At 39.1% G+C, this 60,948-nt stretch overlaps 5 protein-coding genes across 10 annotated transcripts; all 5 read left to right on the forward strand.

The window, feature by feature from the left end:
- The first annotated feature begins 15,110 nt into the window (after positions 1-15,110).
- On the forward strand, positions 15,111-27,240 carry LOC103704259 (inositol-tetrakisphosphate 1-kinase 1-like). 6 transcript variants are annotated; one of them, XR_005515062.1, is made up of 12 exons: positions 15,111-15,548; positions 17,883-17,997; positions 18,239-18,271; positions 21,037-21,157; positions 21,696-21,797; positions 22,955-23,074; positions 23,162-23,338; positions 23,481-23,536; positions 23,624-23,708; positions 25,494-25,648; positions 25,739-25,776; positions 26,793-26,928. XR_005515062.1 is itself a non-coding variant. In XM_008787478.4 (10 exons), the coding sequence occupies exons 1-10, from the start codon at positions 15,388-15,390 to the stop codon at positions 26,885-26,887; spliced, it is 1,023 nt and encodes a 340-aa protein (XP_008785700.1). In that variant the 5' UTR covers positions 15,113-15,387; the 3' UTR covers positions 26,888-27,240. The 6 variants fall into 6 exon arrangements, 4 of the variants coding, with proteins under 4 accessions (XP_008785700.1, XP_038990071.1, XP_038990072.1 ...); XR_005515061.1 differs by having other exon boundaries at positions 25,494-25,776; XM_008787478.4 differs by lacking the exons at positions 25,494-25,648; positions 25,739-25,776 and having other exon boundaries at positions 15,113-15,548; positions 17,883-17,964; positions 21,705-21,797; positions 26,793-27,240.
- Positions 27,241-30,485: 3,245 nt separating this feature from the next.
- On the forward strand, positions 30,486-34,667 carry LOC103704260 (NHP2-like protein 1). The gene is made up of 5 exons (XM_008787480.3): positions 30,486-30,658; positions 30,891-31,011; positions 31,202-31,305; positions 34,102-34,233; positions 34,318-34,667. Exons 1-5 carry the CDS (start codon positions 30,656-30,658, stop codon positions 34,342-34,344), a joined length of 387 nt encoding a protein of 128 aa, XP_008785702.1. The 5' UTR covers positions 30,486-30,655; the 3' UTR covers positions 34,345-34,667.
- A 5,223-nt stretch (positions 34,668-39,890) lies between these two features.
- On the forward strand, positions 39,891-40,868 carry LOC103704306. Its single transcript, XM_008787537.2, has one exon. It carries the CDS (start codon positions 39,891-39,893, stop codon positions 40,866-40,868), a length of 978 nt encoding a protein of 325 aa, XP_008785759.2.
- Positions 40,869-51,657: 10,789 nt separating this feature from the next.
- LOC103704307 (agamous-like MADS-box protein AGL29) lies at positions 51,658-52,308 on the forward strand. The gene has a single exon (XM_008787538.2). It carries the CDS (start codon positions 51,658-51,660, stop codon positions 52,306-52,308), a length of 651 nt encoding a protein of 216 aa, XP_008785760.2.
- A 4,909-nt stretch (positions 52,309-57,217) lies between these two features.
- On the forward strand, positions 57,218-60,303 carry LOC103704261 (uncharacterized protein DDB_G0290685-like). The gene is made up of 2 exons (XM_008787481.4): positions 57,218-57,559; positions 58,344-60,303. The coding sequence occupies exon 2, from the start codon at positions 58,449-58,451 to the stop codon at positions 60,024-60,026; it is 1,578 nt and encodes a 525-aa protein (XP_008785703.2). The 5' UTR covers positions 57,218-57,559; positions 58,344-58,448; the 3' UTR covers positions 60,027-60,303.
- Positions 60,304-60,948: the final 645 nt, after the last annotated feature.

The raw sequence follows: 60,948 nt of genomic DNA on the forward strand, positions 1-60,948 counted from the left end.
CCTGGGAAGGTTTCAGAGAGAAGTTTCAGAGAGAGAAAGAGAAGAGTTTTATTCAATACAACATCATACTTCTGAGATTATTACATTCCCTTATATAGGGATCAAGATCGAATCAGTTGAACTGGAACTGTTACAACTGATTCGGTTTAACCAACTGATTCTGGTAAGAGAGGCTTCTGGAACCAGTGATCATTCAAGACCCCCCGTCAAGCTGAGAGGTCGGAAGAACATGAAGCTTGGAGCAGAGAAGATGATGCCGTTGAGAAGAATGAGCTTTTGTAAACAAGTCTGCTGGTTGGTCAATAGAGGATATGTGGCTGAGTTTGATTTCACCAGAGTTCACCTTCTCCCTGACGAAGTGATAGTCAATTTCTATATGCTTGGTTCGTGCGTGAAAAACCGGATTAGTGGCCAGTGCCAAGGCAGAGACGTTATCACACAAAAGTTCAGTGGGGGTGATAGTAGAAATGTGAAATTCACGCAGTAACCGGCGAAGCCAGATGATCTCAGTAGATGTAATAGCTAACGCCCTGTATTCGGCCTCCGTAGATGATCGGGCAACCGTAGGTTGCTTCTTGGAGTACCAGGAGATGGGATTATCTCCAAGAAAGACGCAGAAACCAGTCGTGGACTTGCGATCAAAGGGGTCACCAGCCCAGTCCGAATCACAATAGGCGGTGAGGACGAAGGAACTGGGACGGTAGTTCAGTGAAAAATCCAATGTTCCTTTCACGTAACGAAGCACTCTTTTAAGCAGCTGATAGTGAGAGGTCAATGGTTTATGCATGAATTGACATAGATAGTTCACTGCAAAAGTAAGATCTGGTCTAGTAATAGTCAGGTATTGAAGGGATCCAACAAGTCGGCGATAGAGTGCGGCATCTGGAAATAAGATAGAATCTGTAGAGGAGGTCGAATGCTTTGTAGGTAAGGGAGAGGACACTGGTTTACAGTGCTCTAACCCAGCTCGTTGCAGAATGATGTTTGCATAGTGCTGCTGATGAAGGGAGATACCTTGAGAAGAGAAGACAAACTGCACCCCTAAGAACTGAGACAGATTTCCCAAGTCCTTAACTTTGAACCAGAGCTGAAGTCGGAGCAGAAGATCAGCAATTGCATCCTTATTATTGCCAGTTAATAGGATATCATCGACGTATATTAGGATGTAAATATGGACGCTTTGGCAAGCAAAGAGAAACAGAGAGGGGTCAGCCTTGCTAACAGTGAAGCCTTGGTCAAGAAGGAAAGAGGAGAAGGTGGAGAACCATTGACGTGGTGCCTGTTTCTGTTGGAAAAATACTGTCCCAGAAAATTTTAAATCTATAATACTCTACTTCAATAAATAATAGGCAGAAATAGGCTTAGAGAAAATAAATAGAGAAAGTGAAAAAATGGAACCCGAGATGCTGAGGCGTGGTATGTTGGTCACTTTCCTTGAAGTAGATTTCGCCGCTTTACAGTGCACTAGGCTTAGATGGCGTTCTACTCCTGAGATACAACAGCCTCTCGCACTGTTCCTTCTGCCTCAATGATTTGCACGGATCAAAGAAGCCTTCGAACCCAGAATCAGTATGCAGCAAGCCCGTTGATTGAAAGAAAAACAGCAAACAGGAAGAATAGAAGTTCTCTGTTTTCAATTTTCTATATACTGTCTAATCCGAAGAGGTCTATTTATAGACTTCTTCGGGACAGACGCGACCCAAAAACGATCCAACGGTCGAAACCGGTAAGAAAGTTTGAAAAAACACTGGGAGTATGGCCAGCGGATGCGAGGTCGGTTGCGAAGAGGTGCTATCGAGGAAGCGACGTGGCTCCTCGTGCTAAGGGTGCGAAGCACGACTCATGCGCCTCTTGGCTCATCGCACCTGTTGTCCGACATCGGCTCCTCTGGGCTCATTGCACCTGTGGTCCGACCTCAACCTCGGCACCTCGGACGAGCACAGGCACAAGGAACCTCGGACGAGCAGGGCCTCAGTCTCTTGGACGACCTCAGCTCTGGGTCGCACAGGTGCAAGGAACCTCGGACGAGCAGGGCCGACGAGCAGAGGCACGAGCGCAAGGAAACTTGGACGAGCAGGGCACATGCGCAAAGAACCTCTGGTCGCACAGGCACAAGGAACCTTGGACGAGCAGGGCCTGTGAGGCGCAAGTAACCTCGGACGAGCAGGGCCGAGCGAGCACAGGCTCGAGCGCAAAGACCGTCGGGTCGGACGAGCACAGGCACAGAACCGAGCCTTCACGTAAATAAATCCTCCATATGAGAGATTTAAAAAAGGAGGGAACAGAGATTCGAACCACCTACCTCAAGCACCTCAAGCGGGCACACCAACCATCCACACCACACTCCCTTCTTAACATATATACATAATATATATGTTTTAAGTATGAAAACTTTTAATCATTATTTAATAAAAATCTAACATTCCCCCACCTGATTAAAATGTTTTCAAAAATAAAAATAGTCAAATCGGGCTTGTTTATGTCACGACTTCAATAAAGGTAGCTTGCGGCTTTGAACCTTTACCTAGTGAAAGTATATTTTCATCTGAAAGGTATAGTGGTAGCTAAAAAGCTTTGAACCAAATCCTTTGGTTCAGATTTCTATATACTTCACCCATGACAAATGCAAATACTGGGTTCATTATAGGTGGTGCTTTTTCTGGCCTTATGCACCAATATCTCAGTTTCATGAGTGCTCTAGGGGTTAAACCCTTATCCCCATAGACTGCGGCCACACAGTCACACTCACATAGGTGAGTCCTCTAAGGGTGCTCGCAGCACAGCACCTTGCCATAAACTCGGACTCATTCAGAGTTTTAAACTCTTCCGTATACCTCTGCTGTATTTAGCACTCACATCACAGGGAGAGACCAAATGACATAAAGTCATTTTATTATAGTGCTAACTAATCATTAAACAACTTGTTTTTCCCGTTGAACCTTTCATCTTGGGATCTCCAGTCAGAATAGGTTGGGTTGCTATTGTCAATGATTCCTTATGGGTTTCAATCCCATCCCCTTTGATGTTTCTATGACTTTGCTTCTAGCCAGTCCTTTAGTTAAAGGATCTGCTAGGTTATCTTTAGATCCAACAAATTCCAAAGTTATGATACCATTTTTAATTAGGTATATAATAGTCTTATGTCTCACACTAATGTGTCTTCTGTTTCTCTTGTTATACTCAGTATTTCTACAAGTATTAATTGCAGCTTCATTATCACATAACAAAGAGATAGCAGGTATAGGCTTTTCCATAATAGGTATTTCAGACATAAGATTCTTAAACCATTCTGCTTCTTGACTTGCAGAATCTAAGGCTACAATCTCAGCCTCCATAGTGGATCTTGTGATCACAGTTTGTTTGGATGATCTCCAAGCAACAGCTGCACCACCCAACATGAATATGTATCCACTAGTTCCTTTTCGGTTCACTGAATCAGTGATCCAACTAGCATCACTGTATCCTTCAAGTACAGCGGAAAATCTTGAGTAATGTAAACCATAATACATGGTACCTCTCAAGTATCTAAGTACTCTATCGAGTGCTTCCCAGTGACTAAGACTAGGGCAACTATTAAACCTACTGAGCTTTCCTATAGCATAAGAAATATCAGGTCTACTTGTATTTGCAACATACATCAGTGTCCCAATAATTTGAGCATATTTCTCTTGGGCCACTGGATCACTTTTATTGCACTTCAAGTTCAAACCATGCTCATAAGGTGTACTCACTAGTTTACAGTTGTACTTATCAAATTTCTTCAATATTTTCTCAATATATTGTGATTGATCAAAAATTATACCATCAGGTATTCTGGTAATCCTGTTACCAAGAATTACCTCTGCCTGACCTAAATCTTTCATATCAAAATTATTAGACAAGAAAGTTTTGATATCAGTCACCATATTCATATCAGTACCAAAAATTAAAATATCATCAACATATAAACACAAGATAATACATGAATCATTTTCTAACTTTGAATATAAGCACTTATCTGATTCATTTGCTTTAAAGCCATAAGAAATAATTATTTTATCAAATTTCCTATGCCATTGCTTAGGAGCTTGTTTTAAACCATAGAGGGATTTGACTAACCTACAAACTTTTCTTTCCTGTCCTTGAGCCACATATCCCTCTGGCTGATCCATATAGATCTCTTCCTCTAAATCACCATGAAGGAAGGCAGTCTTGACATCCATTTGATGAATTATCAAATTATGGATTGAAGCCAGTGCAATTAAAGTACGAATTGTGGTTATCCTGTTACAGGAGAATATGTATCAAAGTAGTCAATACCCTCTTTCTGAGAAAAGCCCTTAGCAACTAATCTTGCTTTATATTTTTCAATAGAACCATCAGGTCTTAATTTCTTCTTAAATATCCATTTACAACCTATAGCCTTACTACCAGGTGGTAAGTCAGTTAAAAACCATGTTTTATTAGTCATAAGTGAATTCATTTCACTATTAATAGCTTCCTTCCAAAACATAGAATCTAATGAGTTCATAGCATCTTTATAAGTTTTAGGATCATCTTCAACCATAAAAGTATAGAAATCAGATCCAAAATCTTTCTTTTTCCTAATTCTTTTTCCTTTACCAAGTTCATTAATATCATTAAGTTCATTTTCATTTTCATTATTAGGAATAATTAGAGAATTAGATGGCGAACTACAAGATGCATCATTAGATCTATCTATTACATGCTTTTCTATTTTATCCTTAAATGAAAAAATGTCTTCAAAGAAAGAAGCATCTTTAGATTCAATTATAGTATTCTTATCTATGCCATTAATATCAGAATTAATGACTAAGAACCTATAAGTAACACTATTAAGAGAATAACCAAGAAACACAGCATCAAAAGTATTAGGTCCTAATTTTCTTTTCTTGATTAAAGGAATATTAACCTTAGCCAAACAACCCCAAACTTTTACAAAATTTAGGTTAGGTTTTCTTCCTTTCCAAAGTTCATAAGGAGATTTATTAGAACCTTTAAATAGAACCCTATTAAGCAGGAAACATGCAGTAAGCATTGCTTCCCCCCACCAAACCTCAGGTAAACCTAAGTTGGCAAGCAAAGATCTTACCATATCTTGCAGAGTCCTATTTTTCCTTTCAGCCACTCCATTAGACTGAGGTGAATAGGGAGGTGTAACTTCATGTAGAATTCCATTAACTCTACAGAATTCATTCAAGTCATTAGAGGTATATTCTCCTCCTCTATCTGACCTGAGAATCTTTATTCTCTTGTCAAGTTGATTTTCTACTAAAGATTTGTAAGTCTTGAACATCTCAAATGCTTCATCTTTAGATTTCATTAAATAAACTTGACAATACTTAGAATAATCATCTATGAAGGTAATGAAATACCTTCTACCCCCTTTAGTCAAAGTTCCATTTAGATCACATACATCTGAATGTATTAATTCTAATAAAATTGAATTTCTATTTACTATTTTAAATGGTTTTCTAGGTTGTTTAGATTGAACACAAATTTGGCACCTTTTCTTTTCATTTAATGAAACATTAGGTAATAAACCAGAGCTAATCATTCTTTTAATAGTATTATTATTCACATGTCCTAATCTAGCATGCCAAAGAGATGAAGAACATATTGAAAGCACAATTTTATTATTGTTATCAGAAGAAAAATCCAAAGATACATTATTTATTACATACAAGCCATCACACTCATAGCCTTTGCCTACAAATGTTCCATTCTTTGTTATAATCACTTTCTTAGATTGAAATAACAAAGAATAACCACTTCTATTTAGAAGAGATCCACTGATCAGATTCCTCCTTCCATCGGGCACATGGTACACATTAAATAGTGTAAGCACATTCCCAGACGTAAGCCTTAGAAGTACTTTCCAGTTCCAAGCACTCGTGCCGAGGAAGAGTTCCCCATAGTTACTGTTAGGCCGCTCCGGACCTGATAAGTAGTAAAAAGGGTATGATCAGTACACATATGAACATTCGCACCTGTATCCACTAACCAATCGGTAGAGCAAATTGCCAAATTTAATTCTGGACTTAAAGTTACATACCGATCATCAGTACTAGTAGGACCTGTACTGGATAGCACCATGTTGGTTTGTGGATTTGCAGGTTGAGAAGGCGCATGTTCATAGTTCTGATACTTCTTCTTCTTCATCCGGCATACTCGAGCCATATGACCGAGTTTCCCACAATTGTAGCAAATCGGCTTCCGATCATTCTTATTGATATGATGTTTTGGCTTCATAGGTTTTCTTTTGTTTCTAGGTCCACCCTTTTCAAATTTGGAGTTCTTGAACTTATGGGTCTTATTTTGGCCTTCTACAAAGTTCACCTTGGTTAGAAGCTCAGGATTCATGAGTTGCTCATTATCTTTCTCAAGGTGTTGTTCTTGGATCCTAATGGCAGACAATAGAGTTTTCATTGTCATATCCTCGGTTTTATGTTTCAGGGATAACCCAAAGTCTTTCCAAGAAGGTGGGAGCTTGTCAATGGTACAAGCAACTTGAAGGCTCTCAGTTATACCCATTCCCCTTAAGCCTAATTCATGATAAATCACTGTTAACTCATGGGCTTGGTCAACTACGGGCTTGGTGTCAACCATCTTATAAGACAGGAATTGACTAGCAGCATACTTGTCCATTCCGGCATCTTGGATACCATATTTCTTATTAAGATCATCCCAAATCTCTTTGGAGGTTTTAAAAGTGCAGTAGACATCAAAAAGGGGATCAGTAAGATAGGACAGAATCCTTCCCCTACACAGGTAGTCTTTCTTCTTAAATTTCTCCAAATTACAAGTTCTAGCTGGTTCATTCTCTTCCTCATTTGGAGGAGAGTCAAAGATTATGGAAAATAACCCAAATGTGGTTAAGAAGATTTCTATCTTCTGTCTCCAACGCTTAAAGTTATTTCCATTAAATTTTTCAGGAGGAACCGGGTCACTTGCATTGGCCATTGGGGTAACTCTAAGTACTAGCCTATTATATGTAGGAAGAAATCTACTTCAAGAATGTTGGAAAAATACTGTCCCAGAAAATTTTAAATCTATAATACTCTACTTCAATAAATAATAGGCAGAAATAGGCTTAGAGAAAATAAATAGAGAAAGTGGAAAAATGGAACCCGAGATGCTGAGGCGTGGTATGTTGGTCACTTTCCTTGAAGTAGATTTCGCCGCCTTACAGTGCACTAGGCTTAGATGGCGTTCTACTCCTGAGATACAACAGCCTCTCGCACTGTTCCTTCAGCCTCAATGATTTGCACGGATCAAAGAAGCCTTCGAACCCAGAATCAGTATGCAGCAAGCCCGTTGATTGAAAGAAAAACAGCAAACAGGAAGAATAGAAGTTCTCTGTTTTCAATTTTCTATATACTGTCTAATCCGAAGAGGTCTATTTATAGACTTCTTTGGGACAGACGCGACCCAAAAACGATCCAACGGTCGAAACCGGTAAGAAAGTTTGAAAAAACACTGGGAGTATGGCCAGCGGATGCGAGGTCGGTTGCGAAGAGGTGCTATCGAGGAAGCGACGTGGCTCCTCGTGCGAAGGGTGCGAAGCACGACTCATGCGCCTCTTGGCTCATCGCACCTGTTGTCCGACCTCGGCTCCTCTGGGCTCATTGCACCTGTGGTCCGACCTCAACCTCGGCACCTCGGACGAGCACAGGCACAAGGAACCTCGGACGAGCAGGGCCTCAGTCTCTTGGACGACCTCAGCTCTGGGTCGCACAGGTGCAAGGAACCTCGGACGAGCAGGGCCGACGAGCAGAGGCACGAGCGCAAGGAAACTCGGACGAGCAGGGCACATGCGCAAAGAACCTCTGGTCGCACAGGCACAAGGAACCTTGGACGAGCAGGGCCTGTGAGGCGCAAGTAACCTCGGACGAGCAGGGCCGAGCGAGCACAGGCTCGAGCGCAAAGACCGTCGGGTCGGACGAGCACAGGCACAGAACCGAGCCTTCACGTAAATAAATCCTCCATATGAGAGATTTAAAAAAGGAGGGAACAGAGATTCGAACCACCTACCTCAAGCACCTCAAGCGGGCACACCAACCATCCACACCACACTCCCTTCTTAACATATATACATAATATATATGTTTTAAGTATGAAAACTTTTAATCATTATTTAATAAAAATCTAACAGTTTCAGCCCATACAGAGCTTTCTGAAGAAGACAAACGTGCTGAGGGTAGGATGAGTCGACGAAACCCGGCGGCTGTTCCATAAGCACCGTTTCATTGAGTGTACCATGGAGGAAGGCATTTGAGATGTCCAGTTGTCTAATAGGCCAGTTAGAGGTCAGGGCAACAACAAGAAGCACTCTGATTGTTTGAAACTTAGCAACCGGACTGAATGTTTCAGTGTAATCAACACCAAACTCCTGATTGAACCCTTTAGCAACCAAACGTGCTTTGTAGCGTGCGATGGATCCATCTGAGTGTTTCTTGATTTTGTAGGTCCATCGACACCCAAGAACGTTTTGATCTATTGGTCTGGGAACAAGTCTCCAAGTTTGTTGATCCATTAAGGCATTGAACTCCGTAGACATTGCCTGACGCCAATTAGAATCAAGAACAGCGGTAGAGTAACAGGTGGGTTCAATGAAGGAAGAAATATTTGTGTGAAGGGAGAATATTTCCTTGGGTTTTAGAGACCCAGTTTGTGATCTGGTTATCATAGGATGTCTGACTGGTAGTGGCACAGACGAGGATGTAGGAACGGCAGTTGAAGGTACCGAAGAGAGTAAGGGTGTGCCAGTATTAGTGGTAGTATGAGAAGAAGAAGTGTGGGAAGAGAGAGGTAACCGATCAGTGGCCGTTGCAGACGAAGAAGAAGAAGATTGTACTGCTGGGGTATGAGATGGACGAGGACAGGTTGAAAAGTCCGGAACTAGCAACGGTGTAGGTAGCACTGGTGGACTTGAAGAGGAATAGGTTACCTGAGAGAAAGGAAAAATATGCTCATCAAACTGAACGTGCCTGGATATAAAAACACGACCTGTTGTAGGATTGTAACAGCGATAGCCCTTGTGTTGAGTAGAGTATCCAAGAAAAATACAAGGAAGAGAGCGTGGAGCCAATTTGTTATGCTGGTAAGGCTTAAGCCATGGGAAGCATTGACATCCGAAGATCCGAAGTAGAGAATAGTCCGGAGGATGTCCATGGAGAAGCTCATAAGGTGATTTGTGGTGTAAAATAGGAGACGGTGCACAGTTGATGAGGAATACAGAAGTTAAAAGAGCTTCTACCCAAAATGAAACTGGGAGAGAAGAAGCAATTAGAAGACTTCGAATAGATTCCAGGATATGTCTGTTCTTTCGCTCTGCAACCCCGTTTTGCTCTGGAGTATGAGGAGACGACCGTTGATGAAGAATACCATACTTAGAAAATAGAGAAGAAAATTTCTTGGAGATGAACTCACCACCACTGTCTGAACGAAACACTTTAATGGAGGCTGTGAATTGAGTTTCAACCATTCTCTTAAAATGTATGAATATAGGTAAGACATTTAATTTGTATTGAATTGGACAGACCCAGGTAAACCTGGTAAAATCATCAACAAAGGAAACATAATATTTGAACCCTTGCTGTGAGGAGACAGAGGAAGGTCCCCAAACGTCCGAATGAATGAGTTGAAGAGGAGCTGTAGTGGTATGAACTGCCTTATGAAATGGTAGTCTGCTGCTTTTGGCCATACGGCAGGCCGGACAGGAGAAAGTAGACTGCTTGGTGCTAGGAATGAGCCTTCTTGACATAAGAGTGCGAAGAACAGCAGAGCCCGGATGACCAAGTCTTTGGTGCCATGTATCATGTGAAGTAGTGGAAGTTAGAAGAGCAGTAGAACCAGATGGTGAGGTATGAGGGTTGGAAGTAGTGAGTTGAGAAAACTGAAGAGGGAACCTGTATAACCCATCAGTACATCGACCGTGAAGAATCGTCCTGTTGGTGATGTTGTCCTTAATAGAGCATCCAGAAGAATTGAAGATCAGGGTGCAGTTATTATCACAGGCAAGTTTGTGAACTGACAATAAATTATGTGAAATACCAGGAGTATGAAGAACTTGGGACAGTTGAAGATTATGGGACGGTGTTTGAAGAATTCCTGTACCAGTATGATGAATCGGAATGGTGGAGTTGTTGCCTAAGGACACATGATCATGGCCTTGATACGGTGCAGAGTTCTGAAGGACGGACGGATCAGGGGTCATGTGGGATGTAGCCCCACTATCAACAACCCAATCAAAAGTTCTTGAGTGCTCAGAAGGATTAGCCAGCAAAGCCTTCTGACTGAATGAGGAACGAGACGAATCAGACGAAAAAGTAGGATCCAGTCTATGCCAGCAATTGATTGCCGTGTGACCTCGCTTAAAGCAAATTTGGCATTCTGGTAAGCTTCTAGGATCTTTGCCTCGGCCTGACGGGAACCAGTGTCCGGATCGACCGCGACCACGGCCTCTGAAGGGAAGCTCCCTGCTAACAGAAGAGAATCGGCCTCTTCCTCTCCCACGGAGAGAAAGTAGTGCGAGATTTGTGTCAAAATTAGTCGACTGCTTGTCCTTGGCTGTTTGAATGATTTCCTCACTGCTAAGAAGGGCATATAACTCATCCAGATCAAGTGAAGAGCTTCTAACTCTAACAGCCGTTGCAAATGAATCATAGAAGGAAGGTAAACCATTCAGAATATGTAGTATAATATCCTCGGTATCAGGCTTAGACCCGGCAGATGCAAGAGCAGTGACGATATTCCTAACATGAGTCAAGTATTGTTGCATGGATTTGTCATTTTTCTTAATGCTGTGGAGCTCGTTCTTTAGTTGAATGACATGAGATCTTGATACGGAGTTCAACCGACATTCTAAAACAGACCAGATCTGATGCGTGTGTACCAGATTTATGACGAATGGTAGAATTGATGGAGAGATAGTTGACTGTAGAGCTGATGCCAAGAACTGATCAAGGAACAACCAGTGGTCAGAGTCAGCGGAAATACCTGAGGTTGAGGACGAGGGACCTTCGAGAAAATCATGATACCCGCTTGCTTTGAACAATCGGATGATCTGGGATTTCCAGGTGAGAAAATTGTCTGCAGTGAGCTGGGTGGGAACCAGGGAATTTATTCGAGAGATCAGGAATTTCAGTTTGGATGGTATAGCAAAATCCTCAGAATCCCTTGTGTCATCTCTTGTTCTCATAGTATCCATTGAATCTGGGTCGGTTTGTTCATCAAGTTCTGGTAGAACTACCTCCAGGGTGAATGAACCGGAAGACATAGGTTGTGGTGAAGCTGCAGCTCTTCATTGGTTGAACTGCAGCAGGAAGCTGATAAGAACTACTTCTTTGATTTGAAAATTGGAGGATCAGTTCTTGAGAGCTTCAGACGAGTATTGGGAAGGAAGAGGGTAGGAATTTGAGGAGGAAAGTAACCCGCTCTGATACCATGAAGAGCTTATAAGCTACAGTAAATGACGCCTGGGAAGGTTTCAGAGAGAAGTTTCAGAGAGAGAAAGAGAAGAGTTTTATTCAATACAACATCATACTTCTGAGATTATTACATTCCCTTATATAGGGATCAAGATCGAATCAGTTGAACTGGAATTGTTACAACTGATTCGGTTTAACCAACTGATTCTGGTAAGAGAGGCTTCTGGAACCAGTGATCATTCAAGAGTAGCCACCCGGCAAATACTGCTATTGAACAGTATTCGGTACAAACCACACATACTATTACTGAATCATAGCTCAAAAATGGATAAATTAACGGTCAATTGGCTAGCTTTACAAACTCTGATCTTCTCGAAGGTATTCCATAAACATATCTGAATCCTTTGTTTCCATTGCATGGCTGGTAGTATGAGGAAGCTTTCTTGACCATGGATTGTCTTTTGCACCTAACCTCCTTTTGATGAAAGCCAATTCCTTCTGGTGGGCGGTTCCCACTTTAATAGGAGTAGCTTTCGTGCACACATCATTTTGATTCTTATTAATTCTTTGTTAATTATGCATGAAAAACGCCGATCAGGAATAGCCAAACAAGAAGTGCATAAATATAAGTTTGTAAGGTTGTACTGATCTCTCCAAGAAAAAAAAAAAATCTTTATAAATTAAGGTTGGCATGTCATTTAATAAGTTATCTGAAATAGTAGGACAGGAACAATGTCGTCACTGCAGCTACCAGATTATCCATTTCACTTGAATTTATATTTACTATGGTACTCTAGGGGTACAAAGGAGGAGGCCATGACTGGAATTAAATACCGTTTGGTTTGCATGAATTTTTTTTTTAATTAAAATATTTTTTTAAGAAAGATGATTTATGAAGATATGATGATTGAAAAAATGATTTTAGCATGTTTGGTTGATCATGAAGAAATGACACATTTTAGAATAGCTTATGTTTGGTTAGTTGTATGAAATACATATTATACTTTTAATAAAGAAAAAAAATCTTACTTATAGATTTTGATGGCTCAAAAATATTTTTGAAAAAAAATCTAATTTCCAACTAGTAGAAGAGTAGCTTTTTAGAACAGTGCTTATCAGTACCATACATAGTTTTTTAGCTTTGTTTAATATAAGAAATTATATACATATTATTTATTGGATACATAAACTCTTAGATGCAAAGATTCTAAAAAAAGAGAAAGAAATTTGTAGGATGCAAAAGAAACTCGGAAGGAAAATGAAGATCTTACAGATGGGATAGACAACTTGATAAAAAAAAAGATAGATAGAGAGACTAGACAAAGAAAAAAAAAAGAATGCAGACGGTCTCTCTCTGTAGATAATCTCTCTTGGTTGTGTGTATGTTTTTATATTTTCTTTTAAATTATGGGCTTGACAGACTTTGTTAGTAGGAGGACTTTTATTTCTACATGACTTTTAGATTTTCTCTTTAAAATGGGTCTCAAAAAAAATATGGCAAAATAAGAGTCCTACTCTGTATAATATTATATAGTATCCGCTCTATATAATTTTTGTTCTTTTTTTTTCCTTTTACAGTGCAACACTCTCGAAGAAAGAGAAATCACCAAGATAACTACCTACACGGTAGAGCCAACAACTCTATTTTCCACTTTAAAAGAGGGTTTTTTTTGTATGTATACTCTCCAAAATATACAAAATTATATGAATATCTTTATAAAATTGCTATTTGTATGTATACCCTCATAAAATACTTATTTTGCATATATATCATTCTTTATATATATATATATATATGTACCATACCATCTAATACTATTACAAAAATAAACAATTTAAATTTAAAATGATTAAAATACCCTCACGGGTAGACGCGTAAAATTTTTTTTATAAGGATACATATGCAAATAGTAACTTTTTAAGAATATTCATGCAATTACACATATTAAGAAAGGTATATACTTAAAAAAATAAAAAAATAAAGATCAAAATTCGGTAAAGATAATTCAGTTATTCTTAATTAAAAAACGATAAAAAAGATTAATATTATCATGTCATATGATCTCATGTTAATATCAACTTTTATAGAATAAATTATGTTACTTTTACGAAATTCTCGCCTGAAAAATAAATAACTCAACATTTACAAATTACTACAAAATATTTTAGTAATCTAAGCATTCATGATATGCTTTAATCTTTTAAAAATGATAAAGAATATATAGGTGTCATAAATTTAATAATAATAATTATATCAAAATTAAATGGAGAATAAGATTACCAAAATGATCACGTCATAATCTTAAAAAGAAATTTAACAATGTGGCTCATTTTTCTTTTTGACTTGTTTCTCCAACTGAATCATAAAAGACTCAGTAAGTTCCAGCCGAGTTTTGATCTTTTTTTAATGAATTTTTCAAATATATACGCTTCGAAATATCCATGTAAAGTTGCTATTTGTGTGTATACCCTTATAACTTATATATATATATATATATATATATATATATATATATATATATATATATATATATATATATATATATATATATACCTGTTGTGGGAATAAAGGAGTCTTTACTTAGTCCCACATCGACTAAATAGCGGAGTGGTCTGTTCCTTAAATGGAGGAGGCTACCTCTTTCTCTTTAGAGGCGCCTTTTGTGGGGCAAAACCATGCATTGGGAAGAGACTATGAAATTTCCTTTAAAGCGGACAATACCTCTGAGGAGAAACAGCCGCTTACACTGTTTAGATCGGTGGGGACGAGGTCGGAGGGCGGCAGATCCTCCCGTAGTGCTGGACGCGCGGGCCGGTGGCCGATCTCCTTTGACCTCATCACTACCCATAAAGGCATTTCAGTCATTTTAGTTTTAAACTATTTATTTTTTTAACAACATTAGATGGATATATATATATATATATATAAAAGTTATAAGAGTATATAATTTTTATACTAAAAAAAATATTTTTTAAAAAAGAGCGGTATAATGGCAAAAGAATTAAAACATCGGTGGCCGTCGCTCTCGTTTCCGGCGCACGTTTCCAACTTTTTTGTTCTTTACCTCAGCCCCACCATCGGATCAGATTTCCTCCCATGCGAGTCTCATGCACCAATACCATACAGAAGAACTTGCACGTGCTCTTATCCCATCCCTCCCATCCAAAGGATAAGGTCTTCTCCTCCCACTACTCTCGTGTGAATCTTCCACAAGCCTCACACCCATTATTCCGGGTTTCACACGGAAACTCACCGGCTTGTATTGCGATTCCGTTATGCGTGCGGCCCTGATTCCAGAAGATTTCGCGGCTTGCCCCACGAGGACCGCGACCAGCGCCATGTTCCTCGCCCAATCCGATGCCACGCCGAATCCCGGTGTAGAAACAGTTGTCCATTGCTTTCTAGAGCCGTGCGCGTGGCTCTTGAGTCTTGAGGCGATGATTGATTAGATCGAGGAAGGGACGGTGGATGTGTATGCGCGCCTAGAAATGGAGCGTACTGTCGGTGGTCCAGGGCGGGTGACGAACACCGTTTCGGATGGTGGACTATGGGGACACGCGTCTGCAATCAGGACCGTCAACAGGACGTGGAGCTGGATGCGGGATAGGGATGGGCCTGGTGTTCCGTGTCGAGGACAATTTCTGGTTCCCTACAAATAGTCGGCCCAAGCCTCTCGGGTTCCCTCGCCACTGCTCTCCCTATCCCTCCCTCCCTCCCTCTTCGTGTTTGAGAATTATTCTAGGGTTTCGGATCTTCGATTCCCATCTTCTTTTTTTCCTGATCTCCATCAGTAGTGGAACAGGAAGAACGGTGTGATCGCATTTGTATCGAGGGGAGAATCGATCAGGGGTAGCTTTTCTTGGGGTGAGGAGGACGCAGGGTTCCACCTCTGGATTCTTGTGGGTTTTGGTTGATTTATTTTGGTTTGAGGGTGTGGGGGGGTGGGGGGTGGATATGAGGTTGAACGGGGAGATTTCGTACAGGAATGAGGAGGAGAACGAGATGGGTTCGGTTCTGCCGCCTCCGCTGCCGCAGCTGAAGCTCGTCGTGGGGTACGCCCTGACGTCGAAGAAGGTCAAGAGCTTCTTGCAGCCGAAACTGGAAGGGTTGGCTAGGTAAAATCTTGAGCAAAAGGAGAATTTTTGGGGAAGAAGTTTTGATTTTGGAGGCGTTTGGTGGACATTGGCATGATTCTGACTCTCAGCTATCCGTTTGATACGATGGCTTATAAATCTGACATGATCGCTTATAAGCCTAATGTTTTGAGCCCTAATGGGAGCAAGATTGGATTTTTTAATTAATATATAATACTAACAAGCCAGTTTTTCTTCTTCCGTGGGTAAACCGTTTTGTTTTCTATTTGTTGGCTTTCCCAACCTAATCTCCTTTAAACAGTAAACTGCGAACTTGCAAGCGCCCTGAAGAATCTCCTTTGTCAATTCTTCTTCTTCTTATCTTTCAATCTTTTCCATCTTGGAGATTTCTTCCTCTGTTATTGCAAGATGAAAAATATATTTTGATTCATTCTATAAGAACCCATGGTATGCACACATGCTTGAAATGGAGAACGCCTTAATTGAACAGCTTTTGCGTACTTTATATGTTGAAACTAGGATTTTGTCTGTGGTTTACTTTGCTTACTGTTTATGACGCCTGCTCAATTTGTTATCTCACCGTTCAGAAATAAGTAAAGCAGTTTCTGTCAATTGTGAAAAACTTCCACATGAGGGAAAAGGAAAAGTAGCTCCTACTTTAAGTGACAGCTGAGAGAGAGGTTGCTACAGTGATATTCATTTAAGTGACAGCTGAGAGTGAGGTTTCTACAGTGATATTATAAACAACAACCGTTGATTTGAGCTGCTTTCACTTTGTTTTCGTCCTTGACAGTAGCTCCTACTCATATCTTAAGTTGACCCTGTTTGGAAGAGTGTATTTTATGGATCGATAATAACAACATGCCAGCTATTTTATTTTTTTTGAATTGGAATATTCTGTTCTATATATAGTTTAAAAATTATTATTTAATTCTGTGGTCCTTGAGGAAGCAAGTATTATAATGTTCTGTTGCATGCTGTGCCGTTAGATAAAAAAACTGTAACCATTTGTCTTATCGTCAACTGGCTCATGTTTCTCTTTAATGCTTCGCAATTGGTTCAAGTATCAACAATTTGCACAGGCTTCTAGGATCTTGATAAACAGCCTTACCTGTATCATGGTTTAAAAGCTTTATTCTGATCCTTTTATTTCTTTCGGAAGACCATTTTTTGTTATCTAGTGCAGTGCTGATTCAGAAAAAAAAAATTATATTTCGTATGATACAACTATCTTCGTTTGTTGCAGTGTTTTAAAAAATAGTTTCCAATTTTTCGACATTTCTATACAATGGTGATATCTCTCTACTGATAGTTTTGACATTCCTAAAATTACTTTACTTCTATTTGTTTCGTTCTGCTTTTGTTTTGACAGAAACTGCCCCAAGCTAAAATTTTCCAGTATAGGCTGGGAAACATGGGAGGCTGGGAAATGTGGGACTCTTGAAAGAAAAAAAAAAACCTTGCTTAGGTCTTGAATAAAAAGTAATTTAATTATTCATTAGTAAAGAACTGTGGGTGTTAGAAATCTTTTATAATATAGATTTACTTCATATAGTGTCTCATGGATGACAAGAATGTTACTGATCTATATATTTTATCCTTATGGATGCTTTTTTGTTTTTCTTTGTAAAATATAATTGCACAATAGAATCCAATTTTACATTCCAAAATTCACTAATTTTTGACCTCTTATTTTGAGGAAATACCTTGGTTCAGAGCTAGTAGTTATTTCATTCAATCTTCTACCACCATTATAAACATTATCTCTGGACATATGTTTTTCCCCTCCCCTCTATAGCTGCAAGCATAAAGAGAAATTCTTAAAAAAAAGGATTTGTTGTTTCTTTCTACACACAAAGTGTGGTATGATAAGGTATGGTATATTCCTCTATTGTTCAGTTAGATGCATCACATTTTATAGGGTTACAGTTTGTTCAGCAGCTCCAGTCTGGATCCAGTAATGAGATTCAGTTGTTTTAATTCGAGCTCTAGGTTGTGTTGCGTACATTGTTTTGTTTATTCTATCAATATATTCTAGTTGAGGCAAAAACAATGTCAGCTTCGAAATGGATATAAAATCAGCTGAACTCCTTGCTGTCCTGGGCCCTAAATACTTTCTGGTCTTAAATGATGTTGTTTGGCACTCCAATTTTTTTGGTCAATTATTTTTAAAATGTTTATTTTCACTGATTTATCACTGATTTTTATCTGTTGTTCAGACTGAATACGTGGTCAATGTAATGGTTGGTCATTTCTTCTTTTAGGTCTTGGATGTGATGTGATAGTGTGACTAGTGTCATCAAAATTACAACTTTAGCTGACTTCACTTACTATGCCTCTAAAAATGTGGTGCAGGAAGAAGGGGATTTTATTTGTTGCAATTGACCATACTAGGCCTCTTTCAGAGCAAGGTCCTTTTGACATTGTTCTACACAAGGTTCGTCATTGCTGCCCAGACTCGAACTCTCAGGTTATTTCATGGCCTAGAAAAGCAGCAACTAGTCTAGGAATGAATGCACATGTTTGCTCATTCCTTGTTAGATTGATTGGCAATTGTTTAGTGGGCTTCCTGCAGTTTTCTTAGACCAATGTTTCAATTCTTTTGTATTATTCATGGGTATATCGAAGAAATCAATTCATTGATGTTTTTAGGAAAATCTTTAGATCATTTCTTATCCTGACAAGTTTTGTTCTTTCAATGTTTTCTCCAGTTGACTGGAATAGAATGGCAACAAATTCTGGAGGTAAGCAACTCTTAGTCACCCTAACAGAAACACTTCATCTTTTTCAGGGTTTTTTAAAAATATCTGTTGCCTTCCATTCGGATACATGTTTTATTGTTTCCACTTCATGTCATGATAGAGCTGGCAATTTGCATGGATGGTCAAATATGAACTAACACTGACTGGTACTCGGAGAAATTTGTTAGAGTCAAATACTCATTTTTGTCTGAAATAATTTGCAGAGAGCATGTTCTTTCATGCATCATGAATCATGATCAGATAGTTAAAAGTCGGAACTTCAAGATTTCCTTCCAACAACTGAGGATTGTTTCTGCTGTGACCAGCTAATCTAAGCCTCTGATACAGTTGCTAGGTGATTTCAGGTGTCGCTAACTGTAGTTGCATCAAATGTTGGCTTTACAAAGACATGCAATGATGAGTGTTCTCCGGTGGTTGATTGCATTTCTCTTGTCTGTGAAATAAGTTGTCTCAGCCACTATCTTATTAACTATCATAGTTGTGGCATTACTCCAGTTGTTGACTCGAATCAAGAGTCAACTCATCCACTTTTAAGCAGGCATCCAATTTTTAATCCAATATCTATCAATGTGCTGTAATTTGAATTTTTGACATGTCAGGTCTGGTTCTTGCACGTGTGTCTAATCTTGTAAACTTCATGTGGATTATCCAAGGAGTTGCAATTAATATCTCTGATACTTGATAAATTTGACTTTATAAGAAAATATAAAGGATCAGAAAAATGTACTAATTCATTGCATGCAAGGTTTTAGCATCAATCTATAACATTTATTCATATAATTTATAATTTAAAGAGTTGGAATGAACTGCAGTTTTGCTTCCTGTGTCCATGATTTTTAGGGAATATATTTGCTGTCCTAAACTTTGCTCTTCAGAGGAACAATTCCATAGCAATAGGCAAAACTCAGCTAATTTTTTGAAAAAAAGAAGAGCATAGGACTAATTTTTTTTGAGAAATTCAACTAACTAGATGATTAAAACTAATCAATATGTTTTTTTTAACTGAAATTCTTGTAGCTGGCTGAGTGGATTACCATTTAGGAGATGCCATTAGCTCTTTCATTTACATTTTTTGTCCCCATTTATACCTGCTTGTGAACTAACATATTCCATATTTGCAAGCATATGCTGTATCTCCAACCAGAAAAGAGTGTTGATTTTCATCTGCATGTGCTTTCTTCCTGGCTATATAAAAATGCGTGTAGAAGAACAATCATAGAAGAACAGCAACAAGAGGGGAAAACTAAAAACAGCAGCAGAAGAGAAAACATTGATTTGTGAATGTGTAAAATGTTTTTTGGTCAATAGTTAAATATTTGGGCTGGTTTTGCTTAACAATTGGCCACTTATATATGCTTAAGTATGATGAATATAGTGGCAATAAACAGAATATCTTGACTGCTAGATCTGTGTTGCTTTCTGTGTCACAGAAAATAAGTTGATTTGTTACAAAGTTCAGTAATCGATATTACATTGTTAAAATAGAATCAGTTGAGCATATCTGGACTTTACTCGCATCCTCTGTCTTCCTGTCTGTAACAATGCATTGGCTCTTCATTCCATAAATGGAGGGAGGGAGGGGTGGGGGAGGGGTGAACTAGTGTTCTTTATTTTTTTTTTTCAGAAATACAGTGCTAATGCGGTGCCACCAGGGTTTGAACCTTGGACTTCTCTCCAAAGACAGCACTTAGGAGAGGGGTGCCAACTGTTGGACCAAGTCCTCCTGGCCATTTGGTACTCCTTTTTGAGCATAGATTAATGGAGAAAGGCTGCTGTAGCATGTTCTATTTTGGTTCTAAGAGAGGTTGCATGTGATTTTGGCTTTAGAATATTTTTCCTTTCTGTTCTTCTATTTGCACAGAGGATAGATATATACGCAGGCCTTAATGTGTATTTTTTACCTTTTATGCTTGTGTTCTCAGCTATTGTATTCCCTTCTAGGATTTATCATTGATCTCAGCTTCATATCCATATTTGGCTCGATCTTTTTGTTGCCATGCACGGCACAGATTCTATGTTTGGTAATTTAGTAATCAGACGTCTTGAATAATGATTCTTAGATATATATATGCATGTGATTTTTATGAAGATCTTATGTTTGATTTTCTTCAAAACTTTCGATACATGGCGGTGGGTTATGGTCATATTTTATGTACAAATGGTGTAGTTTCAACGCAGCTATAGTTAATTATGTTATATTTGATTATCCATTTGCCTTAAAAAGTATCTCATAATCTTTTTGGCTGGTAAAAACAATGATTGCCTGGGGTTGTATTGATGCTTAAGATTAGCAGGCTGCTAAGTTCTAACAATAGGGCTAATAAAGAACTGCTGTTAATGATACTCTAGAAAAGGTCCACATGTAAAGCTTTAATGAGATATCTTTTATTCAATATGAAGTACACTTCTATAATTCAATGAGTACAGACCTGCATAAAATCCCTAGGCCAGTTTCTTCTTTGATGAAACCCCTGATTTGGTTGTTTTATAGTCTCAGTCTTCTTTGAGAAAATTTTATCACTTTTGATTACTAAGATTAATGTTCACCAAAAGAAATATTGAATAAAATATTCAGTAACTGTTTCTTAGTGAAATTCTGATATCTGGAATTTCATTCTTCTATAGTAATTCCTTCTTGTTGAACTTATATGGCTCATTGTAATTTGACTATGTATGCTGCTTATGTCTACGAACCACTCTGGTCGAGTCTTGAATATTTCTTTATCCTATTCCCTTTATTCTTGAAGGATTATTGGAGAAAACATCCAGAAGTGACTGTCCTTGACCCACCGGCTGCTATACAGCACTTGCATAATCGGCAATCGATGCTTGAGGGTGTAGCTGATTTGAATTTATCAGATTGCTATGGTAATTCTTAAAGTAATTTCGCTATAAGAACTTGTCACAATACTCTTTAGATGATTTGATATGGTGAATCAATTGATGCACACTTACAAGTCGTGTTGTTGGCTACTCACACTCCATAACTATCCATAACACCTTCCATGTTTCCTGAGAAGCCAGTTGAATGAGTCTATGACAGGGTTGACTTATGCAATCATGGAGTTCCTTATTTGACCTTCATTAATGGTCCTTCATTTACTAAGTTTATCAGCCTATAGGTCAGATACCATAAAAGTAGTAAGCTTTTTCCATATGGCATCAATTAACCATTTCTCACATTCTAAAAGGTTATGCATTTCATGTGCTATAGTTTATCCTAAATCATGGTGGTTCTTGTTGATTTTTGTTTCAAATCTGGCAATGATAGTTGTCTGTAATTTCTGTTGTGATCCTTCATCCTTGATAGGACCACACTTCAATAGTTGGTTTTTTATGATCTTCTTTATCTTTAAAGCTATCTCTGTATTCAGTTTCTGATTGAATCATCATTGTGCATTGGAAGCATCTGCAGGTAAAGTTGGTGTTCCTCGGCAACTGGTAATCACAAAAGACCCCTCAACAATTCCAGATGCAGTTACCAAGGCTGGATTGACACTACCTCTAGGTATATCTGCTGTTAAATATTTATTATTTCTGCTGCTGTCCCTTATATGTGAAGCGCATCATGGTGATGCTGCTGGGAATATTAACCAAAGGGAGGCTGTGGCAAGCTTTAGGAGGTCTATAACTGTTTTCAGAGCATTAGGGTCTAAGCCAAGATGCAAATCTTGGGATCCTCATTGCTTGTTCTATTTTGTAGAGGTTGCAGATCATCCAGCAACATGCCCTTAATTTGGAAAGGGTGAGCTTGTTATGGTCAAAGGTTCTGCCTGGGTCTAATCATTTAGCAAGGATTTTAGTTGATAAGAACAACAGCAGGTTGTGATCTACTAATATCAATGTATGTAAGGCTTAGTTTTTAGCTACATAAGAACTTTTGAGGAGCATTGTGAGCATAAAGCTAACCTCGTTCAGCATTATATCCTTGTGAACCACGAATCTTAAAAACACTATTTTGCTTTAAATTGCTACGTATTTGGTTTGTATGACTATAAACCCTGAGCTGGATCAGTGTTTCATCTTTTGCTCTGGTTTCTTTGCTTGGTTTGCTTTGATACTTTCTTGTGTATGCTCATATATTGGACCCTCACTTTAGATGCATACTTTCTGACCGGTCTTGAAGTGTACTAGAATGTAGAAATATGTTTTACCCCATCCTGCAAAGATTATCCTGCTAAAGCTGGTGATTTAGCAGGGCTTTTTTCGTAGGCACGTGCACACTCTGTATGTCCATGTGGTTTAGCCAAACATAATTTTTTTTTAGTTTCAAGGTCAAGTGATAACTCCTGTCTTCCATTCTCAGCATCAAAGTCCTTTTAATAGGATACTGTATTTTGGACAAGTAAAGATGCCAAATTTACCAAATGTAACAGTTTTTTAAAACTAAAGGAGTGTCCTTTTATTTTATTATTGCTTCATAAAAAAATGGCATGTATAATTTTTTTAGTTTAAACACACGTATCGAATTTAGTCCATAAATAATAAATGGGCAGGACTGAATGTTGTTTGAGTAAATTTTATATGTGCATGGATTCAAGTGTTCGCTAAATTTATAAAATTTAACTGTAGTCAGTTTGGAGGTGCTGTGAACTAGATGTCTGGATGTTACTATTAACCTGTGAAACTTATTACCATATTTGTTTGCTCTTGTTTCTTGTGCAGTTGTCAAGCCATTGGTAGTGGATGGAAGTGCAAAATCACATGAACTATCTCTTGCTTATGATCGGTTCTCCTTGTCAAAGCTTGATCCTCCCTTGGTTTTACAGGAATTTGTCAATCATGGTAGCTTGTTATGACTGTCACATAGCCTCACTTTGCTTGGTTAAATCTATTTATCAATATGCAGCTGATTTTTTTCTCTGATTATAGGTGGTGTTCTCTTTAAGGTCTATATTGTTGGGGAAATGATAAAAGTCATGCGGCGATCTTCACTTCCTGATGTGAATAAACGCGAAATATTAAACAATGCTGGTGTCTTTCAATTTCCCAGGGTTTCTTCTGCTGCAGCCTCTGCAGATGATGTAGACCTGGACCCTATTATTGCTGGTAGAAAACCTCTAACATAGTTTTGACGGATTTTTGAACTTTTTGGTCTTCTTAGATTGGTTTGCAATCATCAAACTTAAGAAAAGTATGTCCTGCTGCAAATTGAAAAGATAATTGCTTTTTTGTTCCTGATCTGGAACAGAGCTTCCTCCCCGACCATTGCTTGAGAGGCTTGGTAGAGACCTCCGTCGTAGACTGGTATGATAATTTCTTATATATTTGCACAAGTTAAGCACTCATTCAATCTATCATTCATTCATTTTCTCTTGTTTATGAGATACATAGGGTCTTCGGTTGTTCAACATAGATATGATCAGGGAGCATGGCACGAGGGATCGATATTATATCATTGATATCAATTATTTTCCTGGCAAGTGAACATACTTAATTGTTCAGTAAATTTACCTTTCTGTGTTATTACACTTTCTCTGAATATTCTTCGTGTATGTTTGGATTATGGGCCTTTTTTCTCCAATCAGATAATTGTGTTAATAGGAGCGTTAAATTTTTCAGGAATAATTGTGATATATATATATATATATATATAATTTGTATGTATTAAGATGTCTCTTCCTAATTCTCTCCAAGTATATTTTTTTAAGTACTACCAATATACTGTTATTGAATTATAAATTATACTACTGAAGTTGAAAGTTTGTAAACGAACATTTTTTTCAGCATTACTATGGTTTCATGTTAATTATCCATAGAGGATTTGACTAAAGATGAATATCCTACAATTTTAAATGCATGTATTAGTTTGCTTTTTTAGATTTCCCATGTATGTAATTGGATTTTTAGAACATCTATTTGTTGAATTATTAGGACCGTTCATGTCAGTGTTTACCAACATAAATTTTGTGGTAGTAGATAGTAAATGAGATTTACTTCATTTTCAGGGACCTTGTTCTTTTAATTTTTGTTGCAGGAAGATGCCATAAGTGACACAAATAGTTCCATTGAAAGAAAGCACAAGAACAACCCTTACAAAATGATTAAGATTGCTGTAGAGGTGGACAGCCTCTTCAATTGTTTTCTTATAGTTTTTATAGAAAACTTTGCTGGATATATAAAAGCTATTCCGGTTCAGTGAGAATCGCGTGTTTACTGTGGGGTAGTCATCAGAATGCTAAATGTCAGATATTGAGGCCTATTTTACATGGAAGTGGGTTTTGAATAAAAGCTAAAGTTCAAGTAGAAAATGAAGGTGAAAATAATTCTAAAAGTTTATTTCGACAATTAAGTTGAAAATTGCTTGTAATGTTCAGTCCTTTAAATTTATATCTTATTACAAGATAGCAAACCTTGTACCCCACTCTTATGTATTTATTGTTCCTTTGGGTCCCAATCAAGTAATAAGCAGTCTCAGATACCTCTTATACCCTTTTCTTGAGTTATTTTCTTGTGACATTTTTCTAAATGACCAGATTGCTTTATGTTTACTTTAGAGACGCTTAAAATTTGTATTTGTTGCTTTCTCCTGACTAGATTATTCTTTTAAAAAAAAGTTGAAGTGGCTTTTGTTGTATAATTGTTAAAAGAATTCTCATCATGTTCTTAACTTATCATATCATTTGTATATCACCCAACCTGTCATGTCAAATTTTGACCAAATTGCCTCTAGAGGACAATCGGTAGATTTTATCAGCATATATTCCTAGATGCTGTCTAGTCCTTGCTACAAGGTGGTAAGAGATTGGTAGGTGATTGCATATTTAAATTTGACAATTTGATCCATGAGAAGCTTCAACATCTGTGATCATGTGACAATTTTCTTTTGCTTGCTTATGCAAACTTGCTGGACTTGCTTCAATTAGTGGGTCTTAGTTGGCATAAGGTCCATTGGGCTGAAAACAAAATAACCTTGGCTGTTAGTTCCTTCTGCTTTATTGTTTGGTGAGAGGAAAACAATATTTGGTTTGAAACCTTTGTCATGAGACTGTATGTTGGCTATCAGCAGTTTTAGCGACTATGAAGAAAAACCATGATAACTAGGTAGAAATACAAGTTATAAAGAATGATGTTGGAGCTTTTATCAGCAAATAAGGCTAAATATGACATTTTCTACATTCTTATAGTATAGGGGGTAATAGGTAGAGCAAGGTTGGACTATCAAGTTGGGTGACGTACTTCTTCTCCTTCTTCTTCTTCCTAGGTCTGAGTCTAGGCCCCCAGGCAGACTGAGACGAAGCCTGTGGAAACAGGGTTTTGCTAATCGGGGGTCAAAGCGAGGGCCGACACCATTCGGAATTGATCCCTTGACCTCTTGCTCGAAGGGCAAGAGGTAACCATCTGAGCAAGCTCTTAATGGTGATGGAAAAATTGATATTTATAGTCATGTCAGTTGAGTGTGAATTTTGCATAAAGTATCTGACTGGTTATATCAGTTTTGAATCTCAGCTTGTAAATCAAAAGAAGCACAATGGCGTTTGGGGAAGGTAAGATGATGCTTGGGTAAATAACTGTTAGTAAAGCTGATATTACTGCTTTGCATAATCTTCTGCTCTAAGAAGCAGAACTTAATAATTTGGCATATACTTTAATAGTTGTTCATGTAATTGTGGATGCTGTAATATTGATAATTTTACAGTGTTATGAAAGTACTATCATTAGGGGAGGAGGGCGTAGTGTAGCACAGAAGGGTGGTGTTGAGGTTTTCTTGCTCTTGCGTGATACATGTAATATGATGCGCAAGGCTTGGACCAATGAATGATAAATTCGAGCCTGAGTTTTCATCATAGAAATTTCATTTGGAACATTAGCAGTTTCAGATGGAAGTAGGTTCCATTATTGGAGAACATTAGCCATTGGAAGAAGATGGAGGTTGTGGTCAGGATCGGGTCTACATTGTACTAAATTAGTTTAAAAAAAAGATTTATGGATCAGTTACTACGCAGATTTAACATTTCATATTTCAGTATTCTTGTTGTACTTAGTCGATCAAGTGGTAATTTTTAAAGTTCTATGACAGTACTTGATGGTGCTTGGCTAAGTGGGCTTGGAAGTAGTAGGTGGAAGGTTTTGAGGTGAGAGTAAGATTTTGGAGCTGTGACACCCTTCATTAGATGTTGTCAGGTGCTCTTGGTGACTTCTCTGTTTCAAATATCTGTATCAAGGGTAGTTGATCCCAGATTAAGCGAGTCAATTTTTTACCAATGCTTTGACTATCATATATCTCATAATGGTGATGCGTTTGATGCAGTTTAATGATGCTATAAATCATGAGTACTGACTTTACTGCTAAATTTGTAAAGCAATATGCATTTGTCATCCACATATCCAGCTCTCAAATGTTTGTCCTCTTGTCATATATCTGTTCTTCTATGGTTTCTATATGGAAGCTGTGACAAACAAGATGTTATCCATGCAGCGTTATCTAAAACCATCCCTAATAATTGAACATAAGTGCATGCTTGTTCTGTTTCTGATCTTATATGGACTTCAATTTCTGCAGGATATGGCAAAATGCCAGGCTATGAACACATTTTCACCGACTTTCTTCTAAGCCTTGTGCAAAGCAAATATAAAAGGAGATTGAGTAACAGCTGAAGCTGCAGCTGGTGAAATCTTCTTCGATCTGTAAACATCAGGTGGATGTTCTAACTATCCAATGCACCCTCTAAATTGTCCATGTACGTAGCTGTTATGCGGCATGTGAAGCTAGAGACTAACAAAGATGCTCCTTATCGGGTCTGTTTCTTCTTGGTGGTAGCTGAAGATCTCATTCAGTGGCAATACTAGTTGAAGATCCTTTACTGAAATGATTTAGGAAAGTTGTTTTTGGTTTGGAAAAAAGAAAAAGCGGAGTAGGATTAGTTCTTGCTATTCGAATGGTTATTCTAAAAGTGTGCTGTTTTGCTTATACAATTTCTGAAATGCTTGGTCTCGGGATCATCTTGTGTTCATCAAGTAAACATGGCTCATGATGCATTTCGTGCACTGTTACTTGTGTTCATCGCTGAGCCTCATGAAACGTTTTGAAGGTTCCGCCTTAACAAACTAGTTATATCACTGTGTGGTTGTTTTAGAGACCTAAAGTAAAATTCCACTTTCGCCTAGATAGGAAAAATTTCATGAAGCATTTTGGCTTTTCGCTTCCTTTCTCATTCTCTACAAGAAGCATGACAATTATAAATAGAAAGGCTGATGATATAGTTGGTCTAAAGCCAAATTTGACTAAACCCAAGCCCAATCAGATTAGGCTAAGTCTGGACGAGCCCAAACTATAAATTAAATTCGAACCAAATTAAGTTAAATTGAAATAGGTTCGAACTCAATTAAGCTGAGTTAATCTTAGCAGGCCTAGTTGATTATGAATCAGGCCCAATTCAATGGACAGAAGGTCAAATTAACCTTGGGCTAACCCTGACTCAGGCCCAAATGAGCCACATTGATCCTAAACCCAAAATTTAACTTGGGATTAAGCCTATTGACCAAATTAGAAGGCTTTAACGCGGGTAAATTGAACTTGGGCCAAGTCCTTGGATGGGATCTAAACAAGTAAACTCATAATTTTAACTGAGAAATTATGTATTAAACAAACGGAGAATAATGTGATCCCTATGATGTTGTGCAAGGTGATTAAGGATCCGTCATCTGGACTGGTCAAACGTGGGAAAGCGAATTACTGTAAGTAACTTGTTTTAATTTTTATTATGGATCATGAATACGCTTCCTTACCTAAATTATAAGTGTAAGTAACCTATCCTAATCTTCTATGGATCATATATACAAGTGGTATGTTTTAGTCATAGAAATTATGGTTATTCATACATCATGCTTGTACAGATTTTAAAGTATTACGCATATAAGATGATTGGCATTTCGTTACCATAATTGCACTTAACATAGTAATTATGGTGTAAGATGATGAATTGCCTCTAGCTAAGTGTACCACTTGCAAGAAATACTATGTATGGACTCTTAGATGCTACGGGCTGAATATAACTGAGGTTGCCCCGCCAGTTGCTGTATAATAATTGAGCTCGCCCCACCAGTGGCCGATAATGACTCTGCCGTAGCATTGGAGGGTGTAAACCACGGCATGCCGGTATACGATCTTACAAGGTATATTTATATGAAGATTTTCGATAACATACATAATATGATTATTGATTCAGTATGAATATTTTATCATGATGAATTGTTAGACAGCATACATATCAGCTTCTCAAATCATGTTTAAACATGTTCAGCATATTAATTGATCCGTTAAGATTATACAAGATTACTTACTGAGCCGTGTAGCTCATACCATTTTATTGGTATTTTCTTTCAGATCCTCATCACTGATAGCTGCCAGAGATTTTTTCTTTTGTATCAGGGCTTCTCCCTTTTGGGGCAAAACAAATATACTTTTGTATACATAAAATATGTAGAAGCTCTGTATTTTGTACCACTAAGCATGTGTACTAAAAATGCTTTAATATATGAAAGTTTGACTGGTTTGACTACCCTGTTATCCATGTATGAGGCTGCGTGCTTTTGTGGGTGGTAGTCGGCAATAGCACGGCCGTGTCACGGATCCGGGTCCGAGGCGTGACAACACCATTAGAGCTTTTGGCTTCAAAATAAGAGATTCATGCATGGATAATTTACTCCTCGTTGAAGTTCCCTCCCCTTTTTCAAAATACTAAAAATTAGTATAATCTTTTTTTTATTAATATTATTGAAGACTAACTATAATAATTTTAACATATTGTAGGCTAATTAAATCATATTAAATATCTTTTTGAATAGAATTAACAATTTGCATGTGTATGTAGGGTGGAGGAAGGGCATCAAGGGAGGTCCGTGTGACCCCTTGCTTGGGGGAATAGCCCTATTATATTACTAATATTTGCTCCTCTAGATTCAACTCTATATTTGTGTCTTCTTTAGACTACAATTGAGGGCTTGCGGCCAATCCTTTTAGTACCAAGTAGGAAACTTCTTTTTGATCCTTTTCCATCATTTCTAACTTCATATTTTGAAATTTTAATGAGCCTCACATTTTTAACTTCTCAATTTTAGATTTAGTGAAACACTATAATTAGTTGAAAGAAAAAAGAATTTTTTTTAGATCTACAATTTAGCTAATGTTCAATCATATTGCTCTCCCTTTCTCGCTTCTAATTTAACAGGCTTGTTCTATCCTCCGTCTCACCAAAACCTCAATAAAACTCAAACCACTTCCTCTTCTCTCCCACAAGCTCTCTCTATAATGGCTCGTAAGTTGAGAGATACCCATTCCGAGATCCCCCTAGGGCACCGCCTAGGTCCCTAGTCTCTCTCTATCTAGTTTTGTGGCCTTTATTTACTTGAACATAGGCTTTGGCCATAGCCTTTGTGTAAGTATTTTATTTACGTTTTTTCTAGAGAGCTTGTCAAGCCATTGTTATTTTGTGGCACTAATTTACTTAATTTCCACAATTTTTTTTGTAAGTTTCGGAAAAGATTCTAAATTAAACCTTGGTAGTTGGTAGAGCGGAAAAAAGCACACAAGAGCACATTAAAAATATTGCATCATTTAAACCCTTGTTGTTCTCATTTTCTATGTGTTTACATACAATTTTTAAGTTAGGAAGATTAATGACTTGTTTTTGGCAGTTATTGTTGGATGAGAGCAAATGTGAAAACTTTTTATGTTTGCTGACAGGTCAATGCATCTATCCCTTCAAACTGATAATATGATCATTTCATCAAGATATTCAAGCCTTCTTTTTTTTCTCTTTATTATTATTATTATAGCATTACTCATCACTTTGAACTTTGTTACTTGTAGTAATGCATGTTTTTATGGTTTCACATTTATTAACTCTATATTACATTGAAATGTAATAAAGCATGTTTTATCATGCATCCGAGTAAATTTAATAACATAAATAGAGTATAAATTTGTTTGGGCCTCCAATTGTTATTATGTAATATTACTCCTTTTTAAAAAATAATAAAAATTACCAATAAAAATCTTTAAATAAATTACTAAAAAATAATATATAACTTAAAAATAATATATATATTGATCACAAACTATTTTGATGGATGAGACCACAACTCTCCATCAAATATTCAAATACTCTTTTTTTTTAAAATAATTATTTATTTAAAAATTACTGCTTTAAGTTACAAAGTTGCGCAGGAGCATATTACCGCCCCTGGATAATTAGGGCAGACTCGTTCGGCCAAACGCATAAAAACCCCCAGGGGCCGGGCAGCGAAGGGATTATAGAGGCCCTCTTCGTCGCTCTATCTCTCTTCCGCCGAGAGCAGAGGACAACAGTTGAATACCCCTCTCTCTCTCTCTCTCTGGGGGGGGCTCCATCCACCGAGAAAGAAATGGTGATAGATCTGTTCCTCCCACTCTCTTCTCCCTTCTCTCTCTTGGACCCTTGTTTTCTTTGTATTTTTTTAGGGTTTTCTTTCGTATTTTTCTTCCTTGAGGACTCTTTTAATCTTCTCTTTTTCTCTTTTTCTTTGTTTTGTACTGGTTTTTATATGTATCGTTGCTTCCCTTTGTAAATTAGATTGATTTAGTTTTTTTCCAATCGTTCTCTGTTTCTATCACTTATAGAGCACCGAGGTTGTGAATCCAAAGGCGTACCCTTTGGCCGATGCTCAGCTGACGATAACCATATTGGATCTCGTCCAGCAAGCGGCGAACTACAAGCAGCTCAAGAAGGGAGCCAATGAAGGTTGCCACTCTCGCCCATATATATATATATATATATATATATCCCTTTGCTTCTCTCTCTGTTGCTTTTCTTTAAAAAGTCTGGATTTTGATGCATCGGGAAGGAAAAAGTTTGCTTTTTTGATTTTTTTTCGGCTACTTATATTTATGTTGAACGTCTGTATTTGGGTTTTGATTCTTTGACTGTACAGCGACGAAGACTCTGAACAGGGGCATCTCCGAGTTTGTTGTGATGGCGGCGGATACAGAGCCACTTGAAATTCTTCTACATCTTCCTCTGCTTGCAGAGGATAAGGTATTTATTTTCTCTGATAGCTTGTTAATTGAAGATTATTGTCATTGCTGCTGCTGCATTTTTTTCGTTCTGCGCCTGTATGTGGGAGTTGAGGTGTGAAGTGAGGCTGGCGCCAACAGTAGTGACAGCTTAAGTTTTTATCAGAAAAATAAGTTTCTACCCTTCTAAGTAACTTCCAGTGGTTGGTAAATAGATGGTTCCTAATTTAGTGGTTTCTTTATGGAAAACCCCTATTGCAGTTATTTAACATAAAAATATGTTCCAAGTGTTCTCTTGTAAATGAGAATAATCAATTTTGGAGCCTCAAATCTTTTCACTAGGGACTCCTTCATCTTTTTGTTAACCTTTGTTACAAATTATTTTGGGGTTCATATTTTCAGGGGGCACAGATGAAGACTCAAACAAGTTGCGTAACTAGCATCTGTAAAACTATTACATCCTGCACAATATATTGTGGCCCGGCTTATTTCTTTGTCAGTTGCCGAATTATACATGTAACAATTGTGAGCGAAAGACAGTCTCCATTTTATTCATTGCACACATTCGCGAGTAATCTATTTCATAAATTGATGGTTGGGAGTGGAAAGAATGTAGTCTCTTGGATAAGATTATTTATATGAGAGGAAAACCATCATTATTCATTGGTGAGGTTAGTGCAGTATGAATTATTGTGTTTAGACTACATATGGATGAAAGGTGAGAAAAACAAAGATGGGAACTTCTTAATTCTCTGGTGCATCCTTGGGTGCTCATATGATTATGTCATCCTATGAATGCTCATCATAAAGATCATATTTCATTATTAATTGTAGGTTATGTTGGCTTAAGTTTTCATGGCCGAACTTCCAGTTATTTTAAATATTCTTCTTAGACCAACTGGTGGTTTAGAGGAAGTGTATAAACCGTAATTATTTAGGATTGAACACCTTAGTTAAATATAAAGTAAATGAGCTGTGGTAAAGTCAATCTGCAAAATGTTACTACATGGACTAGCTCATTTTACTTTTGGCGTATAACTTGAAAGCAACGAAGGTCCCACATTGGCCAATGGTGTATTTACATGTTTTCCACAAATTTTCTTTCTTCCTAATTGGTTGGGGCAATAGCTCAGGATGGGATGATATTGTGCAACATGGGCAATTAAACAGGGCCAGAACGAATATGTCCTGTGCTGTCTTGTAACCAATCATTGCATGAAACAGATTACAGCTGATGGAACTGGACCTCTCAAGTAATTAGAGAGGATCCAAACTCTAATGGAAGGCTTCTGTTAGAATTTGCAGACAAAATCTAGAAATACATGTTGACCACAAGTTTTCAATCAGAGAGCATGATCCGTCCACACATAGATGGCAAGCTCAAACCTTATCGACACACAATCTTTAGAAAAAATTTCCATCGCGTCTACCTAAACCTTAGATGACATCAACAAACATAACCAAAGAGTTTATGTTTATGATTGTATTAGTATTTGTGTGTATAGTCAAATGGCACTTGACAGACTTATGCTCTCCCATTCTAAAATAAATTTCATGGGTATCACACTTAGTACTTGTTAAAATTAGCAATCAACAGTTTAATCTGCCAGTCCAGATTATAAGATTTTTAGGGATGGAGTCACCTATACATTCTGGATTGGTTTGGCTGATACCATATAATCATGAAGCTCAGAGGATTCTGCAGTTTATTGGTGTATGATTACTATCATGCCCTGGCATCTAATACCATATGCTCCTAGTAAGTCCACCTTAGAATGCTATATGGGTTTTCACCTAACTAGATTAGGTATTTTCAGAACATGTTCATTTTGTCTTCATACTGACAACCTTTTGAAAATTAATAGCACACGTGGTAGACATGCTCTTGGTTTAGAGGAGTTTGTACGCTTCAGTATGGTGATTTCGATCATAAAAAATCAGTAGTTTCAAGATAGTTTAAAATTTGAACTTTGATAAAAAAATAATGTAAATCAATGCGAGAAATCAGCAATATGTTCAATGGCTAATGATTGGCTGGAGGCGACGTGCTTACACTGTTTACATTGATGCTGGTAGAAGAGGCAATATATAGTTGAAGAGTGAAAGAAAATGGATACCTTCTAATGTGTCGTGTAGCAATTTCTCCATGTTTGCATTGGCAATTTGGCATGTCGAACAATGATTCTAAAAATTGATGGTGAAGATGTTAGTGTGTTCTAAGTGGACAGCAAAGCCCAGCTGACATGTGAGCCAATCTGTGCCCTAGAGGAACTGGTTTTATATAAAACCTTACATTCCTATTCTGCTGCATTTTCTAACTTAAAATCTGACTTGGAAGAGCACCTAAATTTATTAGGTATGCCTTGTTGGACGTTTATTATTTTCTTTTTTTTCTTGCTGATTGTAATATGTTGGCCTTCTATTTAATGGAATTTTCTGGTGCAAGTCATTCTCTATTGGTTGGTTCCTTCTCATGTTTAGTATGAAACATATCTTTTGTAACACCAGTTACTGCTGGCTGAGCATGTTATTTTAGTCTGCTATTTTTATACATCGGAGTACTGCCTTGTGTTATCCATTGTCTTGTTGGATTTCCAACCATTATGACACATCCACAGTTGATTGCTATGAACTATGTAGCTCATACAGTAATGTGCAGCTCTTAATTCGTGTTTTTTGAAAATTCAAATACATGAATTTTATTATATGCGAAACTATAAATTTATAACTATCTAGCCTTGCTGTATCAGCCATGAACCTTGTCTGTACAAAGATATGCTGCTACAATAACTAAGTTACCTCATTTTCATCATGCCAGAATGTGCCCTATGTGTTTGTTCCCTCCAAACAAGCACTTGGCCGAGCTTGTGGAGTTACCAGACCTGTGATCGCTTGCTCAGTGACTAGTAATGAAGGTAGCCAGTTGAAATCCCAAATACAACAACTCAAGGTGAATTACTAATTATATGCTCATATTTAATTCATAATATATTTTTTGTGTTTTTTTACTTAGTAATCACTTGATGTATTGCAGGATGCCATCGAGAAGCTTCTCATCTAAATATCAAAATCTTCAGCATGATGGGCCTTCTAAGAACTTAGTTATCCGGAGGCTTGGACTGATCAGCATCATGTTTCTTGACAAGTGTTGTTTACTTCTATTTGGTCACCATGTTTTGCATGTCTTGGGTGTAAAGTTATCACCTTTATTTTGAAAATGACGGGATAGAACTATCTTATTATTGAGCTCTTATCTACGGTAATATTAGGAACTTGGAGAGATTTCTGCTAATGGGATTGTCCAATATCGGGCATCTTTAAAGACTTTGTTTTGTATTTTTCTAGTTTATTGTCATTTTGTAGTTTTAATTGTGGTTTCTATTCCATCGATATGGTTTAATGTGCATGCCATTGAGGCCTTGATTGGATTCCATGGTGAGGTCCGTGGAAATATTTGGATACTGCCCACTGGTGATGCTTGGTAGAAGGCTTGCATCATGTAAAAAGTTGGCCACTCAGCAGCTTGATCTCTGTAGAACTTTGGGGTCATAGCATCTGCATTTCTTTGCTGCCTGTGAAGTTTCAGATATCTGCTTCATACACCTGAGTTGCTGGTGCTTGAATTCTACTGTCCCACCAAAGCTACTCTAGCTAGCCATGGTAAAACATAATTATATTGAGGTTTAAACCTGAGAATGACTAATTTTGTTTGATAACCAACAAGTGAATTTTGACAGTTTTATTTGTGGATTGGGTGTCTGTTTCCCTAGACAAAAACTAGGGATAAAAATGCTCTGATAGGTATAACACATGCAGTTACTTTTAAAGATGATGTACTGTCCTATTGGCCAGCCTTATGGTAGGATCATTTTAATAGTTTTGGCATGAGGCTCCTGGATTTTTTTAAGTTTTAGAAGCATTCTGCAGACTAGATTAAGGATAACAACAGCATTAGTCTAGCCTTTACAAAAGTGAATAAACCAGACCAAGATGAATCACTGAAGAAGGAAATAATATTTTTACATACATGTGCTTGATGACAAGCATTCATACACCCATAAACACCACCGTCACCTAGCTCTTTCTTTGGGAAATTAAGTTCAGCTCTTTATTCCAATGAGAAATTAAAACGGAGAGTGACGCGTTCTTGATAGAGTTCTTTTGTAGAAGGACCATACATTCCAAAGGCACAAACCATGCCACTTCAAAACCAAGCTGGATAAGACATGGACAAGTCCAACCAGCCTAGCCAAACATTCAGACTCTTGCCCAGGCTTAACTTGGATTTAACTAAGCCCGTTCGATTTCTTTGCATAATTCTCACTCTCTCTCTCTCTCTCTTTTTTTCACGCCACTCTAATGGCAAAATAGAGCATTAATAGATAGATGTTTGATTTCTACTCAAATTTAAAACCAACACCGACTAAAAGATAAGACTTGACAACTATTCTAGGAGGAATAACTAAGTAGGATAAAACTAGGAATACAATCTTAAAGTCATTAAAACCAATGATCAACTAAATAAGAATCCTAATAGGCTTAAGACTTAGCAATGAATCTCAACAGCTTGCGCCAATGCATAACGAATTGCTAGAAGTTCTTTAACTACACCAAGCTATGAACACATGAATAATCGATCTCCAAGCCTATGGCTCTAATACCATATAGAACGGCATGCGACACGGAGTAGATTGATTGTGCCAGCTCAAGATTTAGAACAAACACCAAATAAAAAACAGAAAAAAGATGTTGGAAGAAAACTAATTAGGAGAGAAAACAAATATTTAATTAAAAAATTGATCCATACAAAAAGGCTCTTTCATACTTCTCACCAAGAAGGACAACTCTTACTCTCTCCTTCTCTCTCTTTTCTCAAGCCACTCTAACGGTAACACCAATGGTCCCTTTAAAAAGAGCATCAATGGGTGGATGTTTGATTCCTCCTTAAATTCAAAAATCAATATCCACTAAAAGATAAGACTTGATAACTTTTCTAGAAGAAATAACTAAATAGAATAACTAAGAATAGAATTCTAAAATCATTAAAAATAATGACAAACTAAACAAGAATCATAATAGGATTAGGATTTAGCAATAAATCTTAACACTCCCCCTCATTGCGAAGTCCATATCAACAACATTGAACTTATCGATGTCGTAAAATGCCACAACAACCTTCGCCATTATTGTCACAATAACAACATATAATAACTTGTCAAACCAATAATTAAATAATAGAACTCTTTTATTGGCATGAATGGTAACTCCTCTACTGGCTCATCCTTTTTGATGCATATGTCGAAATTGACAATGTTCTCTAACACTTCTCTTCAGCATTGATTTTACGGCTATGATATCAAGATTATGTTGAGCATCCAGCTTATTCCAATGAGCATCAAGTTGCAATCAATGTAAGCATCAACCATTACCTCCACTTGAGTAGCTTGAAATATCTGCATATAATTTGCTCTTATATATGAAATCAAATCCTCATGCATAGAGTCTTCTAATATCTCTAACTTTCGAGTAGCTTCAAAATCAATTAGTATACTAAAAACCTTGTCGAGTACCAAGGTATAACGTGAATCATCTCCACCAAACACATCTTCTTCCTACTTGATCATTGAAACTACTTCAAAATTAGTCAACTTTTAACCTCATGGCTGACTAAATCTTTAAAAAAAAATCCATATCTTAAATAGCTTTGACAAAAGATTCTTTATATTATTTGATTCCTCTATATATAGCTTCATAGATGGATCAACTATAGTATCCTTTGACTCTTTCTGAGCAACTTCAGTCATGATCTCTACTGAACTTAATACAACATCCATCTAATCAAGCTCCTTCTGCTCCAAATTTTTTTTCTAAATTTGGTTGATTCTCAAGTTGATCAACTTTGTCATGTTTTGAGTCTTTCGAACTTGAACAAGTCTCTAAATCAAGCTCCTCCTAATTCAAATTTTGATTTTTAAACCAATTTTATTCTTGATCATCTAGATTTTTAGAGATGCTTAAAACTAAAATCCACCACTCTTTAGGCAATTTATGTTTAAGATGTCTCATCTTACTTGAATTTGAGTGGATGACCGCAAGAATATCCCATACTTTTTTTGGCTCTTGTATATCCTGAATATGAATATAATTTTCTCTATCAACTGAAACTTGAATAATCCACATCACCTTTTTTTATTTTAGACTCTACTTTTTTTCTCGCAACCTTATCTTTGAGAGTATATATTGGCATCATTTTTGACTCATCTAAGATATCTCATACATCTTGTCCTATCAAATAACATTTGACAATAGCCTACAAAATTGGATAACTGGTGTTGTTCAACTTGCAAAGATAAACGGTAATAGAAAAAGTAGCAATATTAATATTGGTGAGGTTATGTATGTTGAACCCATTGAGAGAGAAAGTTGTAGCAACAACCATAATGATTCACCTTTTGAATCACCAAAACAAGAGTCTACGTGCTTACACCATCGCTCAGCGAATTACTGAAAGATCTGCAACTATGTTGAGCTACAAATTCACAAATTGCCAACAATTAAGTTACCGCTTCAAAAACTGTGCTTCGAATAAATCTGATCGAAGCCGCAAACTGCTCAACCACTCTCCAACCTTGCTCTAATACCATGTAGAATGGCACGCTAAGCGGAGTAGATCAGCCTTGTTGGCCCAAGATCAAGAAGGACAAGTCTCACTCTCTCTTCTCCTCTCTCTTTTCTCACGCTACTCTAAAGGAGATACCAACAATCTTTTTAAATAGAGCATCAATGGGTGGATATTCCATTCTTATTCAAATTCAAAAATCAACATACACTATAAGATAAGACTTGATAACTATTTTAAGAGGAATAACTAAGTGAATAGAATGCTAAAGTCATTACTTTAGAATCCTAATAAAATTAAAACTTAGCAATAAATCTCAACAAGATACACAAGGACGCGGGTGTGGTGGTACTTCCTAGTTTCCACCATTGAACCAGTCAGCTATCCTGGATATCCAAACTGGCAGCGATGTTCGCTAAAACCTATTAAAGTAGCCCTCCCTGTTTCAAAACGATTAGCTATCAGTACTCTGCATCAAGCCTCTGTTATCCAATAGAACCAGATGCCATGAACAAATGGAACCTTAGAACAGGTTCGGCGTTCGATGTTCGCTAAAATCTATTAAAGTAACCCTCCCTCTTTCAAAACGATTACCCATCAGTCTGCCTCAAGCCGCTGTTATCCAATAGAACCAGATGCCATGAATAAATGGAACCTTAGAAACAGGTGGAGTGTTCTGTACTGCCTTGAATACGCTAAGTGAGACCAAACAGATTTTTTTTTTTTTTCCCTTTCAACGGAATCCTTCGCATACACGCAATTAAAAATTGGACGGTCCACATACACGGCATGCACTCATGAGCCGCTTTGTTTGATGGTGCACGGCTTGTACTTATGAGCCGCTCATACACGGCAGGCACTCATGAACCGTTTTGTTTGATATCGACCAATCCACGGCTGAAGAGCCCCTCTGTGATGCTTGCGCACGGTAAAAGATCCATTCCTTTTTTTTTTCACTAGTTTTTTTTTTGACACCATACGTGGGATGGTGGCTCGTGATCTGGGTGTGCCAAAACATTTTCTTTTGTTTAAATAAGGCCATTGCGTAACTTCTTATAAAGTTTGATGGGTCCAAGCAGCTTTTAATCCCTCCACTTTGTGTAACTTCTTATTAAGTTCTTAGATACCATACGTGTTGACCTGCTGGTGCTACTTCACCTACTATTTTTGTCCTTATTTTATAACCCCTATAGAAGGTTATTATGTATGTGATACGCATATTTTGCATGAAAATTAATAACTTGTCATATTGGAGTGCTCGTTAGATCCTTGGCCGGCACCGCCGCCGAGTCCTTCGAGAAGAGCAATCCTGGGCATATTTGTAACTTCGCCGAAGTGTCATCTGAGACCGCCTCTTCATTTACCTAGTCCATAAACACCCAAACGCTTACCCTACTCAACAGGCGTGGACCCCATCCACGGAACCCCTGGGTCAGTAGAGGGGTTCAATTAGGTGACCAGGAAGTCGAGGTCCCATCACCGCCATGGCGTCTAATGGTGAGAAGCACGAGGCAGGACCGTCGCCTTGCGCCGTCGCGCGTCTCCGTCGCTGACTTCTTCTGTCTCACCGGTGAGTGACAGTAACCACCCCCACGACGTTCGATGGCGACGAGGCCGAGCGACGCGGTGAACGCCAAATGACCAAACTGCCGGCTCACCAACTGCGAGCGTGTCGGACCGGGTTCCATGAAATGCCACGAGTAGAGACAGGAGAAAAAGGGATATAATTGGAACTAGGTATCCCCCAAAGCCCGAGGAATCCCCCAAATTTCGCGCCCGGTTTCCCATTTTATACGCCGCTCCCCCCGTCCGGATGGGGCTATTCCCTTCTCCCCACCGCGTCGTCTTCGCCCCCGCCGCTCTCGGCGACTCGCCACGCGTCTCCGAGATAATCTCACCCCCTCTTTCCTCCTTTAAATCCACTCCTCACTTCTCACCCCCTCGGAGCTGCCGAGGATTTGGTTGGGGTCTCATCGGATTCGATGACGATGGCGGAGGACGGCGGCGGCGGAGGCGATCCGAAACGGCGGGCGTGCTTCTCCTTCGCGGCCTACGCCAAGGCGGTGATCGACCACCTCCGGGCCTCCGGCGTCGCCATCGCTGGCGGGTTGGACGACTCGGAATTCGCGGCGATTAAGATGACGTACGGCTTCGATTTCCCGCCCGATCTTCGATCCATTCTCAGGGAGGGGCTCCCCATCGGGAGCGGCTTCCCCAACTGGCGCTCCGCCTCGCCGCAGCAGCTCGAGATCCTCCTCCGCCTCCCGGTCTCCGGCCTCCTCCACGAGGTCTCCCACAAGGGCTTCTGGTGCGCCGCCTGGGGATCCGAGCCCGCCGGAGATGAGTCCGCGGCGGCGAGGGGGATCTTGGAGAGGGCCCCGGTCCTCGTCCCGATTTATCGGCAGTTTTACATCCCGACGGTCCCCAATCTCGCCGGGAATCCGGTGTTCTACGTCCGAGCCGGTGACGTGCGGTGCGCCGGGTTCGACCTCGCCGATTTTTTCCAGCGCGAGAGGGGTCGATTCATGCCCAAGGGCCGGGAGCACCGCTGCGACGGAGGAGCGCCGCCAGCGCCGGCGTGGGCCGCGAAGGAGGCGAGGCGGGTGGAGGTGTGGACGGAGCTGGCGGCCGAGACGGAAACGTGGCGAGGGCCGGAGAAGCCACGTGGGCTGGAGGGGTGGCTGGGGGAGATGGGGTGGCGGCTGAGGGCCGGGGGATGGGGCGAGGAGGAGGTGAGGGAGATGTTGATGATGGGATCGGGCGGCCAGGGGGATCGGACGGCGGTGAGGGACCGAGAGAGCCTAATCAGGCACGTGCGGCTGTTGTCGCTGGCGCTCCTCCGGGCAGGGTGGAGCCAGGAGGACGTAGCCGACTCGATGATGGAGTGCGCGCGGTCGGACGACGACGGCCGGAAGGTGACGTGGCAGGTGGACCCCATCCACAACGAGATATCCATGGAGTTATAAATAAATAATTTCCAGCAAAATTTTTAGGAAAAATAATTTCTTGAGAATTTCCTTTTTTTAACAAAGGAGATAGAAAGAGAGCCAAACAGAACATTTATTTTGCTCGTGAAGTATATATATTTATTTATTTTTTTCTAAGTGTCATTTAATTGATTCCAAGTGAAATAAATGTTTTTTTTTTTTTTAACTTGGGCCCCAAATTAACTTTTGTGGCCGTTGGAGAGCCGTTATGATTTGATGGGGCGAGATAGCGTGATTAGCTGCGGTGATTGGTTTAGGAGTGGGGACTTGTCTCCTTATTATGATTTGCTGGTTCGATGACGTTAGCCTTAATGCTCTCCTCATCGCATTTGATTGACGAGGTCTAAAAATTTCAGTGATGTGGGGCAGGATTGTTAAATAATAAATTTTCCAGTGGTCCATGATTTTATGCGTTCCTTCTGAGCAGTTTTTTTTTTTTTAATAAGTACAATAGCGGCTCATCCTACTCCGATATAGCTGCAGCCAGCAAAACCAAGAGCTACAATTTGGCATAATTGTTGAAGAGGGGCCCCCTGATATGTCGAGAGGACCTTCTCGGAACGCTGCGCTACATAGAAGGCGACCCACTCGACAGCTCTGTTCGTCTCACTATACACGTGTACCGCTTGAAACTCACTACAATCTCGCACTATCCGTCGAATGTTGTCAGTTAGAGGGCGTCCATCCTCCCTTCGCCCCTCCTCTCGTATCCAACAGATCACCATAGCCGAGTCTTCCTTGAGAATGATATGCTCCGCCCCCAGCCTCCTTCTCGCATGGGAGATGCTTTCCAATGCTGCTCTGAGTTCCATCCCCAAAGCTATCAACCCATAAGTACGTCGCCCACCCGCAGCTATAATCTACGAGTCACAATCCCTGATCACAAAGCCCACTCCTACTCTATTTTCATCACCGATAGCACTATCATCAAAGTTCACTTTAAGATGGCAGGGGGGTGGGGGCTCCCAGAAAACAAGGACGAACTTGGGTACTGAATTAGCATAATGGGAGCCTCATATATCCCTAGCTATCCTAGCTGGAATCGTCGTAGTAACCTTGATTATCTCACTGCTTGACGAGAGGGTTTCTCAGCAACGCACCTCGGTAACTAGAGTTGGGCACTGGGCCGGGCCGCCCACGGCCCGGCACGGCCCGGCACGAAGCGGGCCGTGCCTAGCACGGCTCGCTTGCTACAGTGCCGGGCCGTGCCTGGCACGGCCCATTTGAGAGGGTCGTGCTGGGTCACAGGGTACTGGCCCACGGGCCGAGCCCGGCACGGCCCGCTTCGGGCCTGGGCCGGCACGGCCCGTTCTAGGCCCGCGGGCCAAGCACGGCACGGCCCGCGGGCCAGCCCGGCACGGCCCATAAGGGCCTGGGCCGGGCTGGCCCGCGGGCCTGGCACTGTCCGGGCCTGGGCCCGGCCCGGCCCGATAAAAATTAATGCTTCATAAATTTTTTAAAAAAATTAATAAATATTGAAAACTAAGGATTTATGAATATAAAGCCACCCTAATGGTGGGGGGTTTGGCATAGACCCCTACCAGTTTATTAATTTAAATCAAAATGGTACATGAAGGGAGGTTTGGACCTTGGTCTGACCTCTAGAATACAATAAACCTCTAGAATACAATAAGAAACTAAGAAAGGGCCGAGGTTTGGACCTTGGTCTGACCTCCAGAATACAATAAAAATGTACAATTATAAAAAATTAAGAAATCTTACTAATCATCAGTGATTCAGTGAATCAGTATTCACTCTTCAGTCTTCAGTCTTCAGTCTTCAGTAGTGTTTGTATCATCATCATCAGAGGATGTTGTATTATGTCCACCTTTATCTTGAAGTCTTGCCTCAGCATCCAACCAATCCTTGAAGCAGAGAAGCATCTCCACCGTTTCGCCCGTCATCCTACTTCTCTTTTCGTCAAGAACACGCCGACCTGCACTAAAAGCGGATTCCGATGCTACCGTGGACATCGGCACAGCTAAAATATCGCGTGCAATTGCAGACATAACAGGATATTGATTTCTAACACTCTTCCACCAAGATAATACATCTAGATTCTCTATTTGATTTTCATCATATGCAGACTGAAGATCATTTCGTAAATAAAATTCTAGTTCACTACTTAAAGATGAAGAAGATGAAGAAGAACTTGAAGCATGTGTGTGTCTTCTCTGTGCAATGAATGAAAAAATAGATGACGAACGAGAACTACTAGAAGAAGAAATAGAGGTTTGTATTTGTGTTCTAAATCCACGAATTTTTTCATCATATATAGCATAAATATCATAAAGAAGCTGTTTTACCTCATCTTTAGCAGATTCAGAATCTTGATTCATATTTTCAGAATATGCATCAAGTAAAATTAGCACGCCATTTAATTTAACTCTAGGATCAAATACAGCAGCTAAGTTATGCATAGGACATATCTTGTCCCAATACTCATTCCATTTAGATTCCATTAGGTCAATAATAGGCATTAAAACATCATCATATCTATGTTCTGCAAATTTTTGACTAATTATATATGTTTGTTGTAAAAATGAACATGAAGTAGGGTAATAAATACCAGAAAGAACATTGGTAGCATTATAAAAACTAAGCAAAAAATCTTCCAAAATTTTTTCTTTATTCCAATCAGTTTCAGACAATGTAAAGCCTAATCCACGATCATTAATATATGCACTTAATAAGTTTTTATATGGGTATGCATCATGTATCATGCTATATGTGGAGTTCCAACGAGTAATTACATCAAGTTTAAATTTTTTAAAACGTTTACCATGATTTATGCATAATTCCTTAAATTCTTGAAGTCTTGATCTTGAAGTATGAATAAAAGAAACTGCATTTCTAATTTTTGAAATCACATCTTGAATCATGCCCATGCCAGCTTGAACAGAAAGATTTAAGATATGACATGCACATCTAATATGCAGTAAATTTCCATCTAATATGGGATGCAATGAGTCTTTTAATAATGCAACAGCAGAATTATTATTAGATGCATTATCAAAAGTAATAGACATAATTTTATCATTAATATTATATGAACATGCAGTTTGATAAATAATATTTGAAATTTGTTGCCCAGAATGTGGAAAATCAAAAGCACGAAAAGCAAGAATACGTTTATTTAATTGCCAATCATTATCAATATAATAAGCAGTAATGACAATAAAACAATTACTACCTACAGATGCTGACCAAATATCAGAAGTTAATGAAATTTTTACATTTAAAGTAGAAAGTGTTTCAATTAAATTTTGTTTCATTGCTAAAAAGTTGGTCATAGCTACTCTTCTAAATGTACGCCTACTAGTTCTTTTGTAAGCAGGTTGTAGGTTTAATTGAACATATTCTTCAAAATTAAAAGATTCACATAAACTAAAAGGTAATTCATCCTTAACTATCCATTTTACAAGTGCTTTTCTTTGATTTTCATGATTATATGCAAAATTACCTACAAGTAATCCCCCTTGTATATTAAGGGTACTTTGAGTTTGAGCATGAGAATCATGCATCCTATGACTCTCTTGATGTCTTTTTAAATGCCCTGTTCCCCCACTACTACTACAACTATAAAGTTTGGCACATTTTTTACATCTAGCTTTCCAGACTCCATCAACCATAACTCTATCAAATTCATTCCATACAGCACTAGTCCTCTTACGAGAAGAGGTTTGATCTTCACTCGGTTCACCAGTTCTAGAGGAACTAGGAACATGGGGTTGGGGATTAGTTTCTTCTCCCTCAGAAACAGGAATGCCAAACTGACTTTCCTCAAAAGATGACATATCTATGATTAATTCAAAAAATAAAAACTAACCGCAAGGAGGAATTGAGTAGAGGGTCGGAGGGCAGAGGCAGAGCCGAGATTCCGAGCTTCCTCTTGTGCTCTCAACAGAAGCGACCTTCTCTTCTCAACAGGAACCTCCTCTTGTGTAGCACTTGAACAAACTAAAAATTAAATTGCTAGAAGAGCACTTTAGAAGAGAGAAATAATAGTAGTAGAGAAGGAGAGAATGAGAGGTTTGGTGTGGTGAGAATGAGGGAGGAATGGGCTATTTATAGAAGCCCAAAATTTTTTTTCCCAAAATACCCCTCAATTCAGCCGTTATTGGACTGTTGGGAGGGGTAAAATGGACTTTTTCCCGAAAATAGCCGTTGGAAACGGCTATTTTCCTCCCCCTTCTCCAGACGGGCCGTGCCGGCACGGCCCGTCTGGAGCCGTTGCGGGCCGTGCCAGGCACGGCCCGTTTGAAGCCGTTGCGGGCCGTGCCTGGCACGGCCCGTTTGCGCCCGTTACGGGCCGTGCCTGGCACGGCCCGTGGCGTGCCGTGCCCGGCCCGGCCCGCCAATAGACGGGCCTGGGGCCGGGCCGGGCTGGCGTTCCGTGCTGGACGGGCCGTGCCAGGCACGACCCGTTTAGTCCTTTGGCCCGGTGGGCCTGGGCCGGGCCGGCCCGGCACGGCCCGTTGCCCAACACTATCGGTAACTCTTGTCTGTCATTAAACATCCGGATGTTCCTGTCCAACTAAATATAGTATGTATGGCCGCCCATATCTGGCACAAAAGGTCGCCAGTTGATTGGGTAGCCCGGGCCTAGGGCACCCTACTCCAGATCTACTCTGCTTGTGGGCAGCCTAGTAGGACACGGCTAATAGACTCGTCATTCGGACACCAACCACAACGCAGAATCATCCTGACTCCCCTCCATGCCAAAGTGCATCTGATCGGAAGACAGTCTCGAGCCACTTTCCATAGAAACAATGCCATCCGAAGATGAATCTGCATCCTCCAGATCCATCTGCTATCTATCTGCCTGACCAGCTCTCTGTCCATCATCTCCTGTAGGTCAGCAGCACTCACCCTGGGACTACCTGTGGCCACCCAAACCAACCTGTCCATCGACTCCCTTGAAGGTAGTGAGATTGCGAGGACCCTCTCCTCCAATTGTTCTCAAAAGTCTTCCTAACCATCTCTTAAAGTATGTATGATATGACCATATGACCGACCTAGGCTTGATATACTGTAGCACTCTACGGTAACTCAAGATGGGAGTTCAACTTAATTGGCCTTTTCGTGATTTCAACTATTGGACTATTCAGTTGATTGAGATTTGAATATCCATGGAGGCTAGATGGAGGCCTAGCTGAAAATTTCAATTTTATATTCGGCTTCCTTGTTAAGAATACCAAAACTCATCTAAAGTTCCTGAACATGGGCAAAGTATCTAAATATGAATTGTCGACATGGTGGAACACTTACTAGGGTTGTAAGAGGGTCGATACATTGAGGTTTATTCGTCGCCTTAAGGTGCCAACTGATGATTCCAGGTCCTGATGACAATATTTTTAGGTTGCTAAAAATACATATTTGTGTTTCATTTTTAAGCAAACACTTAATGCCGAGATTTACATCTCAACATTTGAATCCAATAGTGAATATGTTGATCACTTTATTAAGCAATTAAGTTCATTTTTCTTTTCAGAAAATGGGTAGGCAATTTCCTTGGTAGAACTCAAGAAGATGACCCTTGTTTCCAACTACCCCAAGTAGACAAAGATGGGCTAACAAGAGTCATCTTAGAAGTGGGAATTCAGCATTACTATAATGGTCACACCTAATTAGATAATCAACTTTTTAAAACTGAAACTTGATTTCTAATTTTTCCTAAAAAGTGAAAATTAAAAAAAAACTAAAATCTGCATGTTACTCACTACATGGCAGTGAGGACGACGGTGACCATACGTGGTGGTATCGAGAGCAACGGCAATAATGGAGCTGACAATAGTGGTGGCATCAACATCTATAGTAGTAGTTGCACTGGTGCTGATGTAGTGATGATAGTGATGGTGGTAGCAATAGCATTGGTGGTGATAGTGGAAGATGACAATGGTAGTAATGGTGGCAGTAGCATCAATAAAAATAGAGAAAAAACTAATATTTATTTTTCAAAAAGCAAAAGTCAAGATTTTTTATTTTCATTTTTTCCAAAAACTAGATCGACTTTTAGCAGTTTGGGGACGTGAATTCACCTGCCAAACAACTTTTAAACCTTAATTTTTATGATTTTGAAAACGAAAAACAGATTGTGAAAACCAATGATCATGCCTATAGCACCTTAGTTGTTGATAACCTCCTCGGTCCGTAGTCTGATAGTCCTTTTGGAGATTGTCTCGTACTTCCCGTACTTGGGCCCTCTGTCTGTACTATGGTCTTTGTCCTATGCATAGTTTTGCACTTAGCACCCTAGTTTGGCCTACCACCAGTTACTTGGTCCATGTTTGGTTTGTGCCCGCACACCCAAATTTGTACTTATTCTCTTCTTCTCCTCCTCCTCCTCCATCCTCTTCTTCTTTTTTTGCCCGGTCAGATGATTCATACAATACATATACAGATGCACTCAATAAATTTGAAAAATAAAGTATTACGGAGCTCTCGAAGCAGCTTTCCATCTTCCACCCACAGAGTGCTACTGGCATGGTTAGCCACATAGATGGCCATCCAATCTGTAGCTTCGTTGGCTTCTCTAAATACATGCTTTACCAATTACCAGGACAATTTCTCCATCCCTTGCTCGATCTCTTGTTTGGTATCAGTTTTGTGCTTGGTGTGCACTCTGGGTGCTCAATCCATGTTTGATTCATTATCTGGTATTAGGTCTGCACTTGATGTACATTGTTGCTGCAGGGTTTGTCCCTTAGGCTACATCTGGACATTTGGTCCATTTTTTATACTACAAACAAGGTATCCAAGTACTTGGCTATCACATCCTCCACCAAAGCCACTTCTTGGCCTATCTCTGGTGACATCACAAGGCCATCCATGACTCTGGATGCAAGTGCGTGCAATAACATCATGTGATGCAATATATATATATATATATATAATTTATTACTTTTTACTGTATAATTATAAGGAGTTACTTATGGTTTTGGAAGTGGCCTATCTCTTGAGTAACCTGTTTGGTATTTCATATGGATCCAAGATCACACTATATAATACCAAACTTCCTTGAATATTTTCCATAAAAATAGATTTATTAGTCCTATATATTACTAATCTGTAATATATATTAATTATTATTATAGAATTAATATTTTTTATACTTATAATATATTATTTTTAATACTAAAATTTATTTTGATTAGAAAAATAAGGCAAATAGATGTAACATATTAAAAAAATTTATTATATAAATATAATGCACAATAATATATTTCTACTTTAATTTAAAATTATCATTCAATAATAACATGACAATAATATGATTAATAATATAATATAATATAATATATATCAAAATTATAATATATATAATATCGATATAATATAATATTATATATACTATTAATATAATATTATTAACGACATATTAATATATATTTTTTATTGGATTGAGGAGTATTTTTGTTCTCAAATTTCAACCCAAGATCACTACTCTAGAGTAATCTTGGATTCTTGACCTCAAAGACAGGTATCCGATTATTAGGTTGGGCGGTGATTTGAGGAGTGGGGACGATTTAGGATCAATGTTATGTAGGATTACTATAGTGTAACCAAATACGGTAATCTCATCACCTCCATTCACATCATTTTTGATCTTGAAATAATCGTCCATACAAAACGCCTCTTAAAGAATAACATTTTTAGGGAGGGATTTTCAGGATATTTAATTAGCTTGCCCAGTGCACTATTTTGGGCCAATCCCGAGGAGGTTGTCAATTGGGCCACCCTTGGCCCAGTTCTGCGGTAGGCCAAGGCCTAGATGGTGGACCAAGAAGGGCTCCTCAAAGGAAGGCAAAATGGGCTCGAGGGCTTTGTGTTGGGGGAGCATGAGGTGCTGGCTTAAAGGAAAGAAGGGGTCAAGTGTCCATCAAGCGGCCTTTTTTTGGAGTAGATCTGATCACGGTTCGGTTCTAACCGGGAAACCAGATCGGAACCGAACCGAAAAGAATCGGAACGGAACCGAAACCGTGTCTCACGATTCTTAACCGAACCAGAACCTTGAGGAATACGGTTTGGTTAAGATTTCAGGTTTAATGGAATCGGAACCGGAACCGGAACCGGCGGTTCGGTTCTGGTTCGAATCGAAAAAAACGACTATTTTACTCCTCCTAACAACTAAAAAACAGTTAGTTTGAGGGGCATTTTGGGAAACAACTATTTTACCCCTCCTAACAACTAAAAAATGGCTAGTTTGAGGGGCATTTTGAGAAACAAAAATTATCCCCAACACTATATATACCTCTCCAAATCAATTTTTTCACCACACCACTCAATGACTCAATCTTTCAATCTCTCTCTCTCAATTTTTCTCTCTCTCAATTATTCATTCTATTCCAATTCTCTACACATTTCATAAGCTTTCCATATTTTCATTTTTCCCAATCTAATTATCAAAAAATGTCTTCCTCCCGCTTAAATAAAGGCAAGGAAATATATGTTCTAAACCCAAATTCTTGGGATCCAAATTATCGACCCCCCTCTATTGATGAGTAAATAATAAAATGAGGTACAAATTATCATTTTTTATTAATTACATAATCTATTTGTATTTAAATTTTTTTTCCAAATTAATTATACAATCTATTTTTTTCAAAATTTTATAACCGGAACCGGCGGTTCTAGAACCGGAACCGAACCGACTATTTTCGGTTCCGGTTAAGGTTCTAGGTTTTTGTGGAATCGGAACCGTCGGTTCCATAACCGGAACCTTCGGTTCCGGAACCGTGGTCAGGTCTATCTTGGAGGAATCTCATCCCTCATCCCCTCAAAAGAAGTGTGGAGACTATAAATTTGCTCCTCATAGTCTTAGTGAAATTGGAACAAAACGACCCTTTCCTCTAGGGGCTACTCTTAACCCAGTTCAGTCATAGATGAGAAGACCTTCTCACCCCTTACCTCTTCATTTTACTAGCTGGAATCATAAGCTGTATTCTTCCAAATGGCATGAGAACGGGTATCATCAATGGGTTGGGACTTGGGACCAGTTCATGGTCCAAAGATCGCCATCTTTTCCAATCCGTTGATGATACTTTATTAGTTTGCAAAGCCAACCAACAGCAAGTCCCTGCCATTAAGTCTTCCTCCATGCCTTTGAAATCATCTCTGTGCTTAACATCAACTATTCAAAGACTGTAGTTGTCTAACTTGGTACAAATTTGTGTTCGATCGACCTACCAGTTCGTCAATAACTCTGGCTGCGGTAATTTTTGGGGCAAAATGAATCTGGCTCTCTCCTGTACTACAAAAGGTTGCTTTCTTGGTTAGCTACTCACCATAAAATTCTCACACGGGAGAATAAAACACACCTATTGGAGTGTAAATTTGCCATAGACATATGGTTCTCCTTCCTTAGCTTGCACTCTCAAATGCCTAACAATCACTGTAACGATCCAGAACCTCATATAAAAAGGCTAGCTAAAAAATATTATTTGAGTTTCTTAATATTCAAGATCTGCCTAGTACGTAGTCAATATGAGGTAAAACGCACGTCCGCATGGGTCCTCGCAACCACTTTCTCTTATACATCTCTAGAAAGATTGGATGTACCTGCTAAAACTACAGACCATAATAGCAGGATGGATCACCTCCTTCAAAACTAAGTTCTGCCGTAGCATCCAAGTTGTTGGCATAAAGGATTTATCTCCGCATTGGATTATTTAGAAGGAAAAGGACGAGCTTGGTGTTCAACAAGTATATGGCCGTTCTTGCTTGGATTGGATGTCAGCACTGTTCTCCTTTTCTTTTTCTTTGGCTTCTATTTTTTTTTTTCTACTTCTATTTTCTCCGTGAATATTATGTTTTCTTGATTTCGACTATCTCATGAAATTAAAGGGGAGGGTCAAAGGCCCCGCTATCTTTCACAAATAAAATAAAATAAAATAAAATAAAAATACTAATGCACCATGAACATCCACTAAAATAACCTTGTAAGTAAAAAAAGTGCTGCTTGTAGTATATTACGATCTCGACAAAGTCAAAACTTCTTTGTAATTTCTTTTCCTTTCATGTTGAAGGCAAAATGATAATTATATCTGCAAGCCATTGCAATGCAATGGTTGGATAACATAACAACATTAAATAGTGCATTACATTATATAAAATGGGTTGATTATTTATTTATTTATTGTTGTTGTATGTATCCTTTTGTGTTCAAAATAGGTATGACACTGAAAATCCAGTTCTCATCCAAGCACAAAAGAATCCCTACTTTCCAATAATTTACATCTTCTCAACAAATATGATAAGTATTCACATAGCAAATACCATGTTATAAATCGTTATCTTAGATGTATAATCATAGCATAGTGCCAAAAACAGTAATTACCATAATCCACAGCAGAGCAATGAAACAATGCATGATAAATCATGATCCATGACAAAAATGTTAATGCTGCAAGGACTTTTATTGCAGGTATTTAAAAGTTTGGTTCGAATGTATTGGTTTCTCGAGAAGGGAAGTATTTAAATTTGATTGACACGAATCATTTGCGATCAGAAACATGATAATCTTTTGCCAAGTTTATAACATGGTACATTGGATCTCATATTTCCAAGAGCAGATTGAGCTAGCCGTCAGCAAATACAGATTTGCTGCTTTAACTGTAGGAAAATTTTGTGCTCCATAATACCAATTTTGCTAGTGTACATAGAAACTAGACGACAATTAGTGTTATGAGGATGATGTTATATAGCTTGAGCCAAGCATGTAAACATATTGTCCATCTCCTTCCCTTCCTAATCTTCATTGGGAATCATGGTTAGAAGGACCAGCACCGGCCGCCGGAAAATTGAGATCAAGAGGATAGAAGATGAACAAACCCGGCAAGTCACGTTCTCAAAGCGTAGAAATGGCTTGTTCAAGAAGGCCAGTGAGCTTTCAACCCTATGCGGCGCTCAAGTTGGAATTTTGGTCTACTCTCCTGGTGGAAGGCCCTATTCCTTTGGCCAACCTGGGTTTGAGGAGGTATCGAATCGATTTATCCCTCACAACTCCATGATGACTAGCCCAAACCCTATAGGGGGGGCTCAGGACAATGTGGTTGAGCAACAACTGAATTGTCGCTGCATGGAGATCACGAGTCGACTCGAAGCTGCAAAGACTGAAGGTGCAATGCTGAAGGAAAGACTTGAAATAGCTCCAAAGGGGAAGGAGCAGGCTTTGGAGACTGACCTCGAAGGCTTCAGTATGGAGGAGCTTGAAATGTTGGTCAGCTCCTACATGGATTTGAAACTAAGGGCGGATTCAAGAGCTTACAAGATAATGAGTGGAGGAGCTTGTTCAGTGGGTGGGCCTTTGCCCGTTAATCCTGTCACTATGGTTAACACTTGTGTGAGTAATGAATTCCAGGCCCAATATCCAACTGGTGGATTCATGGCTTATGGTTGGCCTCATGGATTCAACTGAAAAAGGTTTCCATTACTTCCGGCCTGTGATAAACCCGGTGGTTTTGGGAGGAAAAAAAAAAAAAAAAACCTTGTGGCTTATTGCCTTTGTAACTAGACTCCTCGGAGGCATCAGATAATATTGCCTTTCTATCCATAAAGTTGTTGTTCTTTCCCTTAAAGGATTCATATGTATTTGCCATTTTCTATGTTGTGCTTTGATATGATTTTTTTTTTTTTTCTTTCTTTTTGGTGGGGGATAGGATTCATGAAATTGGAAAGTAGTGGAACAAAACTGGCTGATATGACCAGAGTTTCAATTGACTTGTTGCTTTGGAAAATCGATGATCAAAAGAATTAATATGTTGGAAAATTGAAGTTGTGCTAGATAAATAATCATTATACATATTGAGTGTGCCAATTGATATAATTGGTAAAGTAAATGGGTGTTAATATTATACATCTGATTCGAGTGCTACTGGACAAAAATAAGTGTTAATCACAGTAGCTTGTGTGATATAATATTTTATCATATTATATCATGTCATATTATATTATATTACATCATACCATATCATTTTTTATTACATTACATTATCATGAGAAGTTTTCTCTCTGTGGAGCATTCACTTAAATAAGAATAGCTTCCCGATGGGTATTAAGTTGAGCTTTCACCCAAAAGCTCTAAATTGAAGTTTTTTGCTAGTAAACATAGCATCCGATCTGGTCTTGTCACCCTGATGAAAGCCAGTGCTGTCTTCAACACTGCTCTCCAAAAAGCAGAGATTCGGGGAGAGGACTGCACCTTAAACTCCCAAGACCAGGACCTCCAGTAACAAGCATTATGGATGATGTGGGAAACCAAATGCCATAACCATTAATAAGGAGAGCTCAGTTCAATTCTCTATGGTTGGCCACCCCCGATACCACCTTGTTCTCTTGATTTGCGAACCTGACTCCAAGCAAGTAGTGATCCTACGCCTGAAGAAGTCTCAACAGATGGCCTCAAGTCTATTAGCTATACCGGATGGGAGAAAAAAAGGATCGTCCGGAGCCACCCAATTCCGGCTGAGCAGACCTTAGAGTTGAGCAAGCCAGACCTCGGTCCCGCTAAGAGTCAAGCCGACCTCGATTAGAGACCAGGCCGACCTCAACCTCCGTAGAAGACCGAGCCGACCTCGCCAAGCACATGCCACGGCCTCCAAGCCTGCCTGACCTCCCCCGCAGCCGCATCCCTGCGCGCGCCCACGCCCGCACATGTAGCCGAACATTCCAGCCATGCTTACTGCCAAAAGCCATACCCTGCCACACCTGGTAAGAGCCATATCCTGCCAGATCTGCCAAGAGCCATGCCCTGCCGCACAAGCCAGCACCATGCCGTGCACAAGGATTGCTCAAACCGTATGCCTCAAGCGAGCCCTGGCCTTAGCCACATGCCACTTGGCCAAGTTCATCTCCTCTCATAATGAGGATGGACCATACCTTAGCCACCTGGGCACCCTTATGAGAACTATAAATAAGCCATATCAAAATACTCAGGAACTTTTTTCCATTACTCTGCTAACTTAGCCATCGGAGGGCCTTTACCGGAATTTCCGGCTAAAGCTTTGTGCAGGTATTCCGAAGTACAGGAGGTGGCTCTCTTTCTTCCCTTTCTCTGTCCCGACGGCATCTTCTCAGCTTCCTCTAGCATGGTCACCCTCAGGCGAAATTTCAACCACAACAATACCATTCTTGCATGAGGAAGAATATGAGAAAATATCATGGCAATGCTGTTAGCACAAATTGAAGGAGAACAAGCCGGCCTCCCATAAGAAACGGGCTACCTTTTCCACCCTGTAAGGGGTCGTTCCATCCTTCCAGTCACTGGGCGCTAATCCGAGCGAGCGAGCGAGCGAGAGAGAGAGAGAGAGAGAGAGTGCTGTTGTTTGTCAACCAGAGGCAGCCCTAAGTACTTCATATTCGACAAGGTATATATCCAGGTTAACGACTTGGAAGGGAGCCGAACGCTGACCTACTTCTATCCTGTGCCCCAGATAGACTAAAGAGTTCTTGCTAAACTTGACCTTTAAGGCCTGATAGCCCCTGGAAAAATTTTTAGAGGATTAGCTTAAGGCACCTGAGGTACTTACTCCTTAGCCTAGAAAAATATTAAGGTATCATCTGTGCATTACAAATTAAGAGATTTTTTTTTTTAATCTATATAAATAGATACCGAGAAAGATTTGGTTCAGCTAAGATAGATATCAGGAGCATGCATGAACTTGTATTGATAGCATTTTTGATCTTTATTAGATTGACATTACCTGGGTTATTCCTCTTAGAACCGACAAAATAGAAAGAATGTGTATGATAAGCTGCACTATTCGCTTCTCCATGGTTATGGAATCATTTTACTTTACATGGTGGCAATGCTTAACCATATGACCTGTTTAACTTATTTCAACTTATAGTTGATTGGTTTTGATTATCTATTTAAGAAAATGGTCAAGTCTGGCTTTAATTTTTTGACCTATTTAATTAATAGGTTAGGTTTAGGTTGATGGATTTTTGATTCCTCTTGCATCCAACTTAGTTAATATCCGGTCTAACCTGATTTGATTGCCGCCTTTTATGCTCATTATTTTTCAGAACAATAGCAAAAAAAAAAGATAGTTATAATTCTCATTAAACTCATCCTTTCAACTTTTATTGTAGTGTTTAACATACAATCGTAAACATGGCAAGTTTTTTTGATAATTATCAACTTATACATTGAATTTGAACTAGCAAAAGCCACCACCCTCTCATCACCACCCACATCCAATTCACATGTTTCACCAAATCTCTTCCGGACCACCAATTTAGGAAGCAAAAATAGAAACTAATTAACCAATGTTGTAACATACAAGGATAAGACCTAAGATTTTTTGCTCTAGATAGCTGTTATGTCATCCATCTTGGAGACGGATGGCTATCGCCCTTTGGGATAAACATGTAAACATGTGTATGGGCACAAAGATGGACGACATAAAAGCTATCCAGGGCGGGCACCGCATTTAATTCTAATATTAATATATATATATATATATATATATATATATATATATATATATATTATAGTAAAAGCGGCAATTTATATCAAATATTCATATCCTCCCACGTACTCTGCTATAAATAGAACCCCACGTACGTCTTCTGAGCCCACCCCCCTCCTCCTCACCTCTCGGCAATGGCAACCACGGCCAAGAAGACAAGGGGCCGTCAAAAGGTTGAGCTCAAGGGGATAGAAAATGAGGATGCAAGCTCGCTATGTGAGTTTCTACAAGAAAGAGTTAAGCTTGTTCGAGAAAGCTACCGAGCTTGCCACCATGTGTGGAGCCGAGATAGCACTCGTTGTCTTCTCCCCATCAGGCCGGGCCTACACTCACGGCTTGCCTTCCTCTGAGTAGGTGTTCGACCGAGTCACGGCGAGCGGGAGAGGTGAGACGGGCTCCCATGGGGATCGACGCAACTTGGAAAGCCACCTTGAACTGCAGTGCTCGGAGCTAGCCAAACGCTTGGAACAAGAGAAGGCCCGTGAAGGCCTCTCTTGTAGAGATTCAAAATGGTAGCCCCGGTCAAGTAGGAAGATGGGATTGGTGGACTTGGGTGGGAGGAGCTCCTTGCGATGGCTAAAGAGGTGGAGATAAGGTCGAAGGCCGATTCTAGGGTCCGCGAGATCCTTTTCTGAGAGGCTTCTTCATCGAGGAATCCGATCGCCACGGCTAATGCTTAGCCTAGTGGGGAAACTGTGGATTATCCTCAGAAACCTGGGGAATGTATGTGGCTTGGCCATGGGGGGCTACTGATGAGCTTCGTTTATAAAGTGGGCTTTATGGGCTCAATGTATGTTATCATTTGATTAGTTATTGTTAATTGATTGTATTGGATCTAATTTGTGCTACGATGACACTATCTTTAATTGTGTTTGTTAATCCAATAGTCCAAGCATTTCAACAAAAAAATCAAAACAGAAATTATAGTGACACCCTTCAATACTAGAGACAACTAAAAGATATTCTCTCAACTTTAAAAAGTTTCAAAACAATCTTTCAAATTTTCAAATCTTTCCAAAATAATACTGATGTTGCCTGACCAGCCAGCAACCTGCATACTATTTCAAATGATCAAATATCCTCACTCTCTTCAAACATTTATGAATATCTTTTGACCACACGGGTAAATGTAGGACTTTGAAGTGCTTTGAGATCTCTGCAGATTACCTTGAAATTTGTGTAGGTAGATGAATGAAAGATTTAAATGCTTTGAGATATGCAACATGGTGATACTCAAGTATAGATCGTATATTAAGGGTGGTTTGAGATTTGTGTAGTTGGATAAATAAAGAGGTTAGAAGTCTTTTGAAATCAAGATGCCTTGAGATCTGTGCAATTGGATGAATGAAAAGATTTAGAGTGTTTTGAAATATGCACGATGGTTGATTCGTAACTATAGACTATATACTAAAAATATTTTGAGATTTATACAAATAGACGAATAAAAAAGTTTGGAGTGCTTTGAGATCCATACAGTAATGATTTTTAACTATGAAACATATACTAAGAATTTTTTGAAATCTATGCCGATAAATGAAGATGTTTGAAGTGCTTTAAGATCTATACGATCCTTAACTATAAATTGTATATTAAAGTTGTTTTGATATCTATTTTACATGAAAGATTCTTTAAGATTTTACTCCATTCAATATATATTAATAATATTTTTATCATGCAATCATTTTATTGTAGGGGGTGGGATACAACCACATCACTATAATATTTCTTGAAAAAAAAAAGTCCAATCAACCTTCAGCAAGGTAGTTTTTCTCTTGTCAGTATGAGACGTGCGCCGAGCACTGAGGCTATGGGCTGGGCACCACAAGACCAAATAAATAAGTGGAAAGCCTCGGCCAGGGTAAACCACACAAAAAAAAAAGGCCGAACCAAAACGCTAATAAAGCTTGACTTCATGAGGGCGTTTGGCAAAGTCCGCTCCTGGAATTTGGCCATGTCCTCTCATTGTTTTTAATTTCAAACTGCCCATCTCTCTCTCTGGCCTTAGATGAGATCAGATCTTATCTCACGGGGGATTAGGTAAAGGGTGACTTCTTTACCAATTTGATCTGGTGAACTGCAACTCCCCAACCTTTTGACGGAAGAAAGACATTCTATAAGCCCTCTACCATCGACTCCGTCTCAGTTCCCCTCAATCGCCAAATTCTAAGGGAAAGGAGTCTGCTTTCATTCTTCCAGGTGTGTCGATGCTTCCAAAGATGGGACCTTTTATATTATTGTTCTTCTTGGTCACTTTTGTTTTTCTTGGATGAAGTGGGAATCGGTGTTTTGATCCGTGTAAGCGGTTATTCCCGGTTCTGTTGATGTGGTGTTATATCTTGAGTTTTTTATCCTTTTTTTTTTTGTGAAATGGGTAGGTTTACCATCAAAAAGATTTGATTTTGATACGATTTTGGTGGTTTTTAGGCTTTGATTCATATGGTTTTTGATGGAGGAGAAATGAAGATTCCTTTCTTCATCTTGATCCTTTTTTTTTCACTTTAAAGGGAAAGAGTAATAATTTCTTCTAGGGTTAAATGGCTCCCGAGATCATCGAATTGCATTTGGTGGAAATATTTTGGTTTATGATGTGTCTGTTAGATTTCATGTTTTTGATGTGTTGATGGTGATTTCTTTACCTTTCGTGTATGGAAAAAATTGAGTTGAACTTGTATCATATGTCCATGAAAGATGATTTAGATTGGGTTTAGGCGATTGGATTTTTTTTTTTTGTTGGTACTAATGGGAAGTTGGTTTGCTTCATGTATGAAGAAATGCCTGGAAGTTGATTTTTTTTTCTTTTTTTTGCTTTTAAGCCATGAGTAGCATAGCGCTACTTGTTTTGTGGCCAAAAACAAAGAAAATCCACTAATAGTGAACATTGTGTGCTTTTTATTTCCACCCGTCATCACTCCCCCTACTCTTCATCAACTTCATATGTGATGCTATTTTCCTTTCTTTTTTCTTTTAAAACCCTGTTCAGGTACTGTTGCAAGGTTCTTTCGGTAAAAGTGGGTCAGATTGCTTCAAGGTTGATAGATTCCGATATTGTGAGGAACAGACTTGTTGTTCCGAGAAGATAAATACCATGTTGAGACAGGTCTCCAGTCGGAACCAGAGAGCCAAAGGGTTCAGGGTGAAACAGGTGCTTCAGATATCTTTGTTTCTTGCTGTCTCTGTCTGGTTGCTTTACCAAATTAAGCACTCTCATGACAACAAGAAGGCGTATGAGGAGGGGATCTCGAAGTTTGGTGAGAGCCAGGCCGACATTTTCAGATTTAGCAGGAAGGACGTTCCTCGCACGGTGGAGACGGATTCTGTAAGTGAGGCCAGAATTGAGGAAGAAGAGAAGGAAGAAGCTGGGGATGCAGAACAAGAAAACAAGCGCGAAGGCTCCGAGGACGAAGGAGGAGGTGCGAATGATGGGATAGATGAACAAGATCAAAAGAGATTGGATGAGCAATCTGGCAATGGAGAAGAAGTTGATGGAGATAAGAATGGTCAGGTCAAAGAATCTGGCTTGTTGGAAGAACAAGAACATGAAGAGATATCTCAGGAGGCTCGAGAAAAAAGTTTCAAAGGCGATGATGCATCCAGTGCTGTAGTTCACGACACCCAAGTGGCAGAACATGGAGAAAGATCTCATGAGGCACAGGAAATGCATTTTAAAGGTGATGATGCGTCCAGTGCTGTAGCTCATGATACACAAGTGACAGAACATGAAGATGGATCTCATGAGGAGAGTGAAAAAAGTATTAATGGTGATGATGCGTCTAGTGTTGTAGAACACAATACCCAAGTGACAGAATCCGAATCTGAAAATGAAGGTTCAGGGGGTGTGGATAAGAAGCAATTAGAGAAAATAGAGAGGAAAGAAATAGAGAATGAGACTCTGGCCAATGGAACAATAGATGGTCTAACGGGTAATTATTCAAGTGCCGTTGGACTATCAGAGTTTTCCAAGAAAAATGATTCAAGTGTAATTCTTGAAAATAGTGAAACCACACCAAGTAATGACCTAGCCATAAATGGAAATTCTGTTCAGAAAAGAGAATCAGAAGTTGGAGCTTCTCCTACATTAGAGGATGGGTCTTCCTCCAATTCGACGGCGGGCGAGTCTAACAATCACATGAAACAGCAGGCTGATGGCAATCAAACTGAACTGCAAACAAATTCAACAAATGTACTGAACAATGAGATGGAACTGCAGACAAATCCAATGACTACGTCAGGCAATACAATGGAGCCACAGATGAATTCGACAGCTGTATCTAATGACCAAATAGAAACTGAGACTAACATGACGGTGATCGATACAGTAACTAAGGGCGTACCTTTGCAGAATGAATCTGCCACATTGGATTCAGTTCAAGATCAAAATGCTACAGTCAAGATGGTTACTCCTAGTGAAAAGAAGTCCAACTTGGAGAATATAGTGAGGGAGCAAACTGAAAATTCCAACACAGCTGTAAGACCAGAGGAGTCAGGAGGGAGCCATACCACATCTTCAGCTACCAATGAGAATGGAGAAACAATTGCTGCAGAATCAGGCAATTCTTTCCATAATTTCACCGCGAAGGATGATGGAGATGAACATACAGATCAGGCAACCTTACAGGGCATCCAGAACAAAGCAAAGAGTGGTGGAGAAGAAGCTACAGAATGATAATCCGTTTGGAAAGGTGGAACCAATTCCTTGTTTTGATGTAAGTGGTAGCGCCAAGTAACGGCCTGTCTTTTCTCTATGTTTTGCTTCCACAAATGATCAAAGCAATTGCTTGTGCTTTTCTCAGTTAACTGTTTGACTAACGCCATGATGATTTCTAGAGCCTTAATGAAAATATTTTTGGATAGATGTAGAAACAACATCAGGCTTCTATGCTTATTTTCTCTGAACATATCTATATTTTGAGCATGCAGTTGCTTACAGAAACCAAACCTCATATGTAGTTTATACTGTTTTCTGTACTATCAGTTAGCTTGCCTGGAGTTTGTAACATATCTTTTGTTCATGTAATAATTCAGGACTTCATTCAAAATGGTTAGCTAGAAGGGATTTTTTTTTTTTTTTGAGTTCTTTAGTCTTGTATAAGTACCCAAGATCTCTCCGACGAATAACAAATGTAGGATTAAATACATGCCCGACCGATGTAGGACTAAATACACGCCCGCACGGATGCTCACATATTTCTTCTGTTTAATTCCTAACATTTTCGTCAAGCTAAAAATTTAAATTCATGTCTGGCCAAGAATTTAAATTCATTCAAATTTAATCACAAGCACCATAATTGGCCTGTGATTAGTCTCAATGAGCCTATGGTGAAATATCTCCTAGTCCATGTAGACTATGGGTCGCGTCTGCTTTGATACCATTTATAACAATTCAGTGCCTCATCCAAAATGGCTAGTCAGAATTTTTTTTTTTTTTGTTGACTTCTGTTGTTCTGTATAAGTACTTAAGATCTCTTCCGATTGTTGTGAGACTACATACATGCCCACACAAATTCTCAGTTGATAGCCTCGAGTACTTATTAGCTGCTAAATGCTTTGCTATCAGATTTAGGAGAGTCATTTTATTAATGTTTATC

This window comes from Phoenix dactylifera, chromosome 15 (genome assembly GCF_009389715.1).
Source record: "Phoenix dactylifera cultivar Barhee BC4 chromosome 15, palm_55x_up_171113_PBpolish2nd_filt_p, whole genome shotgun sequence".
NCBI lineage: Eukaryota > Viridiplantae > Streptophyta > Magnoliopsida > Arecales > Arecaceae > Phoenix > Phoenix dactylifera.

Excerpts from the sequence above, each read along its gene's own strand:
- LOC103704259 (XM_039134143.1), top strand. The coding sequence starts at position 15,388 with ATGAGGTTGAACGGGGAGATTTCGTACAGGAATGAGGAGGAGAACGAG. Across the intron at positions 21,798-22,954 it reads TGGATTGACACTACCTCTAG|TTGTCAAGCCATTGGTAGTG; the intron begins GTATATCTGCTG and ends TTTCTTGTGCAG. Across the intron at positions 23,537-23,623 it reads GAGACCTCCGTCGTAGACTG|GGTCTTCGGTTGTTCAACAT; the intron begins GTATGATAATTT and ends TGAGATACATAG.
- LOC103704260 (XM_008787480.3), top strand. Across the intron at positions 31,012-31,201 it reads CAAGAAGGGAGCCAATGAAG|CGACGAAGACTCTGAACAGG; the intron begins GTTGCCACTCTC and ends TTGACTGTACAG. Across the intron at positions 34,234-34,317 it reads CCCAAATACAACAACTCAAG|GATGCCATCGAGAAGCTTCT; the intron begins GTGAATTACTAA and ends GATGTATTGCAG.
- LOC103704261 (XM_008787481.4), top strand. The coding sequence starts at position 58,449 with ATGTTGAGACAGGTCTCCAGTCGGAACCAGAGAGCCAAAGGGTTCAGG.
- LOC103704306 (XM_008787537.2), top strand. The coding sequence starts at position 39,891 with ATGGCGGAGGACGGCGGCGGCGGAGGCGATCCGAAACGGCGGGCGTGC.
- LOC103704307 (XM_008787538.2), top strand. The coding sequence starts at position 51,658 with ATGGTTAGAAGGACCAGCACCGGCCGCCGGAAAATTGAGATCAAGAGG.